The sequence below is a fragment of the Nannobrachium achirus genome (assembly GCF_963921795.1).
Source record: "Nannobrachium achirus genome assembly, chromosome: 23".
In the NCBI taxonomy this organism is placed as follows: Eukaryota; Metazoa; Chordata; class Actinopteri; order Myctophiformes; family Myctophidae; genus Nannobrachium; species Nannobrachium achirus.
Genome location: NC_137830.1, coordinates 26,753,290 through 26,825,378, shown reverse-complemented (window position 1 = coordinate 26,825,378; position 72,089 = coordinate 26,753,290). Strand labels below are relative to the sequence as shown.

Below are 72,089 nucleotides of genomic sequence, written 5' to 3'. Positions count from 1 at the left end.
TTTGGCAGTCATGCCGTCAACAGCCAGCCAGCGTCCATGAACAATCATGTTACATGACACCAAACTCCTGTCTACTGTATGTATGTCATTCTGATCAACAGGTTCGGCCTTACAGTAGGGGTTGTCATACTCTTTTATACCAGGACCCTGTTTTTGGGGGAACATTTGTTGGTGACACCACTCTTGATTTAAGTTGAAATGAAGCATACAGTATTTAAAAAATAAAATAATAATAATAATCACACCTAGTGTGAAGTGAGCGGTGCTATCTACGAGTTATTTTCATCAAGCGTCCCGCTAGCCAATCACAGCGTGTCCTGCGAACTTGGCCAATGGGACCCTGGGTGTACAACAAACTTTGAGCCGTTTGTGTCAAGATGTAGGCATAGCTCCTTCCAAGACACCGCTCCAAAAAAGAATGGACACATTGGTAGCTGTCGTGGAATTCTGGATCACTCAGTTATCAATGAGGCAATAGGAGTTGAGACAATATTCTAGGTGGTGATGGTTATGCTTCATGTACAGTAGTACTACATGATAACCTGGGGAGAAGTACAATATCACTCATTTCAGTGGTACGGTAGTTCTGCCAGGGGCACAGGGCAGAGACCATAGTTATGCTGTAGCTGCTTCAAGGACAAACTGAAGATGTAACACAAACAATAGCTATCAGGCCTCTAGGCTCTTAAAGCTACCAATATCATTATTTATTGTAGAAGTATTATAAGTGATGGTAAAATATAAAGCAGCCATGTCATTTCTTTCTCATAGGCTATACTATAGCGTATAGGGATATATTTATTTATCAATATTAGTTTAAAAGCTAGAGAAAAGTGTTTGTAAATGGAAGCGCATGCAGTATAGCTTAAAGGAGTAGTTCACCCCCAAAAAACAAAAATATATAATTTAACTCAAGTCTCCATGGTGGAAGAGAATCATACACAGGCTTCTCAAAAACAAATAAAACAGACTTAATGGGAAGGATGCCTTTTTCTTTTTCAAACAGCCATTTCTATGGAACACCACATGTTCACCTCCAAAATGACTTTTTTTCCTATTGATTACTCATGCAATAGAGACTTGAGTTCAATAATCTTTTTTGTATTTGTCGCATTCCTAAGACAAAAATCCAACAAATATTATTGAACTCAAGTCTCCATGGTGTGAGTAACCAATAGGAAAAAAAGTCATTTTGGGGGTGAACTACTCCTTTAAGCCTGAAGCAGTTGTACGTTGAAAGTAGCAGGTCTCGAGCTAACAACGTATTGCAATGCGCCACATTTTCCAAACAATTACTCTTAGAGATGTAACAGATCATGTAACACAAGCTGGTCTTTGTCCAGTGACTATAGCAGTATAGTATACTATTATGCTTAAATACCAACAGACATAGGCGACTCTAGCCTCTTCCAGCAAGGGGTGCACGACCTCTATTACCTCATGCACGCGCGACGTTCGCGCGCTGCGCGAAAAAAATTGCGGATATTAGCGGTTTTGTAATGTTGTTTTAGCGGATTTCTGCAGTTAATTTTGTACCCAAATGTAAAAATAAGTTACTTGCGGTTATCGGTTTCAAGTTAAAATCGGTTCGGTTCTACACGGCGGCAGAACCATTTTGGGCTTAATATAATAGGGTTTATAAAAGCATGATCTGACTGTCTTAGTCTTACCTTGGGCTGGTCAGGAGGAAATGGTTCAGTCACGCACAGTGAGACAAGAGTCCTGGCTGATAGAGCCTGAGGTCTGTGTTTTGTAGAGGAAAGTCAGGTACAAAATGATCCTCTCCATGTGATGTTTCAGGGCAAGCAGCTATATTATAATATCTACCGGTAGTCACGTCCATAGTAGTGAAGAGCTCGAACTCCATGCTTTATCTTTAACAGATGTTGTTTTCAATTTCAATACTGGCGCGTGGATATGACATCACATCAGGAGGGGAGGGGGGGGCTGCCTGGAGCTGCCAGCCTCTATCACTACCACTAGGGGGTGTTGTTGTATTCGGTCTGAGTGGATGTAAAGTTACATTACAAAAAAATAAAATAAATCAAAATGGCCGCCTGGCGGCCAGGGGTTGCACGTGCACCCTAGGACACCCCTTAAAATCGCCTATGCCAACAGATATAGTGAATGCAGTGTAAGACTGTGTCGGCTGACCTGAGCCAGATTGTGAACATGCCACTTTGCCATGGTGATAAACTAGGCTGTTATGTTGCATGGCTTCATCATGACACAGCCACACTTCATCAATTTCACTAGGATGAGCTTGACAGCGTAATTAACCACTTCTCTGCAAATAAACAACCATTATTCATGTATACATACATATCTCTATGTACACATTGTGTTCTTGGGCAAAACAACTACAGTATACAACACACACACATGCACACACGCGACTTGAAAGTGTCTCTCTAACGTCAAATAAACATACATACATCTTGGACCCCTATACTGTAGGCTCCATTTTCGTAACTCATCACATGTTCCGGCATAACCGAATCACTTCTGAGAAGCCTTTGTAGTTCCCCTATCCCCTTTTCCAATGATCTTCACAGTACATAGGCTACTGCAGTGAGTGCAGTACATCTGTTTGCTTTCAGCTACCACAAATTCCTGTAAACCTTAATTCTTTTGGTTTGAGCACAGAGGGGGGGGGGGTGTTTTATCATATGCCAATGGCGCACGCACGCACGCGCGCGCACGCACACACACACACACACACACACACACACACACACACACACACACACACACACACACACACACACACACACACACACACACACACACACACACACACACACACACACACACACACACACACACACACACACACACGCGCACAAAAGAAACCTCATTAAAACCAAGATAAAATGGGACAAATTAGAGAGCAATGTTTTGTGTACAGAAGCTCAAGCATCATATATTGTATGCTATCTCACATTGCAACAAAATGAATGGAATTAGCCTACATGTAAACAACTCTCCCATGTAAACTACACCAGTGTTTCTCAAATTATGTTACAATGGAGCTAATAGAATGCAATTACAAAAATGAAATAAAGCATAATTTGAAAATAGAGCTACCAATACATTGGTAGCCTAAAACATGCATATTTATTAGACATTCATTTTATGATTCCTTTTGATTTTACAGTATATAAAAGCTACAGAGAAGGGTTTTTAAATAATGCATTAAAGGAGAATTCCGGCCTAGAAGGTTTTCTTACCTTTTGATGGTGGTGTTCTCTCCCCAAAAGAGTAGTCAAATTATTATTATTTATATATTTTTTATTTATATTTCATAACCGACCCGACCACAGCTCCAGACCGGAGCGCTTGGTTACAATGCGAATCCGCTTATTTCTCTGGCTCAAGTAGTAGTCCCTCTACAGTGTCATATTCATCACAGGGCGCTGCCATTATCGTTTAAAAACGCAGATCTTTAAACTTGCATTTGAAATCAGCACCAACACCAAATCTAAACAACAACAATCTAACATATAATTTTCGGAATGTCTGAGTGAGTGTCTGTCTGTCTGAGTGTCTGTCTGTCACAGCGTTTCTCCTCAATGGCTGGAGCAATTGATCTGAAATCGCATCACCATAAGCATATGAACACACCTGACATAACTGTGAAGCCCGTTTGTCACTTTCACAAATCATATGCTGTATATTAGCATTTTTATGGTGTATCTATATCTATTCTGCATCTAGCTTGAGGCGTTTCTCCTCAGTGGCTGGAGCAATTGATCTGAAATCGCATCACCATTAGCATATGAACACACCTAACATAACTGTGAAGCCCGTTTGTCACTTTCACAAATCATATGCTGTATATTAGCATTTTTATGGTGTATCTATATCTATTCTGCATCTAGGTTGAGGCATATCTATTCTGCATCTAGCATGAGGCAACATGTTTAACCTGTGTGTGTGTGTGTGTGTGTGTGTGTGTGTGTGTGTGTGTGTGTGTGTGTGTGTGTGGGGGGGGGGGGGGGGGGGGGGTTGTCTGGCCCTGTTACAGATTTTGTCCAAAATCATGCAGATCGGTACACAGTATCTCTGTAGCCATTAAACGAAACGGGTATTTCTTACATTGATGCTCCTACATATTATCATGCAAGCACCAGTTAAAGTTACTTTCCATCCCTCATATACTGTGTGCACAGTGCACATCCCATAACCCACACACTGCACATCATTTCAGAGCTCATATCTTTGAACGGGTAAGGACTAGTAATAATAATTCTAACAATAATTTACACAGTGTAGCGACAAGTGGCATTATGACAGACATTTACAGAACAATTGTGAGTGATAGAAATAAGCAGATTATCACTGTAATCAACCGTTCCTTTCTGGAGCTGTGGACTGGTCGGGTCAGGCGAATGGACGAGATTGAGTGTTATGGGAAAAAACAAACAAACACCTGGACCACTTTTTAAGGAGAGAACAACACAGGTATCAGGGTCTGGAATTCTCCTTTAACACAATATGCTTTTAAAAATCCAATAAAACAGACTTAAAGGACAACTTTGTTGTTTGTTTACGAATCTCCAGTCAGCACTCCACTCCTATGGGTGTCGCTAGCGGCAACCAAGAATAACAGAATCACTCACATAAACTCCCGTAGGACAATTCCCATTGGCCGAAGGGTATGTCCGTCAAATGACGTACCCGCCTGGAGGCGGACCCCTATAAATTCCTCATCCGCCGGATGTTCCCCCTCTTTTTCGCTTCTGCTTCAACTGGATTGCTTGTTCACTCACTCGCTCCAACGAAGTCTTCAGCATTAAGAAATTTTACCTTCAAGTTTCAACTTTTCCCACTAACTACACTCAGGAGTTCGTTTCGTCTGCACCGATTTGGCGAGTAAGGTCGAGCCTACCGGTTTCGAGACTTTTTCTCCTGCCTTCTTCGAGTTTCTCCGCTAGCTAACCTTAGCCAGTTAGCTTGAGCTTCGCGCTAGCCTCAGCCCTCGCTTGTTAGCCTAGCTGCGCTAGCCTACTAGCTATCCACGGCTCCTCTACCTCGTGGTTAGCTTAGCCTCCGGCCTGCTTTTTGCAGCCTAACAATGGCCTCGGACGTCCCCTCGCCCTCGGCCTTTCGCTCCTGCTCCGTGGACGGATGTCCTTCCCTCATGGACCCGGGAGCTCCACAACGGAGGTGCACCAGCTGCAGGGAACAGGGCCTCTCCTCCGCCCCAGGTTCCCCAGAGGGCCGTTTCTCCCCGACCTCCGTGAGGCGGAGGCACGCCGCTGTAGCGGCTAGCCTCATCGACCTGATCGCCGACTTCCGCTCCTCTTCAGAGAGCCAGGTGCCCCAGGCCTTCCCTCCAGACCCATGGGAGGTCCCCACCGTTTCCCAAGAGGTCTCCAGCGGGGACATCGAGGTCTCCTTCGTGGCCGCGCAGCTCCGAGTCAGACGCTGGCCAGAGGAGGAGGACGATACCGACGAGGAGGGCATCTCTCTGCCAGGTCCGGTGGTTCCGGCCGCCTCGGGTTCTTCTTCCCAGGCCCCGACCGACCTGCTGCCTGCCCCCCCCGTCTCCACGGTGACGCAGGCCCCTTCCCCCCCTCCACAAGTGGCGGGACCCCGGCCTGAGGTGTTCGTCTTCACCGCACAGGCTCCCTCCCGGGCTCCCCGAGGCCCCGCTCTCGCCGCTGAGGGGACCCCCCACCGGCCTAACCCCCATCCAGCGACGATGACGGCCTGGTCCGTGCTGGAGAGGGCAAACCACACACTGGGCCTCCCAGTGGCTATGGGAGAACACGGGATGACTATGCTCCCCCAACTGCCGGGACTGCAAGAAGCCTTGCACGATACCTGGGAACAGCACTGGGATCCGACCAAACTCGACTTCCCCACCGAGTTCGTGGGGGGACCGGAGTTAGGCATCCCCACCTGCCCTAAAGTCAGTGCTCCTACCGCCAGCGCCCTCCAGGACAGGTTCTTCGAACTGAACCCGTGGGCACCCAAGAGTCCTTTCTCCTTGGGACAGACCCCGAAGCTGGAGGACAGGCGGGACTCTTCCGCGTCCAAAGGAGCCAGGGACGCCTACAGAGCCATGGGTCATTCGGTCAGAGACCTTAACGCAGTTGGCCTCCTCACGGACTATGCAAAGACCCAACTCAGCCAGGTGACGGACCTCCTCCACAGCGAGGACGCCACCGAGCTGGCTACCACCCTAGAGCACCTCTCTACGGTTAACCTCCATGCTGTAGCCTGGGCCGGCCGCGCCATGGACTTCATACAGCAAAGGGAGGCGCGCAGCTGGATCGCTCCGCTCTCCAACGACAGGCCTTTCGAAGGGAGAGAGGAGCTTCTCCAGCTCCCCAGCTCTCCCAGAAATATCCTGGAGGGCGCACTACCGATCCTGTTAAGACAGTCCGCGGCACGCCGAGAGGACGCAGGTTGGGAAGAGCCTCTCCCCCGGCTCCCACTTCCCCCCCGTCCCTCCGGAGACTCCCTCAGATCCTCAGACCAACGTACCAGGTCGGGCCGGCGTCTCCCTACTCAGGAACCCCCAGCCCGCAGGCCCAGAGAGGACCGCGAGCAACCCCTGTAGGGCGCTTGGAACAGACTTTTGGGGACCCCAGGCCTTAGTTTTCTTCAGAACTGGCTTCTCTGTGGCTTTTTCCCTTGTTTTCCCTCGGACAGGGAATCCGGAGTCTGTTTTGCTGTTATTGTTTTATTCAAAACGTGCATCCCCTCCTCTGCCTTCATTGTCATAATGCCTTATTGTTTTACTCAAAACGTGCATTCCCTCTGACATAATGCTATGTTGTTTTATTCAAAACGGGCATTCCCTCCTCTGCTTACTTTGACGTAAAAATGTTTTGTATTCACAAAGGTTTTACTGGTCAAGTAAATTGGTCTGTCCTCCACTTTCTGTGTGTTTCTTCCTAGTACACCACCTAATGGACACAAGTTGTGTCGAGTGTTTTGCCTCTTCAGGCTGTCTCTCACTTTCTCACAGCCTTCTTTCCTCTGTTCTTCAGTGTGTAGAGATTTCGCCTATTCAGGCTTATGTTCTCTCAATTCCCCTTAGCAGTTCTTTCAGTCACCGCTAGAGACCAACCTCCAGCTAAAGGTAATCTGAAGTCTCCGCTTTCCTTGTTGCTCTCCTCCTTCTAAAGGTTTCCATGAGCCCCCTCGGGACTTTTTAGACCTTATGAGCTAAGAGTAAAACCTGTACGCCTCCACGGGGTTTTTTGGAGTCGTTTGCTGTAGGTTAGAGTGGACTTTTGCCCGCACAGGCCTTGTTTAGTCCTTCTCTCCTTGTCTTCCGCTCCTGGCCACGAGGTTCGGTTCCAGCCCTCTTCAGACGTGCTCGGTTCCTTCCTCGAGTCGTCCCCTTCGGGCGGTCTCTCGGCCACGGGCGCGCTCCTTTTTCTCCTCGGCTCCGCCGGCCTTCCGGGGCGCACTCGGTTCCCTCCCCGGCTCCGCGGGGACCCGAGGTGCGCTCGGTTCTCCTCCAGGCTCGGCCCTCCCCTTCTCAGCCACGTGACCGGCCCTCCTCAGGTGCGTTCGGTCCGTCGCTCGAGCCGTCCCGCGAGGACGGTCTCTGGTTTTTAGGTACGCTCGTTTCCCTCTCCGGCTCCGCCGGTTCCCGAGGTACGTTCGGTGTTTCCCCCGGCTCCGCGGGGACCCGACACGAGCTCCTTCTCCACATGACCCCGCTGCTTCTGGGTTACGTTTGCTTCCTCCCCCGGCTCCGCTGGAGTCAGAGGAACGCTCGCTTCTCCCCTCGGCTCTGCCGAGGGGAACGTCACGTGCCCGTCCAACGTCATCACGTCAAGACGGGCGGACATTGTAAGCCCCCTCTTGGGGCGCTTGTTTTAAGGCACCTGGCCTCCCTCGAGAGCGGTGCCGATCAAGTCTCTTCGCTCTTCTTCCCTGACAGCCCTTCTCTTGATTTTTGGTGCATTCCCAACCGGGATCTCTCGCACCGTATCTAGGGGGTTTCAGGCCGTCTACCGGCTTACCCCTCTGTCCTTCAAGAGTTCTCTTCGTCAGGGAGACAGGCTGCATACAGCCGCCTGTTACTCAGGGCGCGTGGAGTTTTTTCCTTCGTAACGAGACTCCTTCCTGTCCCTCGTTCCCTACTTTAGGTAGTCCCTACTGTGTCTCTCCTAACACAGCCTTCTCCCGGACAGAGTACTCAGTCCGTTTCGAGAGGGCCTTACGCCTCAGGGGTTTTTCTTAACCCTAGCCCTGCACAGGGTACAACCGGGACGTCTCCACGGGAGACCGCTCTAAGGTGGTTGTTTTCCCTTCGGATCCCGCCCACCGAGGGTCGCGCTCTGGTGCAGGTTTCTCACTAGACCTTGGAGGTCTTGCTACCCTGGCAGCAAGCCGACCTCCGGTCGGCTGGAGCCAGGATGGGAGAGGTTTTTCACCGTAGGGTGATCACCTCGGACCAGCCTTCAGGCTGGGGCGCGACTCTGGAAGAGCGCGGTAAGGGGCCCTCAGGGCCCGGGGGTGCGAGTCCACCTTATCACCTACTCAGAGCTGATGACGGTGTTGCTGGCCCTTCGTCGCTTCGATCCCCTGATCCTGGGTGGGCACGTCCTCATCAGGACGGTCAACACCACGACTTGGTGTTTTGTCAACAAACAGGGGGGGCTGTAGTACCGAGAGCTAGACAGGTTAGCTCGGGCCACGACTGTGGTACCTAAGTTGACTACAGTCGATCAGGGCCTCTCTTGTTCCGGGCCTCCTGTTCAGCGGGGCAGTTCTGCTGTCCAGGGATAACCACGTTACGAGATCTGGTCCCCTCGCCCCTCGGTGGCGGAGGAGATCTGGATCGGGTCCTTGACCACCAGGTGGCAGACTTGTTCGCGTCGTCAGAGAACGGTCAGTGTTCTCTGGACCTTGGTCCGAGGGGGACTTCCCCACTGGACCTAGACGCTCTGTCTCGCAGCTGGCCGCAGGGCCTTCGGTCTGCGGTTCCACCGCTAGAGCTGTCTCGTCCGACCCGCGTTAGGGTCAGAAGTTACTCCCCAGAGTTGCTCTGGGTGGCGCCGAATCAGGGGACTGGGAGTTCCCTGATAGCGACCTTGGCGCCTACCTCTACTCGGGGATAGGGCGAGCTAGGCGTACCAGGAGTTTTTTCTCCCGGACCCCCAGCGCCTAGACCGGTGGGTCTGGCACATGTAAGGGAGTGGCGGAGGGCCGCCGCCCTGGCCTCTGCGGTCTTAGATAAGATGCAGAGGGCCGGGGCCCCTGGTACTCTAGAAGTGTACACGGGGGCTTAGGAGGCTTTCGCCTCTTGATACAGGTTGAACCGCCCTTCGGTGGTTCTGGCCCGGGCGTCCTTCTGGACTTTTGGACTTTCTTCTGTCTGGTATAGTCCAGAAACTGGCGGCCCCTACTATTAGGGGCTATGTGGCTACCTCGAGGGTTGTCACCTTGGTTTGGAGGGTTCTTATCCTTCTAAGAACCTTTGGTTGCCTCAGTTTTGGCTGGGATCAAACGAGGCGCTGCTGCGGCTAGACCGTTGGTTCCCTCTTGGGTTCTAGAGGTGATCCTAAGGGGTCCGAGTCAGGCTCCTTTGAGCCTTTTGGGAGACTTTCTCCTTGGAGCCCTTTCCTAAGTCGGCTCTTTTCCTGGTTCTGTCTACAGCCAAGAGGGTCAGTGACCTTCATGCTCTCTCTGTAGCTGGGGGCTGTAGGAGGTTTTCTGGATTTGACCGCAAGGTTTTTCTCTAACCTTTCCTCATGTTCTTACTCAAGAACGGGAGGATTCAGGAAGTTCCGGTGGAACTTCTGACCTTTCTCCCTCCTCCTTTCGCTTCGGAGGAGGATAGGAGGTTGAACTGTCTTTGCCCGGTTAGGGCACTGAGAGTTTACTGTGAGAGGACTGAAGGCCGCAGGCGGTCTGGTAGTCTGGTTGTCTCACATGGTAAGTCCACTGGCAGGACGGAGATCGCGGAGTCGTCTCTGTCTGGGTGGATTGTGGAAGCCATTGTTTTGGCTCATGACAGTGCGAAGGAGGATAGGCCCTTCGGCCTGTAAGCCCTTTCGACTAGGGGAGTTTCCTCTTTTTGGGGTCTCGCTAAAGGGGACTTCCTTTCAAGAGGTGTGTATGGCGGCTAGCTGGAAGTCGCTTTCCACTTTTGCGGCTTATTTTCACCTGGACTGAGCGCCTCCTTCTTTGGCGCATTCCGTTCTTGAGGTGGCCGCTTCCTCCCCTTCCCTATGAGGTGAGACTCTTAGTAGGGTTCTCCCTCAGGTTGTTTTTGTAAGTGTCTTTACACTTTTCTTCCTCCACACAGACCAGAGGGTAGTGGTCGTGGTGGAGGGGGGCCCTTTTCCTGGGTCAACCCTTCGGTTGTAACTTGGGGCAGACTAGGTTTGAGGTGGGTTCCGGTGGGCCTAGTCTGTAAGGGTTCCTTAATTCCTTTTGGTCGTTTCCGCTTCCGGGAGTTTATGTTTCCCATAGGAGTGGAGTGCTGACTGGAGATTCGTAAACAAACACAAGTGTTTCGTATGAAACACCTGTTTGTTAAGAATCGGAAGGAAGCACTCCACTCCGGTGAGACCCTGTTCGTGAGTTTGCGCAGAGCTCTCTCAAAGAGGGGGAACATCCGGCGGATGAGGAATTTATAGGGGTCCGCCTCCAGGCGGGTACGTCATTTGACGGACATACCCTTCGGCCAATGGGAATTGTCCTACGGGAGTTTATGTGAGTGATTCTGTTATTCTTGGTTGCCGCTAGCGACACCCATAGGAGTGGAGTGCTTCCTTCCGATTCTTAACAAACAGGTGTTTCATACGAAACACTTGTGTTTTACAACAAGGGTTCATATTTTAGATTGTAATAAGAAAAAAGAAAAGGTGAGTGTTAAAATATTTTCATTTACTTCGTTCTATTGTTTCAGCAGTGGTGTAAAGTAACTAAGTAAGTACTGTACTTAAGTACAGTTTTAAGGTATTTGTACTTTACTTGAGTGTTTCCAAATTTCAATACTTTTACTTCTACGGCACTACATCTGTGATACAAATGTTGTACTTTTACATTTATTTGAAAACTATAGTTACTAGTACTCACCCGGAGGGCACCACCAAGCCACGCCCTGGAAACCCCTCCGTCAAACACCAAGTGCCTCGATAGGAGCTTTCTCCACTCTGCTATTACAACATGGAACAGCCTGCCCCCTGCTGTTGTTGGAGACATTACACCAAGCAGTATTCATGCCTTTAAGAAGAGGCTGAACAGACACCTCCTCAATATGTGACTGTAATCCCATAAAGCTCAAGGACATTTAATCACCAAACAATCAGTTTATATACCCCTGACTGAGTAGCTGCAGATCAATGATAGGTTCTTTGAATGTCTTTTTCATAAAGCCTGTATCTGCATAAGCTTAAAAAAAAAAAAAAAAAAAAAAAAGTTACTTTCCTGATATAAATTATAATATGTTAAAATATACATAAACCACTTTAGCCCTATTTTATACCTTGGCTATTGGAAAATAGCTGATCTACAAGCTCACAAAGTGTCGTTGTGAGCTTGTAGATCTGCTATTCAAACATTTTGTACTTTTACTTTTAGTATTTAACTACATTTTGACGCCAATACCTTTGTACTTTTACTCAAGTAAATTTTGAATTCTGGACTTCTACTTGTAACAGAGTAATTCTACAATGCAGTATTGATGCTTTTACTTAAAGCTCCGCTGACACGCCCCGAAATTATCATGATATTATACAGTAGGTCACGTGGTCTATCTGAAAACACCATAACTCTATGGTAAACACTCGGAATCAACATTTCCCATCGCCCGCAGCGCAGCCCCCTCCACTCTCTAATGCGGCCGGGCCGGGGAGCTCATTGAATCCGTAGGAGGAGACACGGCTGGGGACTCGGAGGAGAAGAGACAGACAGATTAGTTTCAGAACCGCTGTTAAAAGTGGTTCTCCTCGGTCAGAAACAGCCTGTCTTTGCTCTCCCCGTTTTCTGTGTGTGTGTGTGTGTGTGTGTGTGTGTGTGTGTGTGTGTGTGTGTGTGTGTGTGTGTGTGTGTGTGTGTGTGTGTGTGTGTGTGTGTGTGTGGCGGGCGGGCGGGCGGGCGGGCGGGCGGGCGGGCGGGCTGTGCGAAGCGACTCCGTGTCCGAGTGAGCGGAGTAAAAGCATATTCACATGAACAATGGAGAAGTAACAACCAGCTTTGGGTGGAAATATAATTTTTATATGCACAGATTTATATACCAGTAAGACTCCCTAATCGGGAGATAAGCGACCGTAGGTGGCTTATCTCCACAAATAGGGCAAAAATGTGTTTTTCCAAAATCTTCCTGATCCATGTTGATGACATGAGTGTAGACATGCTGTGTAGTGATATTCGTGATTTTAGGGCAAAAACTGTAGGAGCAATGTCCAAAAATGTGTTTTAAAAATCGGCCTGAAGGTGGCGCTAGAATAGGGCCATGTGAGAAATGAGGGGTGGGGTCTCCGCGTTGCCTTGGCGGACGAATAGGTACCGGCCCCGGCTCTCCCGGACGCTCCTAGCCCGAGTTACGGCATTTTATGTGCGCTGCAGTGGCAGGGGGTCCTCCACTGGGGGCGCCACCACTTTTGCATCCGTTCTGGAGCACCAGGAGTCGGTGGTCCCCGGGAATTCCCCGTGAGCAGCCCCGTTGGGGTGGTCATTTGGTCATTTTTGCACATTTGGTCATTTTTTACATCTGGGGGTCCCCCAGGGACCTGGGGTCCCTGGGGCTCCGGGGGTCCTTGGAGGTTGTAGTTTGGCAGGCAAGGAGTGTGTGTGTAAAATCTGGCATGGATCGGGTCAACGGGTGCGGAGATATAAGCAGGGAAAAAGTGTGACGTGTGACGTGTGAGCACATTTGGTCATTTTTTACATCTGGGGGTCCCCCAGGGACCTGGGGGTCCCTGGGGCTCCGGGGGTCCTTGGAGGTTGTAGTTTGGCAGTCAAGGAGTGTGTGTGCCAAATTTGGCATGGATGGGGGCAACGGTTGTGGAGATATGAGCAGGGCAAAAGTGTGACGGACTGACTGACCCACAGACAGGCGGTGGAGGTTTTGGTAGTAAATGCGACCTGACGGTCGCAATAAATTTGTGTCTTTAGCTTTAGCTTTAGTGCTAGCCCAGTAGCCCTATGGGAGCAGAAAAGTTGCTTTCTGAGGGCTGCGAGAGCAGCCCTGGGGGCGATGGGAAGAGAATGTACATTGTACAAACATACAGTAAGTAACAGTCAATTAATTAATTTGATTGGCTTATCGCGCATTCCCACAATGACATCAAAAAAATATAAACTTGTTTTTTAAGATGATTTCTAAAGGTGACAGTACCCCTTTAGGTGACATAGCCCCTTTAACAACTTGGGTGCCAAACTCGTTCAGTAACGAGTTAAGGCCACTAGGGGTCACCCTGCCAAAAGGAGTTGTCTCGTTCCTGAATGAGACAACAAGGGGTTAACTGGTACAGCTCTACGTGCAGCTGCCTGCCCTCTGAATGACCCTTGTCCATACGTCACCCCGTAGCTCAGAGAGAGAGAGAGAAAATGGCACGAGCTGGTTGCATTGATTTCCATTCTAGGCTCAAACATAAAAAGGGCTTTATCTATGAATGAGTTGAAAAGAACGCCAGGGAAGCAGAGATCTGATTGTTTTCACGGCGACACTTTACCGCGATGGTCGGCCGCGGTTTGGATTTTAGTTTAGAGCGTTTGTAAACAAATGGATTTTCTTCCTCAATCGTCAGTGGACACCCACGTGCACACGCACAAAGCTTCCGAGGCTCTTCAAAATAAAGCGTGAATGAACGGCGACAGCAGCAACAGCTAGAAATGTTATAAACCTTAGCATCCCATGTGTTAAGTAGAAAATGTGAGTACTTTTTCCACCTCTGCGTTTCAGTGGGTGGGGGCATGCGTGCAAGTGGCTAAATGTCTTATTAGACACAATAAGCCAGCGATTTCTTTATTACTATTTACAGTAACACTACTAGCCCCCATAAGTCACATCTGCCCATTAAAATTGCAGTGCATCTTGGGAATGGGCTTATTGTGTCTAAAAAGACCACTTGTACACATGCCCCCAGCCACTGAAATCAAAATAATTAAAATGTCTAAAATGATAGACAGGAGTAAGTGAAAACATTTTAACACTTATCTTTTATTTTCCTTAATCTATATGAACCCTTGTTAAAAAAAAAAGTTGTCCTTTAAATGGGAAAGGCCAATATATATAAAACAATTGTTATCATCCAAATCTACAGTTAAAAGTTCATGCAGAAGAGCAGAGGTCAGTGTAGAGGTCATACTCTTGATAGGTCAGATAGTTCTTCACAGTGGGCGGGAAGGGAACACTCGCCATGGCGTCGGGGTTGTTCAGCGTTTGGGGGGACATGTGACCTCGGATAACCAATCGGCACAGGTGCTGCAGCGATCGGGGTTGTTCTGGAATCACAGTTCAGGTTTATGGGCTGCAACAGTTAATCAAACAAATCTATATAATTGATTATCGATTGTTATCAAATAATTGATTAGTAATCGATAAGTATTTTGGGCATACAAAAATAAAATAAAGAATACCGTAGTCCATCTACAACCTTGTAGATCTGCTATTTTCGAATGACAGATAAATTAGGCTAGAAGGTGGAATTAAAAAAAGGTTTGGTGATAGTACATGCTCTGAATTGTTAAGGAAGCTTAATTGGTTGTTTTGTCTGTCCATCAGAGTTGCACCTGCTCCTAATGAATTTTTCTTTCTTTTCGGATATCCTTTGCAGTCGGGTAGTCTTTTGTCAACAATTTAAAAACATTATTATGCATCGCCGCCCATCCCCATGGTGACATAACTCGGACAACGCTGAGTCGGCTCATGCAACCTTTGCAACGCTCGATACAGCGAACAGATTTGTTCACTACCGCTCGCTCGACGGTTTCTCACGTGGATCAAGGTCGCCTGAGATGGCGTGCCTCCGTCATCATCACTGAAAACAAGCACTTCTTTCCCTTGCATCTCCTACGGATACAATAATAGCCTGCTGTACACCTGTTTTCTTTAATTAAGAAGAGTATGGGGGAAACTATCAATAGTGCCATAAATTATAAATATTGATAGTACTGTAGTTATGTGAGGGGGATGTGTTCTTACCCAGTATGTCTCGTATATCAGCCCACTCTGGTTTGTTCTCAAGCAGGCGCTGGAGTTCTGGACACAGCCGTACCTGCCCCACATAGTCCAACAGTATCCTCAGCAACCTGCCTACCATGTCAGCCATCGACTTCACTGACACAAAGTCACAGAACTGCACGCACGCACGCACGCACGCACGCACGCACGCACGCACGCACGCACGCACGCACGCACGCACGCACGCACGCACACACACACACACACACACACACACACACACACACACACACACACACACACACACACACACACACAGAATACATGACCTGGTTCTCAAACTTTTTAATTTCAAGGACTCCCATAACTGAAAGTATGCACTCTCAGAGTTACAGACCTGTAAGGGTCCTCACTCTGTAATACACTGTAAGTAGTTGACTGTGGTCGGCTCTGCAACTTGTGAGCTTGTAGATCTGCTATTTTCAACAAACATTACCCCCTGGAATATGGATGCTATGGTTCAAGTGGCTAGGGTTCAATGTTGCCATAATATTATATTAGAATTGGGAACCAGGAGATAGGCTCCTGCCCCTATATGGGGGCAGGAGATAAGTCTTACTTATACAGTATATGTCGACTCATTGATGTATGGATTGACTGATTGGATCTACATACAGTGATGGTGTCAGGCTCACTGTAGATCTGGAAGGCCTGGTATGATCTGGTAGATCTGGCATGACACTCCACCCACTCAGGGTCTGTTTCCTCACTGTCACCATGGCAACACTGGAAACACCTGTCACAAGAGTGTGGAGTACGGGTCACCGGTCATTATATGAAAGTGTGTGACTTTCACCCAGTGGTCAGTGGTCACACATTGAACATACACTGCGTCCACATTAGCAGCGACAAAGCGACAGGTTACAAGTCATTGTCATTGGACGCTGGCGACAGGAAGATGCAAAGTGGCGCTTATTTATTAATGTATTTCTCAGCACTCCAATTTGGTTAATTTTGTACACTCAGACTTAAATTGACTGTGTAGATATTATAAACTTCTGAGAGTTTTATCCGTGGTTCAACGGTTTGACCTGACACAAAGGTCGAACCTGACATCACTGATGTCAGGGGAACCAAATCCCTTTTATGCCCATATATGGAAATCCCTGTGGTGCCAGGGGAACCAGATCCCTTTGATGCCCATATATGGAGATCCCTGATGTCATCAATATTAAGCCCATATCTGTGAATATCTATGGGTACCAGGGGTCTCCATATATGGGTAACTGGTACGATATACATCACTGGACAGAGGACCAAGACATGGTGCGACCTCACCTTTTAGGGCTTACTGGTAGGTAGTTTAATGAGGGATGCAGTATGGTGGTAGGTAGGTAGTTATGGCCTTTGGTATAAGATTTTCACTTTCTAGGATAACTATATTTACTATATACTCTTTAAAAGGTTGATACAACACATCATCCCACCGTCACAATTGGGTATATGCACAGGTGTTACCGATGATACTAATGAAGGCTCTGTTCCATTCTGCTCAAAGTCAACAGAGTCATGGTGCTGCTATTGTGCATGTTGGCTCACTGGAAACACTCTGCTACACCGGTGGGTCTCAAAAGCCAGTTTTCCATACCAGTTTTTAGCCCAACACTACACGACACCGCACGACACCGCACCGCACCGCACCGCACCGCACCGCATTTTATACGTAGGTTTTCCACTACAGTACCCCCCCCCCCCCTCTCCTCCCCTCCGACCCTCCGCTCCCGAAAGAAATCGACGCCCCTTTCAACATACGGATAGGATCTTTCTCTGTAAACACAACGGAGAAGCTAACTTGCGCTAATTATGTTTAGAGATGTGGTGGACAATGTTTTAGATGCCACACACTCACACAGTTCTTCATCGAGTCTTTACAACTATAGCGACGACTAACGTTGGGGTGAACATAGTCAAATAATAACTTTATTGGCCAAACTACACAAAGAAGTATGCTAGAATGTAGAGGCTAGTTGCGCTAGCATGATGCTAGCACAGCACAGCTACAGTACATGTACTGTAGATTATTTTCCCCATTCAACACATGCAGTTACAAATACAAACAGGAGACATCTCACTGAGAAGATCCATACCAGTAAGACTCCCTAATCGGGAGATAAGCGACCGGTCGCTTATCTCCACAAATATCACAACCTCCACCTCTCACGTCATACGGGTAGCCATAGTTACACCTGGAATGTTGAATCTCCATATATGGAGATAACCTACGCATCACACAAAGTCTGACCTCACCAGCCCATACTTGGGCATGGACGACTTATATCTCCATATACGGAGATGGCCATATATGGAGATACGATGACATCACAGAGTCCACAGCTGATGATGTGGCGTGATGTCATACAATACACAAACAAGCCCTATAAAGGGGCAATTCTCACCAGGGAAGAGAGCATTGCCTGGAATGTTGAATCTCCATATATGGAGATAACCTACGCATCACACAAAGTCTGACCTCACCAGCCCATACTTGGGCATGGACGACTTATATCTCCATATACGGAGATGGCCATATATGGAGATACGATGACATCACAGAGTCCACAGCTGATGATGTGGCGTGATGTCATACAATAAACAAACAAGCCCTATATACTGATGCGATACGATGACATCACAGAGTCCACAGCTGATGATGTGGCGTGATGTCATACAATAAACAAACAAGCCCTATATACTGATGCGGAGATATGAGCAGGGCAAAGGTGTGACGTGTGACGTGTGACCGACCGACCGACCGACCGACGGACGGCCGGTGGAGGTTTTCATAGTAAACTGCTCCCTGACGGTCGCAACCAGTAAGACTCCCTAATCGGGAGATAAGCGACCGTTGGTCGCTTATCTCCTGTCACACTGCTGACATCAGTATGACATCACACCGTACACAAATGACCCTTATATAAGACCGGCATTATCTACCGACAGATTAGTAACAAGATGTCAAAATCATTGAAGGTTTACCCTACTAACCAACTGTTTACCATAGCAACCATGTTTTTTACCTTAGCAACCAACTGTTTACCCTAGCAACCAACTTTTTACCACAGCAACCATGTTTTTTTTACCCTAGCAACCAACTGTTTACCCTAGCAACCAATTGTTTACCATAGCAAGCATGTTTTCTTACCCTAGCAACCAACTGTTTACCCTAGCAACCAACTGTTTACCATAGCAACCATGTTTTTTACAGGGCCTGGGATTGATGACATCAGAAATCTCCATATATGGGCATGAAAGGGATTTTGTTTCTGGAAATATGTCTGTGGGGTGCCACATTTGGAATAAAACACTTACATCACACATCTGGATATCCATACAGCCCATCTAGTTTGCCTGTGTCCATTTATGCCCATATATCTGATGACATTGGGACAATGATCTCCATATATGGGCATAAAACTTATGTTAATTAGTAAAGCCTGGGGATCTCCATATATGGGCATGAGGGGTACCCTAAAAGGGCATCATCTGGGAATAGCAAATATAGTTATCCTAGAAAGTGAAAATCTTACATCAAAGGCCATAACTACCTACCTACCACCATACTGCATTCCTCATTAAACTACCTACCAGTAAGATGCCTAAGGGAGAAAAGCAAAGGGGGAGGTTGCACCATTTCTTGGTCTTCTGGCCAGTGATGTATATCGGACCATTTAACCATATATGGAGACATCTGGTACCCAAAGATATTCACAGATATGGGCTTAATATTGATGACATAAGGGATCTCCATATATGGGCGTAAAAGGGATTTGGTTCCCCTGGCATCACAGGGATCTCTATATATGGGCATAAAATGGATTTGGTTACCCTGGCAACACGGGGATCTCCATATCTCCATATATGGGCATAAAAGGGATTTGGTTCCCCTGGCATCACAGGGATCTCCATATATGGGCATAAAAGGGATTTGGTTCCCCTGAATGGAGATAACCTACGCATCACACAAAGTCTGACCTCACCAGCCCATACTTGGGCATGGACGACTTATATCTCCATATACGGAGATGGCCATATATGGAGATACGATGACATCACAGAGTCCACAGCTGATGATGTGGCGTGATGTCATACAATAAACAAACAAGCCCTATATACTGATGCGATACGATGACATCACTGAGTCCACAGCTGATGATGTGGCGTGATGTCATACAATAAACAAACAAGCCCTATATACTGATGCGGAGATATGAGCAGGGCAAAGGTGTGACGTGTGACGTGTGACCGACCGACCGACCGACCGACGGACGGACGGACGGCCGGTGGAGGTTTTCATAGTAAACTGCTCCCTGACGGTCGCAATAAAGATCTGATATAAAATAACGGATGGCCGACGCATTGGCCGTTGTTTATTCCGACTCCCGACGATAGATGTATGTCCGCTGTTTGTGTTGGTTATGTTCTTGGTGCTTCGTGGAATCTCAACTGCAGGACTGGGGTAGAAAGCCTGGTGGGCGAGGTTAGGGCTGGGGAACACAATTCTGCCTATAATCGACCTCTTTATAAACGGATATAGCCTATAAAACAAACAGGCATTGCTTTTATATTTGATTTGCAGCCGTGACTGCAAACTCAAATCTGTCTCAAGTTGTTATGAAGACACACAGCTCAGCCAGTGAGCCAGATTCTCCGACCAATCAGTATCAGCAGCGCATATATGTCACTTTTAAGGCACCACTTCGCCTAGTCTGGACCCACTCTTGAGTGGAGCCGTTTTGGTACCCCGTTAAGTACCACTTTCACACCACTCTACCCAGTTCCTTGTAGTGGAAAACCTGACACAAGTGGGCGGTGTGGTGTGGTGTGGTGTGGTGTGGTGTGGAGTGGTGTGGAGTTAGGCCTGTGGAAAACCGGCTAAAGTGTCCTTGAGTGGGTTCCAACTGTCCCCAATCCCCATACAGGTGTGTAACTCTAAGAGTGTACAAATGGAAGCAAATGGACCTGCAAGGGTCCATTAGATTCCATTTGTTGATTCCATTTGTACAGTGGGGGTCCTCGAAATTAAAGAATCACGGTACAATAAATCAAACAGAGCCTTAATTAGTATCATCGGTAACACCTGTGAAGGAAGTCGAAAGACACCCGGAAGTAGAACAAAATGGCGTATATATGCATATACCCTATTGTGACCATTTGAAATAATCAATCATATATATTTTTTTGAAATTTTCATGAAAAAGTAGGTGAAAACGTGTGTTTTATGACTAGCCTACTATTTGGATATTTTTATGTCTGGAAAAAATTGGGGATTAAACCGGTTAAAGAATAAGAGTCATTTCAGTAGTATTTAATAATGTGAGTTCCATATAATATACATGACTTTTACATCTTAACAAGTAATATCAGTGAAGTATATGTAATTTTGATAGTATAGGTATATATAAATGTAGTACAGGTATATATAAATGATTTCAAAAGCATGTATATACCCTATAATCTCACTATAATCTAATCTCACATTACGCATACAAGAAATCTCAGTAGCATACACGCCCCTTCTCTGCTATAATAAACAACGGTGTCAAGTTAATTTCATACCTTTATGAATTATGGTTGTAAAAGTAATTTTGACTTGGTATAAAAATACAGGTTATAAATTAACAGCCCAAGGAGCAGAACAGTGAGCAGATCATTGTATTTCCGCTATAATATGCTTAAAATGCATCTATGTTTCTTAATCCAGTCAACCAAGGTGTTTGTATTCAGCAGACCACACTGAGAGGATAGCGTAGCCAAAGGGCTCACCACAGGGGATAGGCCAGCTCAGTACTCAGATTACAATCTTGAAAGGACAGAGAAGTGAAGTCATAACCTATTGGTCAACAAAGGGACATGGTAGATAGGGTAAGCAGGCAAGACTTGGGGAACCAGCTTGACCACCACAGGGGGTCAAGCTCAGGAGAGGTGGAGCTAAGCACCACAGACTTGTGCGTGAGGAGAGGAACCAAGCAGAGCCGACCTCATTACGAGGTCCGTAAGAAAGAACTGAGAGATGAATCCTGGATTTGGGTACCGTTTTAATACCTTTAATGTGTTGAGGAAGTTTTAGTGTTAGTTGATGTAATATGACCTGATCTCAGTTGAGACCTCATTGAGTGTTGGTACCGCGTAACTGGACAAGTAATCCTTATTTGTTGATAAACTAAGATTTGAGTGAATGCCTAGAGTGATTGTAATTGTTTTCCGTAATACAATAAATCAAAAAAGACATACTTTCGTATAAACTTATCCAGGGTCATCCTGCCTTTTCAATGGGCGAAATCAATGCACACAAAGTGCGTTGGTCTTATACTTTAACCTGTTTAAACATCTTTACGGTGTTTTTTCAACTTTATTTGCTTCAGCTTCAAATTTTTGGACAGCCTTGGCTAGACCACTTCATGACATGAGTAATGTAAAAGCTTGGCCAAGACAAAATTCTCTGTTTTATTCTGTGATCAAAAACGTCAGTAGATTATTAGAGTAGCAAAGCTGACTCTCCGTTGTAATTGAAGATACTGCACATCTGTAAACCCTTATCCAGGCAGCAATGGTTGGCTTCAGATCAATGAGTAATGGGAACACGGCTAGCTTCAGATAAACAGTGGGAGCTAGCTGGCTGGCTAATATTGCTAACAGTTGTCAAAGGCATTTATCAAAACAGTCAAAACATGATTTAAAAAAAAAAAGTCAATTATATTAATAAATACGACCAAAACTGCAAAATTGAAGCAAATAAAGTTTAAAAAGCACTGTTAAAGATGTTTAAACGGGTCAGAGGACTCAGGACTGTTGTTTATCAGAGAAGGGGACAGGGCACTGGAAAACCCGGAAGTGGAACCCACCACAGGGTGACGCAAGGGTCACCTTGAAACCACTTCTTACTTTTACATTTTTATCCCACGATTTTGTAACCCATTTTTCACCCAATGCATGAGGAGTCCAAGTCGCTTCTTTTCAACTGACAGGGGGAGTTTCCCCGGTTGGACATAGCATGTGGAAGGAACAGGTTATTCCAATCAGTTCCGGCTGGCCAGGGGGAGGCAGTATAGAGACCAGGATTACTGCATGTTTTTTGTGAGGGTACCTACCCTAGGAGACATGGGGAGAACATGCAAACTCCACACAGAAAGGCCCCTTTGCCAACCCCACCCCACTTCTGTATGCTACTGAGATTTCTTGTATGCGTACGGTACTAGTGAAATTATATATGCATGCCATTGAAATCATTTATATATCAAAATTACTTAGAGGGTGGCCATTCGTCCGGTTTTCAGATGGACAGTCCGGTTTTTGACCCTGTTGTCCTTCGCCCGGCGCAACCTCTGGCTGGACACCTAATTGTCCGGCTTTAAGAGAATGATTAGGCTACACTGCGGCAGCTGTGGCTGCAGTGCATGTGTTATTACATTTACATATCTCGGCAAATCTCCAGTTTCATTGCTATAGAATAACAGCTTTGTCGCGTGCGACATGCGTGCATTTCCCACACTTGTTTATTGTGTGCCTGTCGGATGAAACCAACGGCAAGCAGGGTACTGTAGTTGTAACGCAGATGAACTGCAGCAGATTTGCTGCTTGTTGTTATTGGCTACTTGGCACAGCCTACATCTGCAGCTCAGATGTAAACATTGGATTGTACACAAGCTTTTGACTAACTAAAATTCATATTTATGATATGAAACCATGCTCCTGTAACTTAAACAATTAGTCTGGTAGGAAGGTAGGCCTCCCGCGCACCCGAGAGATATATTTTTCTAACCTACCTTTTTAGAATCCTTAAGGTGTCTAGTTAATGAATTTTGATGTTCCCAGATCCAATTATTGTCCCATATATGTTTTGTTTAACCATTATGTTATGTCCGTCCTGGATTTTTGGCTGTGAAAACGAATAACTTTAAATCAACATAGCTCCTGAACCATACATCCGACAGAAACCATTCACCCCATTTTATGTTCGTCTTTGCAAGATGAATTGATTGATATGAAGATTTGCCATGGTTCCATCATGTTTAGTGCATTAAAACCCAAATAAACACAAAACAAGTTAAACTCCTCCCCCATGCACCCTATTGATATATTTTTTTCTAACATTTGCATTTTTACAATCTTCAAGATGAGTAGTAAACAAATGTTGATGTTCCCCACTTGAAATATTGACACATGTATGTTTATTCTGGCATAGTGTTTGCTATAGTGAATTTTTGCAAATGCAAAAAAGAGAATGTAAAATCTACATAAGGTCTTAACTATACATTATTCTGAGACAAATGTCCAATTTGTCTGTTTCATTTTGGCATGAGGCATTAAGGGAGATGGCTAGTGACATAATATGTACATTTATGGATCATCAATACTCAAATAAATGCTAAAATGCAGACAATTCAATAGGCGGATTTACATAAGGTCTTAACTTAACATTTTTTCTGAGACAAATGTCCAATTTGTCTGTTTCATTTTTGCATGAGGCATTGAGGGAGATGGCTAGTGATGGATCATCAATACTCAAACTAAAATGCAGACAATTCAATAGGCGGAATTGAGCCAGAGGACATAGGTATTTTCTTTCTTCAAATTGTTAATATGAATGCTTTAGGTGCTTGATACACACATCCCATCCTCAATTCAAAATAGTGCCAGGTTTTAATTTTGCCTACAGTCTTGGATATCTGCAAACAATATCAAATATACGTGACATCTTAATTAAATGATATGCATACGTGGCGGTGAGAGACGCAGCCCCAGCCTTGAAGCCTCAAAGGTCTAGTATCTCCCATGTTCCATAGAGATATCCCTTTGGAGCGATGGTTAAGATATTGGACTTTCACGTGGAAAGCCTGGGTTCGAAGCCCGGGTGGGGAGGTCCGATTCACCTCCGTTACATTGGTGCCGTGACCCGGATCGGGCTTCCCCATAGGAGGAGGTCTAAAGGGGGGTGAGTGTGACGGAGAGAGTCGCAGCCCCAGCCTTGAATCCTCAAAAGTCTAGTATCTCCCTTGTTACATAGGGATATCCCTTTGGAGCGATGGTTAAGATATTGGACTTCGTGTGGGAGGCCCAGGTTCGAACCCAGGGTGGGGAGGTCCGATTCACCTCTGTTACACATAGACAAATTACCCTATCTTGTTTTTAATACCATTTCATACCAAGATTTGATTCTAGACAACCTCATGTTTCCAATGGAACCAACCTTGTCATGCAGGTAAATGCCTAATGATTCAAAGAGACAACATTTTGGTAAGGGATAAACGGCCATCACCAATTTCCAAATGGACAATCGAGCTTTCACCTCGATTTATGTGAACGGAAATGTGTGAAAGCCTTCCCTGCACTGACATGCCAAATTTAGGACAATCCCATGCAGTGTTGGGTAAGAACCATGCCGTTTTTTAATCCAGTAAAATATGTAAAAATGTACATCTGTTTTAGACCACATACATTAACTACTGTAGTGTCTTTATAGGGGCAGCATAGCTGAATAGTTGGGGAGCCCGCCTGGGGAACCAGAGCCCCGGGTTGTCCCAGGGTTCGATTCCAGGCAAGGGTAGCAATGTCAATGCGTGTGGAGGAAAATATGTATGTATGTATCTATCTATCTATATAGACCACTGCACTGCATCTCACCTCAACACAATTAAAAGCACATTTCTAAAGCACATTTAACATGACCAGGTCACCCAAAGTGCTGTACAATTAAAAACAATAATAGAAAAGACATAACAATGCAATATCATAGCGGCATAGAATATCAAAATAAACAAAAGCAAAAACATTAGCATCAGTAAAGGAAGATCATGGACTGCCAGTCTCAGCTAAAGATCAGGCAGGTCTTTAACATATACCCTGCCATTTAACAATACCTTCGTACTCCCATATGCCCCTGTCTCCATAGACTTCCATGTAATTCATAGTGCACGGATCATGCACACCCATGCCTAGATAATGCACCACATGTGTCCATATTGCTCACAGCTTTCAAACAAAAAAATCCGAATGGAAATCCGTTCAGGCATTCATGAGTTAGCAGCCATTGTTTTCCTAAAATGTAAACAAAGATGGCTGCCATGTTTGGGAGAAATGCAACAATGCGCAAACACAGCAGCAAGATTTGTGAACTGTTGTGACAAAAGAAGGCTAGAAACACAACCACCCTAAGGACTACAAACCATGGATTGACATCTAGACCTACTGCACATACAGTATGAAACAGAGCTGATACCTTTAAATGCATTTTGAGGAAAAAAAATGCTGCTATTTGTACCATGTATATAAAATGTCACAATGCGACATAGCTCTGTTTACTCAATGCTGTACCCCCTCCAACTGTATATATGTTCCCCATTTTCAACTGTTTTTTATTGTATTTGTGATACTTGCTTTGGCAATGTAAACGTATGTTTTCTCATGCCAATAAAGCTCCTTTGAATGGAATTGAATTGAATTGTTTGAAAGATGGGGTTGCTATGGGGGTTAAACATGCAATTTCGCGATTGCTATCATGCCTACTACGTTTTTTGGGGTAAAAATCCCCATAAATGTACATATCATGTCACTAGCCATCTCCCTCAATGCCTCATGCCAAAATGAAACAGACCACTTGGACATTTGTCTCAGAAAAATGTATAGTTAAGACCTTATGTAAATCCGCCTATTGAATTGTCTGCATTTTAGCATTTATTTGAGTATTGATGATCCATAAATGTACATATTATGTCACTAGCCATCTCCCTTAATGCCTCATGCCAAAATGAAACAGACAAATTGGACATTTGTCTCAGAATAATGTATAGTTAAGACCTTGTGCCATCTCCCTTAATGCCTCATGCCAAAATGAAACAGACAAATTGGACATTTGTCTCAGAATAATGTATAGTTAAGACCTTGTGTAGATTTTACATTCTCTTTTTTGCATTTGCAAAGATTCACTATAGCAAACACTATGCCAGAATAAACATACATGTGTCAATATTTCAAGTGGGGAACATCAACATTTGTTTACTACACATCTTGAAGATTGTAAAAATGCAAATGTTAGAAAAAATATATCAATATGGTGCATGGGGGAGGAGTTGTTGTGATCCAGTTTAGCGAATTCTAACTTTGTTTGTGTTTATTTGGGTTTTAATGCACTAAACATGATGGAACCATGGCAAATCTTCATATCAATCAATTCATCTTGCAAAGACGAACATAAAATGGGGTGAATGGTTTCTGTCGGATGTATGGTTCAGGAGCTATGTTGATTTAAAGTTATTCGTTTTCACAGCCAAAAATCCAGGACAGACACAACATATGGTTAAAAAAACATATATGGGACAATAATTGGATCTGGGAACATCAAAATTCATTAACTAGACACCTTAAGGATTCTAAAAAGTTAGAAAAATATATCTCTCGGGTGCGCGGGAGGCCTACCTTCTTACCACCCTTTGAAAGTTTGTTAAACTACTTTTTGAAACTCTGCAGCAGATTAGGTAAAAAGCTGGTTAATTACCTTCTGCTGGTTATAGGCTAGTTGTGCTGCGGTGAGCCATAGATTGTAGAAAATAGGTTGAGATTGAGAAGCATCAGCATAGATAGAGCTGTTGCTTCGGTCTCTCTTTCTCTTTATAGTTTTTATTTTGTCTTGCGCCAGCAGGCTACTGGATCCTCAACATCCCTCTGTGATACAGTTGTGCTCCGTGTGTATAGACCTATACAGGAGTGTTGTCAATTAAAATAAGCATGTCGTCATGATTCATGCCGTAATGTACCGTAGTTAACGGTTCATTGCTTTTAAATGTTCGATTGATATTTGATATGGCTCTGTTGCACTGCACTGTTATGTGCTCTAAATCAGTGCTGAAAGAATGATTGCATTCTGTTTTTTGCACAGTTGAATTGGCTGCCTTAAAAATCCACATTCAACGTATTTGACGTGTATTTAATGACGGCGGGCTGGGCTGTGATTATTGATGTGGTGGTGCCGGGCAGGCTGGGCTGGGTCAGAAAATTAAAATGTGCATAAAAAACCCTGACCCGCGCATCACTAGCGTGCACGCGCATTGACGTGCATGCATGTGCGTGCGTGGGGCATCCCCCCACTTCCAAATTTAGCACTACATCACTGGAGTAGCCTATGTATAACGTTTCATATATAAGGTGCATAGATTTACAAAGTACTGTATGAATGTATGTATGTGAGAGTGTTTCGGTGGTGAGTGTGAGAGTGTTTAGATATTGGTTGTGTAGGTGTTATAAACAAACTTGTGAGCGTGGTATCCATGGTTGAGCAGCAGTCTCAGCATGACAGGGTCTCTGAGGCAGTACTGCAGGGCCGTGGGGAACGTGGTGTTATGGACCACACTGAAATACTGGTTCACATCCGCTCCGTACGACAGCAAGAGACGCACCAAATCATACCTGAAGAGAGAAAGACAGACACACACACACACACACACACACACACACACACACACACACACACACACACACACACACACACACAGAGTGACTGCGAGTTTGTAGATCAGCTATTTTGGGTTTACGACAGCATCGCGCAAATCAAGGGGGACACACAACCGTTGCGGACGGCGCACGTCAAAACAGCCGCCACCCATTTTTTCCAATGAACATACCCACACCGGCGGCGGCAGACACTCGCAGGTGCACGTTCGTGCCTCGCCCGCCGCTCTGATACGCCACTGTTCTATTTTCCAAGCGGTGCCGCGCGGTGAGAAATGTGCGCAGCCCTTTGTGTTCCCCTTAAAGGGATATTCCACTTTCAACAGGGAGCAGTGGAAGGGCCTCTCTCCACATACACACCCATTGTAACTTCAAACTCCATTTTAACCATGATAGATTAATTAAAAACACCCATTATTTTTTCTGGTGACTCATACTACCCTCCTAATACGTGAGCAGGCCGTGTTTTTTCCATAACTTTTTTCATTTATTTTTTATAATTATTTGGGAAAATGGAAAAAAATAAATACAAAAAAATAATTATTAAAAATAAATGAAAAAAGTTATCGAAAAAACACGGTCTGCTCACATATTAGGAGGGTAGTATGAGTCACCAGAAAAGATAAAGGGTGATTTTAATGAATCTATCATGGTTAAAATGAAGTTTGAAGTTACAATGGGTGTGTGTGGGGAGAGGCCCTGGTAACATTTACATCAAATATCTAAATATTCAATCAAGCTAATTAAAAACTGTTCAGGGTATTCATTAAAGCCTGATTAGATGATAAAATTACCAAAAGTTATTTTGAAAGTGAAATATCCCTTTAAGTGTAAGTAAGCCTTGCCGAGCTAGGAGGCCCATGGCAGGAGCCTATCGTATCTACCGTTTCTGTAGCGTGAGGCAGCTTGATATCCAGACACCCCCTGGACATGACGCCAGTATGTTGCTGGGACTACCCCGGTGTAACTCACGCCTAAATCTAACATTTCTATAACCTTAAATCAACCATTTCCCAGGGCTGCAATTTGTCTCCCATGCTCTTTGCTGCGGCGGCGGAAACGCTATCTATGGAACTTAAAGTTATACCATGTAACTTTTTTTATAAAACAAATCTTAAAATGGTCCTAACTGTTAAATCGCTAAAATTTTAGAACCCCCACTCCGTTATTTTCAGCTTCAAAAGCCTTCTCTTTATATGTTTTCTATGAGCCGTGAGGGGAGGAGAATTTCGCGGCAAAATGACGTCATCATACTACCGGCCAATCACAGCGAGGGTTATACACTGCAGGCCAATCACAGCGCATCTTGGAGTGAGGTCGCTAGGGCGGCCATATTTGTAGTCTCCCGTGTGTCTGTATACTCGGTTGCACAGGGAGGCATGGGTGAAGGAGTGTATCTCCGGAATGGCTGAACGCACAGGAACCAGGGACCCCTCAAAAGATAGATCTCGGCGAGGTGGAGGCAGACGCGGGGGTGTGAGAACCGAAAAACGAGCTACTGACCACAAGTTGAGCAACTTACACAGTATAGCTTTAAATCTGCCAGTTTCACTCAAGAGATCCATAGATGTTGGGATTTATAGCAGAAAATATCTCTACAATAGAGCTGGCTCAGAGTCAGAACACATTCTTTCTTTATGCAGATGATATTATTCATACCTGATCCGTTAACCATTATACCCCAGACAGTTGAACTGCTGCACAGATTTGGCTCTTTTTCTGGCTATAAATTGAACCTCTCAAAGAGTGCTTTCCGATAAACAATTTCGCTCTCCAAATTCCAGTAACGTATCGTCCCTTTAAAATGTCTAAAAAGTATTTTAAATATTTAGGTGTGAATATCTGTATCTGAATCTGTATATTCTCAGCTAATCCAATTGTTGTCTCTACTTTAAGAATTTGGTCTCAATTCAGAGTTGCCCTCGGACTGGAATGTCTAACCACAGCCCTATTCAGAACAACCACCTTTTCTCCCCTCCCTATAATGATGCAGCCTTTTCTTTGTGGCAGAGAGCAGGCCTTGTCTGAAGTTAAGGGATCTTTATTTATATAGATAACATCTTTTGTAGTTTCAGCAAACTGTGTGAAAAGTTTAATCAAACTGTGTTAAAAGTTTAATCTTCCAAGATCTCATCTATTCCGATATTTCCAGGTTCGAAATGTTATAAAAATTAATAATACTTCCTTCCCAAATGCTATTCCTAATTCACTAATTGACACAATTTTGGACATATCCATGATTGGGAAAGGTTTAATATCAAAGAGTTATACTTATTTACAAAATATACAGCAATATATTTGGACAAAATAAAAAAGGATTGAGAACACGAACTGGGTAAGGTTAAAGATGATGTACCGGTAGTCTGGGAGGATGCTCTAATGAGAGTGAATGACAGTGCAAGGCTAAACTTGTGCAAGTTGTGGATCGTATTTATTACACTAACTTCAAACTTTCCAAAATATACCCCACAGATGTCACAGATTCCTGCAATAGATGTCAATGGTCTCCAGTTTTGGTCATGTACTCGCTTACAAGGCTACTGGACAACACCTTGCTAAGGCTTGGAACATAGAGCTTTCACTGTGTGCAGAGATGGTGTTGTTTGGAGTTTCATTAGCTCATCAACCTATTGGGAGGGTTTATAAAGCAGAGTTTTGCTTTTGCATCCCTTCTTGCAAGAAGGATATTACTAGAGTGGAAATCAACGTTGGCCCCTAAAGCAAAGAACCTCATGATGTATCTAAACTTGGAGAAAATAAAATTCAATCTGAGGGGATGCAGGGAAATTTGATCAGTTGTCGGGCCCTAAGATTGAACATAAATAAATAACTACGACTGCCACCACCAACAACACGGTGAACACACTCATGTCAAAAGTTAGAACGTAATGTTGTTGCTTTTGTTTTTTGATCATTTTGTTTGGCATAAATAATGAATTTATTTTATTTAAGTGTCATGCCACCTCATGGCCCATCCCTACTGGCATATACACCATAATGTACCATGAGGGAGTGCCATGAGGGATATAACGACACACACACACACACACGCACGCACGCACACCTCTCTGCATGTATGGCCACCAGTATGCATGGTAGAGGATCCAGGTCTGTCCGGCTGCCAGCTGCCAGTAGCATCTCAGTACAGGTCACATCTCCGTTCGATACAGCAAAGGACAGAGCACTCCTCCTCAGGTCTGCATAGTTTGCTGATAAAACAGTCAGAGTGTCAGTGTCAGAGTGTGTGTGTGTGTGTGTGTGTGTGTGTGTGTGTGTGTGTGTGTGTGTGTGTGTGTGTGTGTGTGTGTGTGTGTGTGTGTGTGTGTGTGTGTGTGTGTGTGTGTGCGTGCGTGTGTGTGTGTGTGTGTGTGTGTGTGTGTCTACTGTTCAGGATGGCAGTAGCTCAGGAGGTAGAGCTTGAGAAACGGAAGGTTCCCAGTTTAAAGCAAGTCACTGAACCCCTAATCCAGTCATTTTAGGCCAAAATTAGGCTAAACCTAAAACAAATTGCAATAGTAGCAAACTCAACTGATTCTGTATCCTCATTATGTCCTTAGTGAGGAAAAAAAAGTCCCAAGGAATCCCACCGGGGCAAAGTTTTGAAAACGACCTACCTACCTTCACTTACTATACACTACACTGTAACGGAAAAATGACTCCCAAAAAAATCTGCTTTAAGTGGGATGTGAGGGGTCAAACTAGGGTTTTTTAATTATTCTGAATCCATTGCAAGCATTTGTTTTGCATGAAAAACATTCCTTGGGCAAGAAATGGCCCCTCAAAATGATGGTTTAGTGATGAATCATCAATTTTCACAGTCTTTTGGGGTCCGTTTTTAGCCCAAGGAATGTTTTTCATGCAAAACAAATGCTTGCAATGGATTCAGAATAATTAAAAACCCCTAGTTTGACCCCTCACATCCCACTTAAAGCAGATTTTTTTGGGAGTCATTTTTCCGTTACAGTGTAGTGTATAGTAAGTGAAGGTACTAGGTAGGTCGTTTTCAAAACTTTGCCCCGGTGGGATTCCTTAGGACTTTTTTCCCCTCACTAAGGACATAATGAGGATACAGAATCAGTTGAGTTTGCTACTATTGCAATTTGTTTTAGGTTTTTTCATATAATGACTGGACTATAATTGCTCCTGATGAGCAGGTTGGTGGTGCCTTGCATGGTTTCCTCCGCCGTCGGTGTGTGTGTGTGTGTGTGAGAGAGAGAGAGAGAGAGAGAGAGAGAGAGAGAGAGAGAGAGAGAGAGAGAGAGAGAGAGAGAGAGAGAGAGAGAGAGAGAGAATGTAAAGCGCCTTTGGAAAAAGGCTTTACTGGACCAATGATGACATAAACATTGAAACAATGGGAATAATCCCACAGCTCCTTGATCAGCTCCTTGCTCATAGTGATCTCACAATGGACCCACTATTTCCTTTTTCTTTTTGTGTTCAACAGGTGTCAGAAGGGTACCAGCAAGAGTGAGAGGCAGTAAAGACTGTTTTCTCGACCGCTCCCCTGTAGAGAGCGCCGCCGCCATTTCTGCTGTGTAAACCGCAGCCAGTGGTGGAGTAGAAGTAAAATTATAAAAAATGGGTAATACTCAAGTAAAGTACAAATACTCCAAATTGTACTTAAGTACAGTACTCAAGTAAAGGCTACACTTTACTTTACACTACTGTTTACACCGCAGAAATGGCAGGCGGCAACCCTCTACAGGGTGTCGCTCAGGAAATCAGTCTATAGGATGGTAGTGAGACCAGCCATGCTGTATGGCTTGGAAGTGGTGGTAAATACAGGAGGCAGAGCTGGAGGTGGCAGAATTAACTATGCTACGATTATTACTCATTAGGCAAGGAAGTACAACATGACAAGGAAGGAGAACATGATCAGAAATGACTATTAGAGGGTCAGCTCAGGTTAGAAGGTTTGGGGATAAAGCAGAGAGGCAAGGTTGAGATGGTTTAGGCATGTGAAAAGGAGTGATGAGAGGTACATTGGGAGAAGGATGCTGAAGATGGAACTGCCAGGTAAGAGTAGGGCCAAAGAGGATGTTTGTGGATGTGGTGTGCGACTACATGCAGGTGGCAGGAGTCGCTGAGGAAGACGTGGAAAACATTATTCGCTGTGGCGACCCCGATGGGAATTAGCCAAAAGAAGAAGTGTGAGAGGACCATTGTGCCCACACAATCATCCTCATCCTTTAACATCAGGTTCAGATGACAGATCTTTTTTTTAAGCTTATGAAAATACTAACTTCAGTGAGCCAGTTCCTTCAAATTATTAAAAACTAAACTAAATCGAAGATAATCGACAAAGTAAACTAAACTAGCAAATCCACAAACTAATTAAAACTCCCCTCAAGTTGAAGTCAAAATCAAAAATAACAAACTAACGAAAAATTCTGTATGTGTGCGTATGTGTACCAGAGGAGTGATCGTCTAGCAAGGTGTTCACATCGAATCCATTCTCTATGAGCAGCTGCAGACACATGGCATGTCCTCCGTCTGCCGCAGAGTGGACCGGACTCTGTCCTGACTCCCGGATGGCTCTCTTGGAGGTCAGAGGAATCAGTGTCCTCAGAGCTCTGTGGGGGACGAACAGACACGTGAGAACGGACGGACAGATGGGCGGTGGGACACAGAGAGGGAGACGAGCAGAGGACACTAAAGTCCCGGCTACGCCACAGTGTGGTGACATCTGTTTGCATGCAGGGAGGATCACACTCCTCCCTGACAGTGAAAAATAGAGGAGTCAGGGCTCTCTGTGTGTGTGTGAGAGAGAGAGGGAGAGAGGAGGAGATGAAAGAGGGAAGTTGTGAAGAGGGAATCTTATCTCTGTTTCTGCTACAGAGGGAAAGACTTCACACACAGTGGGGAATTTTCCCTTTCCTTGGAGGATTGTGCACTAGGCCTCTTTCTTTCTTTCTTTCTTTCTTTCTTTCTTTCCTCTCTCTCTCTCTCTCTCTGTTGTTCATTCTAACCTAGCAGCATGCAGTGGTGGAAAAAGTACTCACATTCTGTACTTAAGTAAAAGTATCAATACTGCATTGTAGATGTACTCTGTTACAAGTAAAAGTCAGGAATTCAAAATGTACTTGAATAAAAGTATGAAAGTATTGCATCAAAACGTACTTAAAATACCAAAAGTAAAAGTACAAAATGTTTGAAAATAGCAGATCTACAAGCTATGTGAGCTTGTAGATCGGCTATCTTCAAATAGCCAAGGTATAAAATAGGGCTAAAGTGGTTAATGTATGTTTTAAAATATCATCATTTATATCTGAAAAGTACGTTTTCAAATAAGTGTAGTGGATTAAAAGTACAATATTTGGATCCGAGATGTAGTGGAGTAGAAGTAAAAGTATTGGGTATTGGAAATACTTAAGTAAAGTACAAATATCTCAAAATTGTAAAATAAAAGTACTTGGTTACTTTACACCACTGGCAGCAAGTGATGGTAGTAGCAGATAGTGACTCACATATAGTAGCCCTCGTATGCAGCTCTGTGTATGGGCAGCCGGATGCCGCTGCTGGCCACGTTGGGGTCGGCTCCATGGCTGAGCAGCAGCTCTATGCAGTCAGGGTGTCCTGTCCCGGCCGCGTCGTATAGAACCGTGTCTCCATTTTTAGCCCTGGCATTCACATTACCCCCTAGTGGCGGACATGGGCAGAGGCGTAATTTCAGAAGAAATAACAGGGTGGCAAAAATATGTCATAGGCATAGCCTACCACTTATTAACCCCATTTACAAAATAGCGTATCTACAAGCTCACAATGTGTTGTGAGCTCGTAGATCTGCTATTTTAACCTTTTTTTTCATCCTTTTGAACATTTCAGATAATTCTTTGAATTTGGGAAAGGTTTAAAGGGGAGAACCACCCATTTTTAGTATTGAACTATGTCATTAATATAGACGTACCTTTGAGTTCTTATGTGGAAATAAGAAAAAAGTCCCCCCCCCCCCCCCCCCCCCGCACAACGCAAGGTGTTGTGAGCTCGTAGATCGGCTTTTTTTCCCCACATTTTCTGCCTCTAATATTTGACAATTTGGCCAAGTTTAATTTGTCATTTTAGAGGTATTAAAAAGCCCTTAAATTGTCATTTTAGAAATGTGTAGAGACTGTAGACACCCTCTATGCACTTAAACTTTATGTTGGTTTGTTTACTGTGGAGTGAGAAAACAATGTTGCACATTAAGTTAATCATCTGGGGACCCCCCAAAATAATTTGGGGACCTGTCCTACTGACCGTGCTTAATGAGCACGTCCATGGTGTCTGGGTGTCCATGCTCTGCGGCGACGGGCAGGGGAGTCACTCCATGGCTGGCTGCACACGTCACCGTCCCTCCATGTCTCAACAGCAGGTCCATGATGGATGGACTGCCCACCTGCAGAACACAGGACAGGACAGGACAGGACAGGACAGGACAGGAATGCAGCAAAGCCAGGATTGAATTATGATAGGAACCAGCAAGACTCCCTAATTGGGAGATAAGCGACCGTCAGGTCGCATACACAAACTTTAGAAGGCAATCGTAGCCAATCAGGAGGGAATGTGGGAAATGGGACAGATCATGTTGATGACATGATTTTAGAGATACTGGGTACTGCTTTGCGTAATTTTAGGCCAAAATCTGTAGGAGTGTAGGAGTGTCCAAAAATGTGTTTAGCAAGAATCGTCCTCATGGTGGCGCTAGAAGAGGGCCATGTGAGAAATGAGGGCTGGAGGTTGTGGTTTGCCAGCCAAGGAGTGTGTGCAAAGTTTGACATGGATAGGGGCAGAGATATGAGTATAGGGGCAAAAGTGTGGTGTGACGCAACGTGACGGACAGACTGACAGACAGACACACACACGCACAGCCGGTGGAGGTTTTGATAGTATAGTGAAACAGTGGTGGAAAAAGTTCTCAAATGCTTTACCTAAGTAAAAAGTATCAATAGTGCAATGTAGGCTATTTGTACTTAATACTTATCCAATTTCCTATAGTTTTACTTGTACTACATCTCGGATCCAAATGTTGTACTTTTACTCCACTACATTTATCTGAAAACTTTAGTTACTAGTCACTTTGTAGATTTGGATTATGTTATCACAAAACATATAACTACTTCAGCCCATTATACATTTTGACCAATTGAAAATATCAGATCTACAAGCTCACAATGCGTTGCACTATATGTAATACATTTAAAAACTTGAAATGAGACATTCTGCATGATGAGTATTTTTACTTTTGGTACTTTTACTTTTGTACTTTTACTCAAGTAAATTTAGAATTGCATTGCTTTTAGTTGTTACTTGTACTTGAGTATTTCAACTACAAGAACAGTACTTAAATGTTTAACTGTGGATTTTAGTGTGTAGAATCTAGTAGGATTGCATCACACACTGACACCTACACACTGGTCACGTGATTCCAATCACCTTAGCAGCCTCGTGGATGGCCGTCCATTTGACCGTTCTGATCACACACACCTGCTCCACGATGGCCCCGCCCAAGATGAGGCTTTCAACCATCTCATAGAACTTCTGTCTCACCGCTAGACAGACAGGCAGACAGACAGTCACAGATGCAGAGAGACCACCAAATTGCACCATGGTTATAGTCCATGGGACATACGAGATGTTACTCTCCGAAAGGTTACTATGCATTTTTGAAAAGCTCTATACCGGTATCTGTAGATTATATTTTGGTATGATAACCCTTTTTGAGACACAGCTAAATTGATGTTATCAGCCGCTTTTCGTGCAAAACAAATGCTTGCAATAGATTCACAATCATGAGAAACCCTTAGTTTGACCCCTCATATGCTACTTAAAGCAGATTTTCTTTTTTGCTTTTTCCCCCCCTGTATTCACCATATAGAGCATCGCAGCGGAAGTGGATTCCTGGGGTCACTTAATATTCCCCATTCATTTTCGCCATAGTCTTTTACAAAAATATTTATAACAATTATGTTAAGCCTCGAACCAAGCCATCCAGGATGGAGGTGAATCATGACCATATAACCTTTTTTTCTATGAAAAGAACATTTTGAAAATCACTAAACAAAGGGTAGTTATTAAATGTAGTAGATCAAAGGTTATATGATCATGATTCACCTCCATCCTGGATGGCTTGGTTCGAGGCTTAACATAATTGTTATAAATATTTTTGTAAAAGTCTATGGTGAAAATGAATGGGGAATATTAAGTGACCCCAGGAATCCACTTCCGCTGCGACGCTCTATTCCTGGCCCTCTCTATGGAGGCTGCCATTTTCTTTTACAGAGGGCGCTAGAGAGTTTTTCTCTGTGCTGCTTCAAAAAACATCTTTTCACTTCCTCCCACATAAGGAAGTGACACGGAATTGTCTGATGCCAGATTTTGCCAAAGAAATAAGCCCAACAGAAGCAACTAGGCTATACTAGTTTACATTTACAATTGAAAATAGCAGATCAGCAAGCTCATGTGTCACATTGCGACACATTGTGAGCTTGTATATTTGCTATTTAAAAAATATTGAGGAAAAAAAAGAAATTTGAATATTTTTGAAACATTTTAACAACATAAATCTGTGTGAAGGTCCCTGGCACCACGTATTTTCAGATGGGGTCTGCGACTGTGGACAAATATGTTAATCTGGGGTCCTTGATATGAAAAGATTTGGGAACCACTGGTTTAAAAAATATTAGAAAGTAAGCCCAATAAGCAACTAGGCCTATACTGTTTTTTTAGAGACACAAATTGCTTATTATAAGCAGACATGGCAACCCAGGTACATTCAGAGCCCAGAGCCTAGAACGCCGTCGCCAACTACTGACACTTTAATGCAAGGACAACAGGAAACCAAATGATGTTTTTCACACAGATATAAAAAGCTAGATGCCTCCTTCGGCGAGGGGGCGTATGCATTTAGCAACTAAGGGAATCTTCATCACTTCCGTCTTCATTGCTTCCGCGTGCGTCACACATAGGGAAGTTCACAGGCCAATCAGAGGCAGGTGGGGGCGTGTCTTTACGCACGCAGCCTGTGAGAACTGCTGAGCCGCTCAACATCGGAACTGGCTCTGTTGAAATGAATTGTGGTCCTTGGATAAGTCCCAAGAGTGTCCTGGAAAAGTCGCGCTGTGATTGGCCAGTAGTCACTTTGACTGACAGCGTTCCCTTAGTTTTTTCAGGAAGTCCGGACAAGAACTTTTGCACATCGCTCCAATTAACTGCAGAGGCGAACGAGGCATCTAGCTTTTTATATCTGTGGTTTTTCAGGCCAGCTTTTTCAGCCTCCGCCTCTTTCAGGATATGAACAGGAAGCCGGGGGCGGGGCCAGGAATAACGTGAATAGTAAAGTTAATGGGACACCAACTCTAGCGGCTGATAACACCAATTTAGCTGTGTCTCAGAAAGGGTTATCGTACCAAAATGTAATCTACAGATATAGAGCTTCTCAAAAATGCATAGTAACCTTTGCCACCTTTCGGAGAGCGACATCTCGTATGGCCCATGGACTAATTATCATTTTGGAAAAAGTAAAAAATATTAATGAGCAAAATATCAATACCGCAATGAAGAAATGTACAGTATATAATGTAGAAATAGTCTGTTACATACAGAGTACAGTAAAAGTACAAGGGTAAAATGTACAGAATCCTCTTAACAGCTGGCAACCATACTTTGGTGTGACCGTACCCTACAGTAAGTACACAAAGTAGAAAGTTACTGGTGTTACATTACACCATTGATGAGTATATGGATCCTATCAGAGAAGGTGTGTCTTCAGTCTCCACACATTAACACTCTTTTCTATATAGTCAGGTGATATTAATAAAATCTGGGAATAAATTATTTACCAAGAAATGTCTTCACCAATGTGTTTGTAAAGGTATAGTAACACATCTAACAAAGTTCCCAGCAAACTGGGAAGATACAGCTGCCGACAGGGAAAGGTGGAGGCACCAGGTTACCCAAGGCATCGACATCTTCGAACAGGCAAGAGTGGAAACCATCCAAGACAACAGAGACCACCAGAAACGAGGACCTCTCACCTCAACACAGGACACAATTCCATGCAGCATCTGTGGGAGACTGTGTGTCCCAGGGATAGGGCTACGCTCCCACATGTGGAGCCACGCTAAGAGGAAATGACTGCCTGTCTAACACATCCGTCGGATCGACGGGAGATTCCACCACCACAGTGAAGACATTTCTTCACAAGCGTAATTTGTATAGGGTTGATGGGTTTGATAAACCCAAGGGCCCCCCTACTGGTGACAGTATTATAAATTCATAGGCTATTATATCGTCGTTGTCGGGTGAAAACCTTGTATGTCCAAAACCGTTAGTTTTGCATTTTTCATTTTAAAAATGATTTAAACTAGTGAAAACAGCTGATCTACAAGCACACAACGCCTCGCGGTGCGAGGCGTTGTGTGCTTGTAGATCGGCTGTTTTCACTATTTTTGTGCGACAGCCTTGTGTGATGAAGCAGGACTTTGCTTGGCGAAAGAACATACAAATTTGAAACTTGGAGATACGAGGTTTACACCCGACAACGACGATATGTATTTTGCCATTTCCAATATATCAGGGGTCTCTAATCTCCTAATCTATGGCCCCCCCTTACGGCAGTACAGGGCCCTTTTGATCTGAAAACCCATGCAGAATAAGATCTAATTTCGCCCCTGCATTTCTTGGTAAGGAATTAATTCCCAGATTTGACATTATTCTGATAATATTCCCCGACTATCATGCTGGCAAGCAGCACCTGCCCTGTGGTGCCAGAGTGTTTACCTAACAGCAGTTGAGTTTCATCGCTGCCGTTGGGGCTGTGGGGTGAGGCTCCTACCTAACAGCAGTGGAGTTTCATCGCTGCCGTTGGGGCTGTGGGGTGAGGCTCCGCGCTGCAGCAGCAGGCTGACGTTCTCCTGCAGGCCAGCGGACACGGCCAGCGTCAGCGCGGTCTCTCCATCACAGGTCAGCTCCTCCAGGGTCAGGTCATTAGAGATCCACACTGACATGCACGTGCACACGCACGCACGCACGCGCGCACACACACACACACACACACACACACACGGGTCAGTGACGTGACGCCCCAAAAAACATGTTTTTTAAAAAACTTTAAATAGCAGGCATAAAAATTATTTACTTTTGTTCTACTCACTCTCAACTTTATGGAAACACATTTTGTTTTTAGATATTTTATTGGAATCAGACTTTATTGAGCAGTTTGTTGTACTTGTGCCTAAAACCGTCATCTGGTGTGACATGACAATAATTGTTCATAAAATGAAAATGGAGTACACCTTTCTTAAGTTACTCACTTTATCAAAGTCCTTTATCATAACTAACCTGTGATCCACTATAGTTTTGTGAAAATTAATTGAATCTGTATATTTTTTTCATAATCAACACTCTGTGTGAGGCCCATGTTGTCGATCTTTCAACATATTTTAATTTTATTCTGACAAAAACTTTCTTTAAAATTACACAAATATTTGTGACTCTTCCTGATACTATTTTCTATGTAAACCATACACATTTTTTCGGTTTCATCATTAATAAAGGTATGATTTCTCACTATTTGGAATGTCACACCAGATGACTTAGTGTCACACCAGATGACCATATCTTCATGTGTCAAAGCAAACTGTGTTTTAACCTACCTATTAGTGAGTACTGAACTTTACTGATTGATTAAACAATTACCCAGGAAAAACAGCAACAGTAAAATTGCTTTAACATTAAATAACATGGCCTTAATATTTCTGAACAGGATAGTATTGTTGGGCCTTAACATAGGATAACAAAGAATTGTAGTAGTAGATGGATGATGAGGATGTGCACAGGAATGCTACGCACACCTAAGTCTTCTGCCGGCCCACGGCAGAAGGATCTTAAAGAGACAATAAGGTGCATAGCCACACTGGGAGCCAAGGCAACATTTTATTAACACCAATTATTGGAAACAACTCAGCATTCAGGTGTATTACTTTTTTCCGAAGTCTCCTGAACTTGAACACAGCATTTTGAGTTGAACAAATTTATTTACGAATCATGTCGTTACACCACATCTCCACTAGCTAAAGAGTGCTGGGTTGTGCAACTCCGAAAATAGCTGATCTACAAGCTCTCGCAGCACAATGCGTTGAGAGCTTGTAGATCAGCTATTTTCGCTATGTTTGTCTCGGGTCCTACCTTACCTCATTGTCCAGTCCAGTGAGTGAAAGTACAAAAGTATTAGATTAGATTAGAATAGACATTTAGACTGCATTGTACATCAGCCAGTCACATTTGGTGAGGGTATAGACATTTAGACTGTATTGTACATCAGCCAGTCACATTTGGTGAGGGTAGCAAACCGTTTGCCCTGTTGCGGTTCTGCTATGCCACAGACAACTTCCTGCTCTTTGTAGAAAATGCAGTCTCGCCCCTTTGGCCAGACAAAACCATTTTTCATTTTTCCAAGTTGATTCATGCAGTTTATCTCTAGCCCCTCCTTATTAATGGTAACAATCTGCCCCACATATGGCTTTCCCTCATATTTGATTATGACAAACTGTCCTTGTGTGTATTCATCTGAGGAGGTGTCTGAATCCTCAGCTTGGGCCTCTCCAATAGATGCACTTGTGTCCAGCACCTGAGTAGAAGACCTTCAGGAGGAGACATTTAAATGTAATTTATTTGTCAGGTAGATTGTTTTTAGTAGTAAAATGTAATTACTAGCGAGTCCTCAAGTTTGCCAAGTATGTTATACTCACTGAGCTCCGGAAGCTGTTTTGGGCCTGCAGCTGACCTGGGAAGGGGGCAGTTCCGCAGATGGGCCACCACTTAGTTAAGGAAGAAAAGGAATGAATGGATGACATAAGTTACTTTATTGTCATTAAACAGGTACAATTACAGGTATCATAAAATTGGCAAAGAGAATGATTTAGTTATACTTACTCATCACTTGTCTTGTCACCTGGCACCTCAGCCCTGGAGACTTGGTCGAACTGTAATTTCCGTGGGTTGTGACAGGTGCAGATCTGAGGAAACTGGCAGAAACAACTCAGGTCTCTGTAAACTATCTTTCCCGGGAAGATAGAAAGAACCTGGTGCGTAGTGCTGATGCCAGTCACTGGACGCACTGATGGAGGGACCATTTCATCCATGTTGGATATCTTCTCTTCTTCGATCCACATGACAGTGACTTTTTCAGAGGACTTCTGTAAATACTCACACAGATCCCTCGGTGTTTGTAGGTCACTGCCTCCGAGGACATACATGTCTGCCTTACGCTTCAGCACCCCTCCCACACCATCAGGTGCGCCCTTTCCATGGGAACGCTCTGAAAAGTTCCAGGTGACCCTCTTGAATCCCCATGTATAAGGAATGCTGCTCATGAGGAAGCAGTTTGTGCGATTCCGGTTACCACCCATTTTCTGTTGTCAAGTGTCTTATATTAACTGCTTATAACGGATAGTTATTATAAAGTGTTACCACAATATAAGGTTTAGGTTTCTGTGAAGGGGTTTCTGCTCTGTCTGATGAATTTGCTGTATCACCGAATGAAGCTAAATTAAATTATGTAAAAATGTTTAAAACGTTGTTTTAAACATGTTAAAATGTTTTAAATGGACAAAAGAAACATGGGACTTGTTATTTATTGTTATGTCTGTAGGAAAATACAGTATATATCATCTGGTGTGACAATCAAGTCATCTGGCGTGACAAGCAGATATGTCACACCAGATGACGAAGTGTCACACCAGATGACGTTTTCTGCATTTAGGACTACCTTGAGGCTACCAGGTACACATTAGCATGCTAACAACATGCTAGCTATAACAAAACAACCTAGATTTACATGTAATTATGACCAAAGTTTCAAATAACTTTTGCTTTATTAATGAAAAAGGTGTCACACCAGATGACATCCAGAAGTGCCACACTTGTCAAAGTTTCAACAAGATGGCATTTCATGAAAATGTTAAAATCATAACTCACCTCAGACACCTGTCTTGCAGTTGTGCTGGGAGTGCTGAATAGCCTTACAGAAGAAGGACCTCTCTAGCCCAGTAGGTGTCCAAATTATTGCCTGTTTAATTTTTCCAAACTAGTGTCACACCAGATGATTTTGGTTTGGGGGACAAAATCTTTTTGATCAGAAATGACTGAAAACATTATGCTTGGACTTTGAAAAGATATAGGCTCACAAATAGACATTTTTTTTGCCTAAATTCATTTTTAAATGAATTTTAGCAATTCTTTTTCTTAGTTTTATTCAAGTTCCCACTTTGAGAAACAAGGTCGGGACAGTCACACCAGATGACATTTACCATGTTTGGTTGAAGATTCTGAAGAAATGAGGAATGAAATGTTTTAATCTTGAGTAAGTTCACATAAAGCTTAATGTCCTGCACAATATTCAGAAGGTTTTTGACAAATATATTTTTTATTTATACATGTTTGACACCGAGGACAGCGAAAACGCTACGTCACGTCACCCACCCATACACACACACACACACACACACACACACACACACACACACACACACACATAGATAATTGTTTACTTGGTGTCCTATACCTATGTACAGATTCTTATTTTCATAGTGTATTGCTTTTAAACTGATGCTAGGTTCTTGGTTACCTGTGATGCTATAGTTTACTGAGGCATGCACTCTCTGCGTTCTACAGTATGTTTACTTTGCTTATTGTCCCTCTGAATAAGAGCATTTGCTATATGCCTATAAATTGTACACTCACATGCATGCATGCAGACAGCCAGCCAGCCAGCCAGCCAGCCAGCCAGCCAGCCAGCAAGCAAAGGTCACTTTAGGTCGGTAGCAGGGCCGTGCTTAGGGCCGAGGAGGCCCCAGGCAAACCCCAGTTTGAGGCCCATGTGTGGGTCGCTAACCAATTTCTAGGGCTCGCAAGTAAATGCTTGTTTACATTTGGTTTCCTACATTTTTATTTTTAATTATTTGAACATAATAATTAAGAAATAATTAAGAAATGAGAAAAGAAATCATGAGTTTAATGCAAACTAGCTTTTTTTTCAAAATAATTCCATATAAACAAAATAAGGAAAAATACTATAACAATATTGATTGATTGATTGAAGACTGTATTTGTCAGAAACGTAAACAGAACAAGGCACAGTCAGACTTTTTTTTTAAAGAATGACATAAAATAATAACTAAAAATAAAATACTGTTATATACAGGCTTGTTCAGGCATTTAAGCTGTTAAGGCAGCCTGTTAATTATATTTCAATTCATAGCTACTTTATTGCCAGTAAAACAAACTATACATGCCATCTTTAAGAAGCCACAGTAAACCTGTTGAAAGTATTAAGTTAAACATAACATTTTATTTAAGGCCTTTTTACAGTTCATTATGTTGATCTCATCATGGGCCCACTTCAAACTGTCAGGGGGCCCCCAAATGAAATTGAATATATACAGTATATATCAATATGTACATATTATCTAAATTTGATAACCATCAAAATTGCATATATATTTTAAGTAGGGTGACCATATTTTCAGCCACTCAAACCGGGACGCAAAACACTGTTGCCTAAAACTGGGACCCTAAAAGCAATGCGCACGTTACCGCGCACACGCGTGCCCATTCTCTAACGTTCGTGCACGCGCAGACACGCACCGCAGGGTTGCAAACAGGCAGTGAGTGATTGACAAACAGCCTCAGCGTTGAATTCAGACACGCAATGAATTTGTTCCTTTTTTCTGATTGGTTAGGTGAGCATGTTTTCATGAAAAGAACATGATAAATGTCTATGCAACGGTTGCAACCACTGAAAACAGCTACTATTATTTTAATTCTGGTGAAAACCGGGACTATTTTGCAGTGAATGTTGAAAACCGGGACATATTAGTGTTTTAGAGATATTTGTCGGGACACCAGGACACGCAGCTTGAAAACGGGACTGTCCCGGGTAAAACGGGACGTCTGGTCACCCTAATTTTAAGTCCATACATGGCTACATTAATCATTGCCAGTAAAACAAACAATGTGTGCCATCTTTAAGAAGCCCCAGTAAACCCAGTGGGCCCCAAAAACTAAAGGGAATTGATATACACATATATGTATATATCAAAACGTTTTAAATATAAATATTTACACACACTTTAGAAGTAATGTATCCATTCCCTGCATCCTTTAAATTAATGTACGTGACATCACAGAACATTCATGAAGGAACTGCTTGGGTAATCAGGGCCATTGTTATCTGGTCTCACCTTTGCGAGCCAAGCTCTTTTTAAATTCTAATGAGCTATTATATCCAAAGCAATTGTGCTTCACTCTCACATGATTTTTTATAGCTACAAGATGACATAATTGGAATATCAGAGATATTACCTACAAATAACTAACTACCTTGATGATAATAAGAACAAGAATAACTTTTAAGTGCATGTTTTGCAGTGGTTCTCAACCTCAAGCTACTTCAATTATTGCCAGTAAAACAAACTATACATGCCATCTTTAAGAAGCCCCAGTAAACTTGTTGAAAGTATTAAGTTAAACATAACATTTCATGTTAAGTCATGTTAAGTCCCTTTTACCGTTCATTATGTTGATATCATCATGGGCCCACTTCAAACTGTCAGGGGCCCCCAAATGAAATTGAATATATTCATACAGTATATATCAATATATTTACATATCTCAATTTGGTAACCCTCATATATATTTTAAGTCCATAGCTACTTTAATCATTGGCAGTAAAACAATAAGTACCATCTTTAAGAAGCCCCAGTAAACCGTGCAAAATGTATCTCATCCTGGGGGGCCCCCATTCCCTGCATCCGGAATGGATACATTTCTTATAAAGTCTGTGTAAATACTTACAGGGGCCCCAAATTGATATATACATATGTGTATCAACTCCCTTTCATTTTGGGGTCCTGGACAGTTTGAGGTGGCCCCCCCAGGATGAGATCAATTTTTCACAGGGTTTACTGTGGCTTCTTCTTAAAGATGTACGTGACATCACAGAACAGACATGAAGGAACTGCTTGGGTAATCAGGGCCATTGTTCTCTGGTCTGCACCTTTGAGAGCCAAGCTCTTTTCAGATTCTAATGAGCTAATATGTCCAAAGCAATTGTGTTTCATTTTAACCCTCACTTCAACCGTGCTCTTTTCAACAGCTCAACTGGGGCCCATGCCCATGTTGGTTAAAAAAAAATAATAATAATAATAATCTCATGAGGCCCACAGGCTCGGTAGTTACTGGTTTTGGGCCTGGCCTTTGTTTTAGACTTTTTCTTTTTAAGACAAAGAGCGGGAAAAATAAATCCTTCCAAACATCTTTGCTGGTAAAAGAACCCACTGCAATTTATTCTTTCTCTCTCTCTCTCTCTCTCTCTCTCTCTCTCTCTCTCTCTCTCTCCCTCTCTCTCTCTGTCTCTCTCTCCCTCTCTCTCTCTGTCTCTCTCTTCCTCACACGCACACATCACAGACACTTTTGCACAAGAGGGCAATACACAGCGAGATGGAGAAATTGATTTGTATGAGTAGTTCCCTGTGGAAAAAAGGAAAATCATGTCAAATGCACAAATGCAACATCAAGTTGTTCTACGACTCATATCAACAAGCACATGCATTTGAAGATAATGCATTGCATAGAGTGCAACACTTCACAACAGCTAGGCAAGGCACGGCAAGTTCATTTATATCACACATTTCAACAGCAATTTAAGGCATTTCAACATGCTTTTTCTCTACGTTTTCCTCAGACAAGCCCTCCGTCGGCGTCTCCAGTCATTTCGGTTCTGGCCAGCTCCTTCGTGCTTTCTGCACCAGCATCTTTCTTTAGTAGTACGTCCACGTATAGGTAGGTGTGGGACGTCCTCTTGATCGATGCCTATGTGTGTTGGTTTCCACAGTACAAGCTTTTTGGGCCGGGAGTTCTCGGTGTTGGTGTTTTTTCCTGACTTTAAGGTTCTTTTCTGTGGAGCCCTCTGTTGTCAGGGGCGGATGTTCTTCAACACCATTCCTCTATACGTAGATAGAGTCGAAGGCCTTCCTGAAGTTTAAGAAGCATAGCACTGCAGCTTGTTTGTTCCTCTTTACCTCTTCAATGATCCTCCGTAACGCAAGGATCTGAGCTAAGGTGGTTTTCCCCTCTCTGTATTCGTTTTGCGATGAGGTGGGGGTTGATAGACTCCGTCTCCTGTTCATTATCATGCGGTTGAACATTTTTGCAATTATACAGATCAGGCTGATACTACGGTAATTGTGAGGTTTTGAGAGATCATCAGATTTTGGTACCGGGATGATGTGAGAGAGAGAGAGATCATATTTCTGGCATGATGTTTTCCATCAAGATTGCAGTTCTTGATTACCTCTGGGGGAATGCTGGCAAGTCCAGCACTTTTCCCTCGCCACAGGGAGGCTTTGACGTGTCAAAGTCCCATGTCGTGAAAGGCCTGTGTGCCAAGGAGTTTTACATAAAAAGTCGTGAAAGGGCTGTGTGCCAAGGAGTTTTACATAAAAAGTTTTTACATAAAAAGAGATCATATTTCTGGCATGATGTTTTCCATCAAGATTGCAGTTCTTGATTACCTCTGGGGGAATGCCGGCAAGTCCAGCACTTTTCCCTCGCCACAGGGAGGCTTTGACCGTGTCAAACTCCCATGTCGTGAAAGGGCTGTGTGCCAAGGAGTTTTACATAAAACATGCATGTGCATGTTTTATGTAGAGCTCCAAACCTCCCAAAACAAACTAATTCGGCTACTTCTCTACCTGGGTAACAGCCGCTCACTCATGTCGTCCTCGTCTCGGACGACAAAGCAGACGAGGACGGAGTGCTGTGTGAGTGGCGGGAGCTGGCGAGTGAGCGGGAGGTGGTGAGTGAGCGGGAGCTGGGGAGTGAGGACGGGGAGCTAGCGATTGAGGAAAGCTTTGAGGAAGACGAGCGGACAGGAAGACGGACGGGAAGACATTCTCACCCCCACTGCGTCTCACGCAGTTACTGAGGTTAAAGGAGTAGTTCACCCCCAAAATGACTTTTTTTCTATCAGGCCATGGAGAGTAGAGTTCAATAATATTTTTTGGTTTTTGTCACATTCCTAAGACAAAAATGTGATAACAGTAAATTTACCCCCATTGATTCCGGATGGTGACCCGTTTCGAAACGGGTCACCATCCGGAATCAATGGGGTAAATTTACTCGAATCAAAATTTTGTCTTAGGAATGTGACAAAAACCAAAAAATATTATTGAACTCTACTCTCCATGGCCTGAGTAATCAATAGAAAAAAAAGTCATTTTGGGGGTGAACTACTCCTTTAAGGTTAGGGTTTGGGTTAGGCATAGTTTTACTGAGGTTAAGGTTAGGGTTTGGGTTAGGGTTAGGCATAGTTTTACTGAGGTTAAGGTTAGGGTTTGGGTAGGGTCAGGTGGTCATTAGAATCCACGTTGTCAAAGAAAAAAGCACAAACAAGTGGGCTTCCACATTGTCAAAGATAAAAGCACAAAAAAAGTAGGCTTCGTTAGCCAGGTTTCGCTAGCTCAGTCCTTTAGGGCAGCATGGCTAGATCACTACGGCCGGGTTTCGCTTCCCATCCAAGGAGCTGAATATTCGAGTCAGCATGTGTCGGCGCATGCGCACAACACGCGTCCGTCGTCCGTAAAGCCGTCCGGACAAGGACGAGGAGAAAGAGCGGCTCCCTCTCGCCTATGACCCATGTTTCTCACCACACATTTTGCTAGTTTAAGTTGGCTCAGCGTTGAAGACAGGGTTAAACAACTAAAAATGGATTGACTTTCAAAATAGTAAACACAAATCTGCCCTCCATCCCCTCAGTACCCGCATATCTGACCAAACATCTCCAAAAAGTTAGCGACACCCACATCCACAACACCAGAGGGAGCGCACACAATGATCTGATAACACCCATACAAATATGGCTAAATTCTCATACAACACTGCCACCCAGGTGTGGAATTCCTTGACTACCTCCCTTAAAACATGTAGCTCGCTGGCATCCTTAAAAACTGCCCTAAAAACTCACCTTTCAGGAGGCCAGAGAACGAGGTAGTTATCACTTCTCCCATAGACAGGTGAGAAGTGAGCACCCCCCCCCCCCTTACCTTAGCCCCACCACCTTGTTTCCCCTATCCTGTACATAGTGTTTTTATAACTGCAATATTATTGAATGTTTTCTTTGCTTGCTATTTATTATGTCCATGAATTAAATACAGAGGGCTTCCAACGTAAAAAAAGCCGTAAAAGGTCTTATTTGGGATGTTCCTTTTAGGCAGGGTGTTTAACTGTACTTCTTGTACTACATTTAAATTGTATTGACTATACTTGTACTGTTCTCCATTTTTGTCTAATAAAATAATCAATCAATCAATCAATCAATCAATCAATCAATCAATCAATCATGCATGTCTGTGTCAGCCTATGGTCATAACCAGGCTTTTCTCTTCGCAGATGAGTAAGCCTGGCTACGCAAGTCTATCCCTGATGGCGAAAAGGTTGAGAACCACTGCTGTACTGTAGATATAAGTCCCATCCATAAAATGTTACCACTAAATGTACAAAATCTCCACAAAGCTTAATCAACTGTCCCAAAGCTGTCTCTAAAAGACACATGAGATGGCACTCACCACTGAATATGTCACCATGACCTGTGAGTAGCATATCATTTGATTCATTGCAGCCAGCCGAGGCATTCTGTGTTATGATTGTTCTCAAGTGCCGATTTTATTGTGCAAGCAGTACTCTTTCATGGCTTGTTATTCTGAAGAACATCTGTTCTAATGAACTTAGTTTGTTGAGAAATCCTAACACACACAGCCATGCACACGGTATAGTTAAAGTTATATTCAAATCGTTTTCAATACAAAATAGGATACAACTATGTTGTCCGGCCACGTGTATGCACCTGCTTGTCGCTCATGCATTAAAATGGATATGGCTGTTATTTTTACAGGATCAGGTCAACTGTAATCATTCCAGACATTGTTGCCAGCATTTAACATTCTAGCGTGACTAGATCGCACGGATTGCTTCATAGACTTGTTTAGCAGCATTATGCCTCATTCACACTACAGATATATAGTTGAACGTTTTGCTTGGTAATTCAATGTAATCTCAATGGAAACCAGCTTTAAAGATGCAAGGGATCCTGAGAACAAAGCTTTGAAAGCTTTAAAGCTGGTTTCCATTGAGATTACATTGAATTACCAAGCTAAACGTTCAACTATATATCTGTAGTGTGAATGAGGCAGCATTAGACATCTGTTTTGTAACATTTCGTTAATCTTTTCTTTTGTTTGTTTGTTTTTACACAATTATATTTTCTATGAATATGTTGGATTCATATTCATGCGTATTTTCCAGTCATTTAACCACTTAAACCATCAATACCAGTAGCACGGTCAATTTCGACCTTCGGCTGTGTACTTGGTCTGCTCTTTTTTCCCCTCTACACCAAATCTTGTGCGTTGTGAGCTTGTAGGCTACTGTAGTTATCGTCTATTCTCCACGAATGTTCCAATCTCGGAATATGTTCAACTGGTTAATAAAAACGAATAAATAAATAAATAAAAGCCCTGTCACACAAAGTTTTGGCGGCCCCACTGTGGTATCTCTGAGGACTTCCTAGGGGTCCCAGACCCCCTGTTGTTGAAGACCCATGCGCTATATAAATGCAGTCCATCTACCCAGTGGTGTAAAGTAACTAAGTACATTTACTTAAGTGATGTACTTAAGAACAATTTTGAGGTATTTGCACTTTACTTGAGTGTTTCCAATGTCCAATACTTTTACTTCTACTCCACTACATCTCAGATCTAAATATTGTACTTTTACTCCATTATATTTATTTGAAAACGTATTTACTTTGCAGATATAAATTAGTATATTATAACATAAACCATTTTAGCCCTATTTTATACCTTGGCTATTTGAAAATAGCAGCTCTACAAGCTCACAACGCGTCACATCGCAACACGAGCTCGTAGATCTGCTATTTTCAAACATGTTGTGCTTTTAATTTTGGTACCCTTTCATATTTTTACTCAAGTACATTTTGAATTCCGGACTTGTGCTTGTAACTCGAGTATTTCTACATCGCGGTATTGATACTTTTACCTACAGTAAGTAAAATGTAGTGAGTACTTTTTACACCACTGCATCTACCAGGGACGTGCTGGGCCCCTGATTCAGCCCGGGAAAAAAGAGTTGTAGAGGCCCTCATTGCACGCTATAGAGAGAGAGATCTCTCTCTATAGCACTGCTGCTGCTACTCAAAGATTTGCCATTTCAGATCATGACAACAAGCCAGTGGGCCAATTACTGTACATGATTTATATTTCTTCGTTGTCGGGTGAAAACCTTGTATGTCCAAAACCGTTTGTTTTGTATTTATCATTTTAAAAATGATTTCAACTAGTGAAAACAGCAGATCTACTTGTAGAAAAAATGTATACATTTGAAACTTGGAGATACAAGGTTTCTGCCCGACAGTGACGATTTACTTTGTTGGCCGCCCAGCTCCCAAAATGGAACGAAGGCCAACATTTTATTTTGCATTTTTTATTCCTAATGGCCGGCCTGGACCGGCCGGGAATGAACCGGCCGTTCGGGAGTTGTCCCGCTTTTCCCAATGGCCAGCACGTCCCTGGCATCTACCATTACCTTGTACTACTGTGTCCAGGATGTCCAGACTCCTCTGAACAGCAGCTGTGTGCAGTGGGAGCCAACCCTTGCTGTCTGCCTCTCTGAAGGCAGCCACGCTGCCTGATAGCTTCAGGAGGCTGTCCACATCATCTGGGAACACACACACGCACACACACACCCCATGCAACACGTGCCCGCACAGGGGGGAGCCATAACAGCACACACACACAAACATAACGTCACTGTCAGGCAGAAATCTTGTACATGTATCTCCAAGTTTCAAATTTCTCCTTTTTTCTTTTTTTTTTGTAAATTAAAGCCCTACATTATACAAAAGTGTCGCACAAAAGTATTGAAAATAGCAGATCTAGAAGCACACACCGCCCTGTGTTTATTGGCAAAGAGATTTGGTAGTGAGTAAAAAAAAAAAAAAGACTATCAAGTATGTTATTTACAGGTCCGTTTTACCAATTATAGAGGGATAAATGGTACCGGATATGCAGCTCCTCAAATAAAAGGTGAATTGATCCCAGTAAATGACGGAGGACGATTTCACGATGAATTAAATCTCCACGATACGATTATCGCGAGGGTATTTCATCACGATAATAGCGATTATCGTCCCGTCCCTATAATAGTAAGAACTTTATTTGTAGCACCTTTCTTTCTAGACAAAGTCACAAATTGCTGTACGGCAAATCTACATACTAAAAGCAAGGGAAGCAAAACACAATTTAAAATGGATGCAACATGGAAAAACAAATACTAGGGTGAAACAAGCACAAATAAAATTATGCAACACAAAAACAACAACGATTCTAAAAGACAAAATTACTACAAAGTTCAACAGATAGCATGATGTAGAAAAATAAATCAATGGGACAGGAGGGGGAAAGCTTTTCTGAACGGATATGTTCAGAAAAACTGCTCGAGCGATACGTCAAGCTGTAGAGGAAGAAGAGAGAACCAAACTGTGCCAGTGGGAGCAGTAGTTCTTATTTTGTAGCTTTAAAGCAGCAGTTCCAGTGGCTCAAGGTCAGACAGCGACCCTGATTGAAGGAGCATATTGGCATAGGTCGCGGGAAGTAATTTAAAGCAGGAGGGGCTGTCGCACGTGCATGCGACTCGCACGCCCGAGAATTATCGGTTTTATGCGGTTTTGTTCGTGTTTTATTCAGGTTTCCGCAGTTTATTTTTTAGCTAAATGGAACACAATCGGGAACTGCACACTATACTTTCCCTTTTCCTCTCCACACACTCATGTGGACAGTGTGGAGACAAATAAAAAAAGGCGCACACATTGGCCATGCCACTGATCTGATGGCAGACGGCAGGATATTATTGTATATATACTGTAAAGGGATTTCTTGGTACCAACACTTAGTTCCCCCTCCCTGGGGGAGGGGGGCGGCCGCCCACCCAGCAGCCCTACTTCCTGCGGTAATGCATGTTGGTGTGTACTATAGGCCTACCTATTTTTGTGGATTTCTTAAAAACACACACACACACACACACACACACACACACACACACACACACACACACACACACACACACACACACCCACGCGCACGCAGCAAAAAGGCCAGACACAAATCATTGTTTATACCAATGGCAAGCATGTGGTCATGTTTCATTTAATTTCAAAACGCTTTATTTACTCTGGAAAAGGCAGCTTGAGGTTTCTTTAATTTCCGAAGTTGTCGAGATCACAGGCCTTACAGGAAGACGCATGAATCACAGGACCATAAAATTTAAATAAAACAAACTTGACAAATTATGAAACAAAACAAAATGTCAACGGACGGGACAGAACAATACAACTCAATTAAAACAGTTCAGCTTGAGACATTGTGGCTAGAAATCAATCTCTGCCAGAGAGGGAAAGTGTGTTGGAAGCCATTCCAAGAGCTAGGGGCATCATAGGAGAATGTGTTTTTATAGCATTTTGAGCCTTTGAGCCTTTATTGACAATAATTATAATGTGGAGAGACAGGAAAACCCGAGAGAGAGAGAGCAGGGGAGTGACATGCAGCAAATGGGTTGGGCGGCCGGGAATCGAAATGGGGATTCCATGGGGTATATGGCCTAAATTTCATAATTTATTTTGGGCTCTTGAGAACAGTATGAATAATTTTACAAGCATTAAGTACCAAGATTAATTAAAGCTTCTTAAAGAGCATTACAAGCAAGACGCAGAGTCTGCAGTACAGTTCACAATAGTTTCATTTGCATTTAGGTGGGCATAACCATACAAGTTGGAAAAAATGGCATGGATATAGATGGAGAACAGGGCCCCAGAATTCAACCTCACGACACACTTTTGGTTACTGATAGAAATTCTCATAGGCCATGACTTGACTCATAGGCCATGACACACTGATGCAGCTCAAACAAGTATAGTGAAACCAAGAACATGGTGCTAGTATCCAGTCCAATACTAGAGAAGCGTTTTGCCCTAGTACCTCAGTAACTTATTTTACTATTGAAAAATAGCAGATGTACAAGCTCACAGCAAACTTGTAGATCTGCTATTTTTTTAAAGTCGTGAAAATGTGTGCAAATCTTTCAATATATGTATTTTTTAAGCGAACATTCGTAACTGAAACTTTTCTTCTGGGGTGTCCTTGGAACTAACTATTTGGAGATGGGGGTCCGTGGCCAAATACATATCATTTTGGGGGTCCTTCAAATGAAAATGTTGTGCACAACTTGCACAATTTTTCCACAATTCTTCAGCAGATCTACAAGCTTGCAGCGCTGCACTCGGTGCCGCGCTGTAAGCTTGTAGATCTGCTATTTTTCAATGGTTAAAGCACAAAATAACGCGTAATAATGCGTCCCCAGTCTAAATGGGTTAAATCTCCTAGGTGGCTCGGTATCGACATTTTGTTATCGTGGTTACCGTCTTCCCATTTACCGCAGGTATTGCGGTAATTACCGCACCCCCGTATAATTAAGGTTCGGCGATAAGCCAAAATATTGCAATCGTCTTCCCAAAAGTCGCCTCTCCACAGCCTGACTGCCCGAGTTATACTTCCCCGTACAGCACAGCGGGTCTGGCTTTGAAAGGAGCAGATCTACAAGCTCACAACACGTCGCATCCGCGACGCGTTGACGCGGGTAGTCAGATTGTGTACAGTGATTAACTCACGTCTGAAATCGCAGCGATTGAGTGCTGATATATACAGGTTTTAGTGACAAGACTTGACAGAAAAGGTTATAAAATCGGCGATGGGGCACAACGGGCGAGTCGGCGCGACGCGGTGGGAAAAGTAAAAGATAGTTTCATTTTCGGTTTTAGTCCATGCGGTCTGCGCTCCGCCTGTAATCCGTATGAATAAAAAAGAAAATGCCTCAAGGTACTACTGCCACAACACAAGGTATGTATTAACATACTTGTGTTGTGTGGATTACAGTCAGAGAAAGTTTACGCTTCTCCGTGCTCCCTATTACGAGGCTGCTGCTGTGTGTAGACTGTGAGTGACGTATGTGGCTTCCAAACCTGTGGTACGCGGCCCAGAGCAGAGCGGCATGGAGCGCATGCGGTCCTCGCTTCTCCCCCGTTTTAAAACCTGCTTGTTTTCAATAAAAAATAGACTATTTCTTTTCTTTTTTGACCGCGGTAAGGACCCTGACACCGCGGTAGGCCTCGGTATACCGCGGTACGGCGGTACGGCGGTTACCGTCCCCAACCCTATGGGCCCGTAGTGAATCCTTGTACCCAGGGCCCAGAATTTGGTGCCCCTGTTGTTTCCTCCACCATCTTATGTGTGTGTGAGTGAATGCAATGCCCCGTACGAAGAGAGAAGGGAAGGGAAGGAGAGACCTTTGTTAGTCCCGTGGGGTCTGTTTCAGCTTCACCGAGCTGATGGCTGCTCACAGTGCTCAGATGGTCACAGTGCTCAGACCACTTGAAGCTGCAATAAATTGAGTAGAGTTGGCTCTGTACTTGGTCTCTACTGTACGTCAAATTTATTTGGCAGGAATAGGCGATCTACAAGCTTTGTAGATCGGCTATATCAAGGGTCTTCAACAGGGGGTCCGGGACCCCTAGGGGCTCCTCAGAGTTACTACAGGGGGGCCGCCAAATCTTTGTGTGAAAGGATAATTCTTTTAGATTAACAACTTGAACCCTTGCATTCCCTATTCTGAGGAGAACTTTGGCTGAAAATAGCAGATCTACAAGCTCTCAATGCCTCGCAGGCAAATAGGGGTGGTGTGGAGGTAAAAAAAAGAGCAGACCAAGTACCGAGTGATAGGTCAAATTTACAAAGTATCAACAATTTAAGTGATTAAACGTCTGAAAAAACACATTAACACGAATCCAACATCGACTGATGACAGTGCTGTCAAACAAGTCTATGCATCTACCTATGAAATCGATGAAAATCTGCAACACAGTTTTATGCAACATGTAGAGGGGGTCCCTGCTTCATCTGTCTCTCAGTTAAGGGGTCCTTGGCCTGAAAACGTTGAAGACCCCAGGGCTATATCTTGCTAATGTTCCCCCCAAAAAATAGGAGATGCTGGAATCTAGCATCAGGGGACTCTTTGACAAAGTAGACCAGTGTTTCCCAAACACTGGATCGGGACCCATCTGTGGGCCACGGACACATTTTTATGGGTCCCTTAATTTTTGGTGTCCTACATTTTGTTTTTAATTATTATTATTTCAAAACATTCCCCAAAAGCTTTTTGATGAAGCGACGCGTTGTGAGCGCAGATCTGCTATTTTCACTAGCTTGGGTCCCGGGCAAACATCTAATTTCTCTTTTGGGTCTCGAGCTAAAAAGTTTGGGAACCACTGCTCGCTGTAGGCATGCCGGTAGGTGAACCGGTGACCTTCTGACTACCAGAGGGCCTCTCTCTGCCCACTAAGCTATGGCCACATCATTTACCAAATGCACCATCAAACATATAATTTTCGGAATGTCTGAGTGAGTGTCTGTCTGTCTGAGTGTCTGAGTGTCTGTTACATCGTTTCTCCTCAGTGGCTGGAGCAATTGATCTGAAATCGCATCACCATAAGCATATGAACACACCTGACATAACTGTGAAGCCCGTTTGTCACTTTCACAAATCATATGCTGTATATTAGCATTTTTTATGGTGTACCTATATCTATTCTGCATCTAGCTTGAGGCATATCTATTCTGCATCTAGCATGAGGCAACATGTTTAACCAGCTCTGTGTGTGTGTGTGTGTGTGTGTGTGTGTGTGTGTGTGTGTGTGTGTGTGTGTGTGTGTGTGTGCAGGCGGGCGGGGGGGGGTCGGTTGTCTGGCCCTGTTACAGATTTTGTCCAAAAATCATGCAGATCGGTACACAGTATCTCTGTAGCCATTAAACGAAACGGGTATTTCTTACATTGATGCTCCTACATATTATCATGCAAGCACCAGTTAAAGTTACTTTCCATCCCTCATATACTGTGTGCACAGTGCACATCCCATAACCCACCCACTGCACATCATTTCGGAGCTCATATCTTTGAACGGGTAAGAGCTAGTTTAATTTAACGAGGGCAATCTGGAGATGGGACAATAATTGTTTAGGTCTATGGTTTTTCCTGGTTCCAGGTGGTCCACAGCAAAACGAAAATAGCATATCTACAAGCTCACGACATAGGACGGTTATTTTCAAGACATTTAAAAAAAAAATCTTCTCTCATGTTTTTGTTTTTTTGTTTGTTTTTGTTTATAAGATTGGGATCCGGGGCTAAAATACCATATCAATTTGGGGGTCCTTGATGTGAAAAAAAAGTTTTAGAATCACTTGTTTAGAGCACGGTGGTGCAGTTGGTAGAGCTGTCGCCTCACAGCTAGAAGGTCCTAGGTTCGATACCCTTCAGGGACGCTGTGGGCGTTGGGGGCGTGTTCTCTCCTCTGCGTCATCAGCGTCCACACCCTAGGTGGGGTTGACGAAAGGGCAATTCTGTGTGGAGTTTGCATGTTCTCCATGTGTCTCCTAGGGTAGATACCCTCACAAAAACATGCAGTAATCCTGGTCTCTATTATGCCTCCCCCTGGCCAGTCGGGGCGCCTGATGGAGGGGAAAGGAACTGGTTGGAATAACATGTTCCTTCCACGCCCTACGTCCAACCGGGGAAGCTCCCCTCTGTCAGGTGATAAGAAGCTGCTTGCTTACTCCTCATGCACTGAAGGAAGCATGAGTTCAGTTCGGGGCCCTCCCCAGGTTGGCAGAGGGAGAGCTGAGCCCAGTATTACAGCTTAGGCAATTGGCACTGGGTGAAAAATGGGTTAAAAAAAAAATTATAAAGGGGAAAAAAAGAAAAATAACCACTTGTTTAGGTCATCTGTACTACCACCTTTACTCAAGGGAGCCACAGGCATGAGGAAATCTTTGCATTGAGAAGGAGTTGAGAGAGTCGAAAGATAAATGATGTTTTTAATAAAAAAAAAAATACATACAGTACATAACCATATGTAGGCTGCATAACCATAGGCTGCATATTATGTCAAAAGGATAGAACACAAAAAATCTCAAGAGCTTGTGGTCCTTTGAGTACAGACGAGTGTAAACTGAATGCTACAGCATGTGTTTGAAGGATTGGAACATGGGTTTATAACTGGATAAAGGTGCTTTGGATAAAGGCACTATGCATCATTTAACAAATGCACCATTTAAACAGGGTAATTGTTTCGACATAACTGGAGCATACTATAGCCAAAAAAAAAGACAAAAAAAGATTACGTTTCTAAAGGATACTCACCAGTAGAGCCCCTGGGATCTATGGAATATAATGTGTAAAATAATTGTGCAGACTAAAACTATGACGAAATATTGTCAATTTAGTCAACAAATACAAAATAGACTAAAATGTTTGGTAGGGACAGGTGGGGAAGAGAACCAAAATAACTAAAGGACAAGTTCTAATCTACAAGCTCGTAGATCTGCTATTTTCAGCATGCAAACCAAGTGTAAAGTCGACTAAAACTAGACAAAAAATGTTCAGGTGACTAAAATATGACTAAATCAAAATGGCATTTTATCCAAATCACTAAAACGAAATCAAAATGTGCTGTCAAAATTAACACCGGAGGATGGAAAGGTGGCCCACAGCACTCGCACATAGTCAACATCTGTATCAGTGTCATCATTAAACAACAAGTGGTTCTTAACCTTTTCTGGATCAGGGCCTAAAAACCTCTAAATTGTTCACGGCCCACCCATCTTGACCACTCAAGGGAACTAACATTTAGTATACTTTAATAGTACTGTATATTAACGTTATACTTTAAGTTCCCATTTATCGTTATCACAATGGGGGGGGGAAAAATACCATTATTTATTTTATTTTTACATTATTAATGTTGTATTCAAGTGATCATTTATCATATAAACGCCCAGCATCAGTGCTTGTTGAAGGAAAGGTAGATTTCAGTCTGATTAAAATAATCGCAAATTGTAATATTAATGAAATCACACTTCAATTGTAATATTAGTGAAATCACACTTCAATTGTAATATTAGTGAAATCACACTTCAATTGTAATATTAGAATCACATTTGAATTGTGATTATTCAAATTAGCTGTATGTATGTAGCCATAGACAAGATTTGTATTCAGGTTGAGTCTTACTTATTATGAAATACTAGGTTTAATCCTAACCCTACTCCTTTAGTTTCCTCTTTTACTCATTTATTTAGCAATTTAGCCTCTTACCTTGTTCAATGGCGGCAACTATTTTCCGATGGTCTTCACTGTTCTTTTCCTTCCTAACAGACATTGAAACTGGTTTTAATGTTGATTATTGTGCGGGGGATAGACAAGTTAAATTGTACAGTTCATTTAAAAGCAATTCTTTACATTCATTTGATAGCTAGTCTGGTAGGTAGGATTCACCTTGAAACATGGGCTGCATATTGTTGTAGTGTTTTTGTTTGTTTTCTATTCTGAATGTTTTGAAGGTTTGCACAGGGCTCTACTTCCTGTATTGTCCCAAGGTAAATAGAGAGACATCCACGACCCTTTCGCTATCTCGCAATTCCAACCGTCAGATTCGTCGCACCATGGGTGCCAAACTGCAGCCGGAAGTTCGGTGGAAGACTGTGGAGCAGCCTCCCAGCAGCTCATGAAGTTCATGAACAAACATTATTTATGAAAAAGTGAGACCTTTATAACATACTCAGCTCAGGAAAATAAAAGAACGCATGTCACACATTTTTTTGTGCTGTGTCGATTTTCGATATGTGCACTCGTCATTTTATAGCAGTATCTAAAGAGCAAAAAGTATGTTTCTAAACAAGCCAAGTATCGCGAGACTATCCACCGTTTCCTGTCTGGGAACCAAATCTCACGATACTTCGGAGACAGAAACGATTATTATTTACTGTTATTATTATTATTTCATTATCTACTGTGCACATCGAAAAGCAAGTGATTGTAAAAATACCTTTGATATGTCTTCTTTTATATTCCTGAACAGATTATATGACAACGGTCTCAGTAGTTCATAAATAGTTTTGGTTCCAGGTTTGTTCATGAGCTGATCAAGCCGGCTCCATTCACTGACGCGACCGCGGTTTTCCCAACGACCCTGAGCGCAACGGTGGGGGCGCGGGAGTGTGGGAAGCCTATTGCCCATCGGCCCCCACCGTTGCGCTCAGGGTCGTTGGGAAAACCGCGGTCGCTTCACTGACATGTATTTTATCGCACTTACGGCTGTGGGTTCTGGCACCCATGGTGAGCTTCATAGCCAGACATGGCACATGCCCGGTGGTCACGTGTTTCCATTCCTTCCTTAAATTCCTTGTATTGTCCCAGCCCAGATTCTGAGCCTGGGACAACTAAACTTCCTGGCCAGGAATATCATAGTTTTGGCCCAGAGGTTCTTCTCGCCCCCCTAGTGGCGAAAAAAAGAACCTCTGGGAACTCAGCTTGTTTGATAGCATGCTGTTTGGAAGGGAGACCTTTTTAGCCTTGCAGCTAGGGGCAAAGCAGTTTCAGCTTCACCCTGCTGGAGTGGGTATGAAAAGCTCCACCAGCTGTCTGTCACGTCACGTCACGTCACGTCACGTCACGTCACGTCACGTCACGTCACCTCACGTCACGTCACACGTTTGGCCCTACTCTTATCTCCGGCACCGTTGCCCCTATCCATGCCAAACCTTGCACATACACTCCTTGGCTGGCAAACCACGCCCTCCGCCCCTGATTTCTCACATGCCCCTCTTCTAGCACCACCATGAGGTTGCCGACCTGACGGTCACTTATCTCCCGATTAGGGAGTCTTACTGGTTATATCTTTTTAGATTGTATTGGGTTGGTGACATGAAATGGGGGAGAATGTTAATTGGAACTGTAATCTGATGCTCTCCATATCTGTACAATACCTGTTGGCTTCTCCTTGAGAGCACGGAGGCTCGTGGACGTCTTGAATGCTCTCCTGGATGGCAAAGTTAAATATCGCCTCATCAAGACCTTCCATCTCACCGTCACCCATATCGCTGTGGGGGAGACAAAATGTTGATCTTTAACTCTGCTTCTACAGTCTGCTGAACACAAGCAGCTTATTCTGTTAATAATACTCATAATAATTACAGTCCCCACTCCTTTGTGGTATACAGTATTTGTCACAGTAGGCCTACATTTGCACTTGAAATGTGACTTCTGCATTCAACCCAACATACCTATTAGGAGCAGTGGGCAGTTATTGCTGCCCATGTGGACCCTATAGCGTCCCTATTCTGGGCTTGTCGTAAAATGCGAAAGTTCGATGAACATAGCAGATCTAAGACGTGTTGTGAGCTTGTAGATTCGGTGTAGAAGGGGAGTTAAATGAAATCTAGTCAATGAAATATAAGGTTTAAAGTGGTTAAGCAGCATCATGCTAGTCAGGCTCATAAACTAGAAAGATGCAATTCTGGGGAATTGCAAGTGTGGTTAGTCACAAGGAATCCTCTCGGAAATGTAATCCCTCTTACCATTTGTCCCTTTCATGCCCATATACAGGGCCGTTTTTAGCTATAGGCGAGCTAGGCGGCCGCCTAGAGCGCCATCCTAGAGGGGGCACCGAGGGGGCGCCGAAATGGAGTGTACCCAAAGCAGCCCCAAACCGTCCCAAAACGACTAAATTCACGCCAAAACCAGCAAAAATCGCACGCGCGCTGCGCACACGAGTGGAGAGAGGCGCATTCAAGAGAGCTCTCATAGAGCGCTGATTAGACACACTACGGCCCTGCCCATATATGTCAATCCTTGTCCCTATTTGAGCGTTGCTACTGCTAACCATTCCGACCTTGTCCATTTTATGCCCATATATGGAGATAGATCCTTGATGTCATCAATATTCAGCTCATATCTTGGAATGCCCATATATGGACATACTGTGTCAGTCTCATGTCTATGACGTCAGACATCTATGATGTCAGTCATCTCCAAATTTGGGAAAAGTTATTTTTTTTTGCATTTTCCCATTCAAGTCAACGGAGAAAGTCCCCGTGACAGTCGTAAAACACAATGCAATATGCGGTACCCGAGCCATGAGGCCCAATAGGGCTGGAACTAGCAATAAAGCACACACATCCTCTCTCTAAAACCAGGTGCCAGGTCGAGGTCGAATGAATAAAGAAAGAAAGATAGGGTCGGCACATTGGGAAATGCTCCAAATGTTTTAAATATTTATTTAGGTTCCTTTAGTTTACACCATATTGAACATGACGTTTCGAGTCTCACGGCTCTTCATCAGACGCCCTTAGGGCAGGAGCCTATCCTGTTTCTGTAGCGTGAGGCGGCCCCTGGACATGAAGTATTATATCAAATCTAATTGCAAACGTTCAAAGAATTGGCTGCCTATAGGCCTAGACATAATACCATCCCCATGCTCTCTTGGAAAAGGATTATCCATATCCATTTATATCTTTACTGGACAATATAATCTAGTGACACTCAAGCCTCTGGACTCAGCTGTTTTCCCTTATTGTGCCTTGTGTGGCAAACAGTAACAGCCCTGTAGTTGCTGAACAAGCTATACAACATGTTCACCATATTCTTTATATTTCCTGAGCATGTCACTGTAAATGAGTCAGGGCTGGCCCAGTTGTGACTTCCAGATGCAGAGAAAACTAACAGACGAACCGGGGTCATCAATATGTCTGTAGACAGAAATATGTGTCTGTTTGGGTGCTTGGGCACCTGCCCTTTTGCCTCAAAAGTGCTATTTTGCAAAATAAAAGATATATAAAATAAAATCATGTCCTGCCCAATGAGCTGTTTTAGTTTCACCTGATGCAGAGATGTCAAGTGCCTTCCTACCTTGTTAACCTTGCAGCTGCAAACAACCTTATTTGAGACAGCCACTGTACTACATTTCTGGTGTGAAATGGCACGAAGGACCCCCACAAAAAGACCACCCCAAAAGTCTGCGTTCACGCTACGCATGCTCAGAAGTTCCCTTTTGTGCCCACTCAGTGTTCTCTGCACGGCCCTGCCTAGTATGGTCATTCAAGGCTAGCTCTTTATGTGTTTCTGGTAATATTATTGTCCGGTCACTTACAGTATGGCCATTGCAAAAATGAAAATTTTACAAAAATGTCCACCACAAGCCAGCATGGCGATGACCCCTGCAGTCGAACATTCCGTAATCTAAACCCGTCCAGAACTCTGTTCTTTGATTGTTATCGAATCCCGATCCAAACAACCTTGCGTGTCACTCCCCATCTCTCTCCCCAATTATTGCAGTCTACTGTCCTATCAATAAAGGCATAAAAGCCCAAAAACAAAAGGAACGGCACAGAGGACAAAGGCAGTTCATTGGAGATAGCTGACAATGGTTCAGGGGGAAGTCGGCGGGGACAGTCGACGAGAGCACAGGAAGACTGTCGGCGGGGACAGCCGATGAGGACAGTCGACTGGGACAGTAGACAAGGACACAAGGGGGCGAGGGCTCTGGTATATAGGTCATCAGCTGGCACAGCCACCGACGATGGTTCGGGGACTGCCCCATAGGTCGAACTCCCATTGGGTCGAATAGCGTCGGCAGGTTAGATAATCACCCGCGAGCGTCGGCAGGTTAGATAATCACCCGTGTCATGGTTACTGAGGTTAGGTTTAGGGTTAGGGTTAGGCTAGCCCTGAATACAGGACGGTCATATACATGACCGTTCTGGTGCCGCCTCAACCTGAGGAGCAGTGGGAAATCCGACCCTCAACGGTTTGAGCTAGGAACGTCAGATTTCAAAAATAAAGTGCTTACCCAAGCCAACTTTGACAACGATTTGACACCGGGCAACGTTCATTACACGCCGCTCCCGGATTGTTGAATAAAAAGCATTTTTATTCCCCCAAAGTGCGAAACTGCCCCATCTATCGGCTGTAACTGAATCTAAACACATTATCTTGTAGTGCACGCCCGGCCGAAACATCTTCACTTGTTGACTTGACTACTTGAGACACATGAGCGCAAACACCGGAGGAGAAGGGAAAAGATTCAAGAAGCTAAGAATTATAACAATCTACCTGTATTACAGCGAAATACACCTACCAAGCATGTGGGGCACTGTGGTGCAAGCGAGGCGCAGGTTAAATCATCATTTGGGGTAAGCGAGGAAATGAGCCGGAAATACAATGTTAAGCAAAATAATTTCGGATAAAAATGCTTTTTATTCAACAATCCGGGAGCGGCGTGTAATGAACGTTGCACGTAGACCACCCATTTTCAATATTTAACTATGTCATTAATATACCTTAGAGAGGAATTGTGTGGAAATAGAAAAAAAGTTCCCCCCTTCTGTGTTGCCTAGAACTGGAGGATTGATTTTGGGGTTTGTATTGTAAAGTACAACTTGATGACATCACACATTGTAATTTACCATACAAACCCCAAAATCAATCCTCCAGTTCTAGGCAACACAGAACGGGGGGAACTTTTTTTCTATTTCCACACAACTCCTCTAAGGTATATTAATGACATATTTCTCTCCACCTCCTTTTCGATATCCATCTTTCCAAAAGTACATATTTTGTTCATTGTAGTCTTCTATATCCCTTGTGAACTTATTTCGTTTGATCTCTTTCTCTTCTTCCTCCAGTTTCGTTTTATACTCCTGAAGTTCAAGTTTCACTTCTGCCAGTTTCTTCTTATCTGGTAGTGCCTTTGTTATTTCCTCATGTGCTTTATCTATTTCTTCTCTTGTACGTATGAGTTGCTCAGTTTCTTCTCGGATGCACAGTGCCATCAGGTCGAACGAGGCCTTGTTTAAGATCTCGCACCATTTCTGACAAAAGGCGTCATTATTTCGCCCAATTGCAGGCTCTTTTTGTATTCTAAGCCCCCCGTGGTATTCTCTGACATCTCAGATAGTCACTCAACGTAATTGTGTGGAGATATTGACCCACTTCTTGTTCGATTAAGTGTTTCATCTTCTTAATCTGGGTCTCAATATCTCCAGTATAGAGTTTCTCACCATCGGGATCCTTGTCTCATCATTATACAAGGATTATTTTGTCATGATTCTTTTTGTTACTTCGTAATCTTCCGTTGTAAACTGGAAGGTTGCCGCAAGGTCCGAGCTGACACCTTTCCCAATAATGATGACAGGCTAAATCCCTAAATCCCTAAATCCCTTATTATGTGGAAGTTCCTGATCTCCCACTGAGCATTTTGAGGTTTATTAGTTGCCTATTAGTGGTGTTTTTATCTTCTACACCTGCACGCGTTGAAAATCAGTGTTGTAAAGGTCTAGATTTGCAAATTGTTTAGTCGGCTATATTTAAACTAGACGACTATTAGACCGCTAAAAGTCGGTTATATTTAGCCGTTAACGTCCGTCGAAAGTAGTGAAAAGGAGGACATTGGTGGGGTTCGAACTGGTGAACTCTTGGTACAAGACGAGGACTTTACCCCTGAGCCACTAGGCTGCTTATTTGATCATAAATTTTGGTTTCTTTTTGTAAGATGACTTTATTTAATACATGGTCTAAAAACATAGTCGTTGAAATGCCTTAAATAAAACGACTACACCCAGAGGTATACCTTATAGTGACGAATGGCTATTAAAATCATTTTACACCAATATTTGGCTATCAGTTCTGCAACGTGCAGTTGTTTTTAAATATAATATATAATATTTATTAAAACAGGGATTAACTTCAATTGTCTAAATTCGGTGTAAATATAAACGTAGATACGCCGACTATAATTAGTCGGCTAAATCTCTGCTAGATCTAAACTATACTTAAAGGGATATTCCACTTTCAACAGAGAGCAGTGGTAGGGCCTCTCTCCACATACAAACCCATTGTAACTTCAAACTCCATTTTAACCATGACAGATTCATTAAAAACACCCATTATTTTTTCTGGTGACTCATACTACCCTCCTAATACGTGAGCAGGCCGTGTTTTTTCAATAACTTTTTAATAATTATTTGGGAAAATGGAAAAAATGAAATCAGGAAAAAATATTATTAAAATAAATGAAAAAAGTTATCGAAAAAACACGGCCTGCTCACATATTAGGAGGGTAGTATGAGTCACGAGAAAAAAATAATGGGTGTTTTTAATGAATCTATCATGGTTAAAATGAAGTTTGAAGTTACAATGGGTGTGTGTGGGGAGAGGCCCTGGGCCTGGAGGGCCTGGTAACATTTACATCAAATATCTAAATATTCAATCAAGCTAATTAAAAACTGTTCAGGGTATTCATAAAAGCCTGATTAGATGATAAAATTACCAAAAGTTTTTTTGAAAGTGAAATATCCCTTTAATAATGATCAACGGATATTATAATTATGTTAGTCCAATATTAGGAGATCAGTTAAGCACCTTACTGTTGTTTTTTTAATGAATAGTTTTATAATTATTATTATTATTTTTCGAATTATGGAATAAATTGCAAAGCATATTTTCGGTGTGAATATAACCGGAATCTACCTGGTTGAAATGACGGCTAAAAAATAACTAGTCGTGTAATATCCGACTATTGCTCAGTGGGCTCCTACTTCGCAGTAACTGACATTGTTGATAGTGTATGTGCTTATCCTGATTTATGGAACATCGTAAAGGTTAAAAAAAACAGTAGCCATTTGCAGGTCCAATCAGTAGACCTACAGTATCAGCATTTGACCTGTCTTGAGTAGCCTAAACTTCTGGAGGTAATTATGTCTAAGCAGATCCAGAAATATCTTGCAGAAAACATTAACACAGATCTACAGCATTCATACACAGCTACTCTACAAGCACTGCACTGACACTTGTCTTTCTACTGATGAGTGGTTGAAACAGATTGACATGAAGTCAGGTATTGGGGTGGTGCTGTTGGATTTCAGCACAGCCTCTGACATCATAGATTATGAGCTACTACTCATGAAACTATCGGTGTACAGATTCAAAGATTCTGCTATTGATTTATTGAAGGGCTATTTGGTGAATGTGTTATGTTCAATGGCTCCCTTTCAAATATTGAGACATTTCACTGTGGAATTCCTCAGGGAAGCTGGCTATAGTCTCTCTTCTCTACTATATTTTTGTAAAAATGATATGCTATATGCATTTAAAAAAATGAAGGTTTGATATGGTGCTTCAAATGGTGCTTCAAAAACAGTTAATGCTGGTTTCTGAATAGATCATGGAAAACAAGCTGAAGTTGAATGTCTAAAAATAAATGCATGGCAATAGGCTCTAAATATGCTCTGAGGACAGATCAGAAATGAAGCCTCTCTTTGCAGGCTGCTGCTATTGAGCAGGTTAAAGCAATTATGACATGCTGTATTGAAGCAGCTCCTGTCTTATACAGAGACTCAGACAGCTACTGAGGGGTTGAACCCATAGTTGGACCTGGCTGACACACTGCTGTTATGTTTGATCCAATACCAAACATTTTGCTTGTTGTAATGTTCAAATGATATGATGCAGGCCAGTGAGCCATGGCAGGTTTTTTTTCTCTGTGTGTTCTGTTGCATGATGATTTGCAAAGATAATATTCCTAGATTCCTGTAGGTGTTGTAGTTTAGAAACGTTCCTGTTAATCATCGCCTTTTTTGGAACGCACCAATCAAAGTGGTAAATGGTAAAAATGGTGCATTGCTACGATAAAAACACAGTGGATAGTAACAGGTAAAAGGTGAAAACAGTGGAAAGTAACATCAAAGGTGATACAACCACACCCTCCCCTGGACGATAATGCGTTCTTCCAGAGGCCAATGAACTCACTTTTCTGAGCCTACTTATAAAAAACAAAAAACAACTACAGATTACAGAAAAAAATCATTGAAATGAAAGGCAAGGCTTAGAGTTAATGAATTGCTTTTTGGGAGCTGGAAGAGACACTGGGAAGACCAAAAAAACAAATCTGGACACGCGCACACACACACACACACACACACACACACACACACACACACACACACACACACACACACACACACACACACACACACACACACACACACACACACACTCTTTAATTTCATGGAGTGAAGCTTGGCCAATGAGCCAAGTGTGGGACATACAGTACATACTACGGTATGTAAAACATACATACAGACAAAGCCAGATGTAAAAAAAAAAAAAAAAAAAAAAGTTGAGAACCACTGATCTTTTCCTTTTATCCAACTTTCCAAATAAACTCATGCTGATTTATTATAACTCATGTAAGTATGAGTGAGCTGACACCTTTCCCAATAATGATGACAGGCTAAATCCCTAAATCCCTAAATCCCTTATTATGTGGAAGATCCTGGAAGTTCCTGATCTCCCACTGAGCATTTTGAGGTTTATTAGTTGCCTATTAGTGGTGTTTTTATCTTCTACACCTGCACACGTTGAAAATCAGTGTTGTAAACAAACAAACATTTGTTTTGCAGGAAAAACATTCCTTGGGCTAAAAACGGACCGCATAAATCTATGGTTTAGTGATGAGTCATCACTTTTCAAAGTTTAGTGGCGGCCGTTTCTCGGAAAGGAATGTTTTTCGTGCAAAACAAATGCTTGCATTGGATTCAGAATCCCGAATAACACCTAGTTTGACCCCTCACATGCTACTTAAAGCATATTTATTTTTTGTATTTATTTGACTCTATAGTAAAGTCTATGAGAGCAACTTTGATTGTTTCCCAAGTTTCCCAAGACAAATCTGCGATGCCCCTATAGCCAAAAATGATCCATATGGCATGTTCTAACTGTGTGCCAAATTTCATGTTTCTTTCATAATGTGCACGATGTTTGCCTGAAACGCTCGGACTAATAGTGACGAATGGCTATTAAAATCATTTTACACCAATATTTGGCTATCAGTTCTGCAACGTGCAGTTGTTTTTTAAATAAATATTTATTAAAACGGGGATTAACTTCAATTGTCTAAATTCGGTGTAAATATAAACGTAGATACGCCGACTATAATTAGTCGGCTAAATCTCAGCTAGATCTAAACTATACTTAATAATGATCAACGGATACATTATAATTATATTAGTCCAATATTAGGAGATCAGTTAAGCACCTTACTGTTGTTTTTTTAATGAATAGTTATCGAATTATGGAATAAATTGCAAAGCATATTTTCGGTGTGAATATAACCGGAATCTAGCTGGTTGAAATGAAGGCTAAAAAATAACTAGTCGTGTAATATCCGACTATTGCTCAGTGGGCTCCTACTTCGCAGTAACTGACATTGTTGATAGTGTATGTGCTTATCCTGATTTATGGAACATCGTAAAGGTTAAAAAAACAGTAGCCATTTGCAGGTCCAATCAGTAGACCTACAGTATCAGCATTTGACCTGTCTTGAGTAGCCTAAACTTCTGGAGGTAATTATGTCTAAGCAGATCCAGAAATATCTTGCAGAAAACATTAACACAGATCTACAGCACTGCACTGACACTTGTCTTTCTACTGATGAGTGGTTGAAACAGATTGACATGAAGTCAGTTATTGGGGTGGTGCTGTTGGATTTCAGCACAGCCTCTGACATCATAGATTATGAGCTACTACTCATGAAACTATCGGTGTACAGATTCAAAGATTCTGCTATTGATTTATTGAAGGGCTATTTGGTGAATGTGTTATGTTCAATGGCTCCCTTTCAAATATTGAGACATTTCACTGTGGAATTCCTCAGGGAAGCTGGCTATAGGCTCTCTTCTCTACTATATTTTTGTAAAAATGATATGCTATATGCATTAAAAAAATGAAGGAATGGGGATTTGAACACGTTAACTCATACTGTGCCGGGCCACTTGGGGGCGCCAAAGTCTATTGAGTGGCCAGGGTCCACTCCATAGAGGAGCGTTGCAACAGACAGGGACTCACGTAGCAGTGACGTGCGTGGTCACGTTTGTGCATGTGATGAAAAAGACCCGGATGAAGATGGCTACAGGATTGCTATAGGCTAACACTCATTTAGAAGATCGATTTTCGGCGATTTAGCCAAAAATAAAACTTTCCCGCCACCATAAGAACACAGTTCAGAGAAAATGAGCTCCAAAGATGTGACTTTGTAATGGATTCGGCGGCGCGATGCGGCGACGTTACCCGATTACAGGCCGATGTAAACAGAATCGCGGCCCCGGGCTTGGATGGAAATTTAGACCGGGGCTTCGTTGAGGCCTCCGATTAATTAATTCATTTTATTAAAAAACCCGGACAAGATCGGGATCGGCACCCCGGAATACATCGCGCCGCCGACAGTATAGATTGAGTTTTTTTGGGGGGGCTCTAAACTTTATTCTAAACGATTTTCAATGGAATAAATCGTCGGAGCATCTAGACTCGGTCGTTGGGAAGCGTAGGACGAGCCAGGACCACCCACATCTCTACAAGCAGCTCAGGGTAAGTAAAATAGCATAAAAATATTGTATTGTATTGAAAAAAAGCCGGACTTGTTCGGGATAGGCACAAAAAGGGTTAATATGGTGCTTCAAAAACAGTTAATGCTGGTTTCTGAATAGATCATGGAAAACAAGCTGAAGTTGAATGTCTAAAAATAAATGCATGGCAATAGGCTCTAAATATGCTCTGAGGACAGATCAGAAATGAAGCCTCTCTTTGCAGGCTGCTGCTATTGAGCAGGTCAAAGCAATCATGACATGCTGTATTGAAGCAGCTCCTGTCTTATACAGAGACTCGGACAGCTACTGAGGGGTTGAACCCATAGTTGGACCTGGCTGACACACTGCTGTTATGTTTGATCCAATACCAAACATTTTGCTTGTTGTAATGTTCAAATGATATGATGCAGGCCAGTGAGCCATGGCAGGTTTTTTTTCTCTGTGTGTTCTGTTGCATGTTGATTTGCAAAGATAATATTCCTAGATTCCTGTAGGTGTCGTAGTTCAGAAACGTTCCTGTTAATCATCGCCTTTTTTGGAACGCACAAATCAAAGTGGTAAATGGTAAAAATGGTGCATTTCTACGATAAAAAACACAGTGGATAGTAACAGGTAAAAGGTGAAAACAGTGGAAAGTAACATCAAAGATGTGATACAACCACACCCTCCCCTGGACGATAATGCGTTCTTCCAGAGGCCAATGAACTCACTTTTCTGAGCCTACTTATTAAAAAAACAAAACAACTACAGATTACAGAAAAAAATCATTGAAATGAAAGGCAAGGCTTAGAGTTAATGAATTGCTTTTTTGGGAGCTGGAAGAGACACTGGGAAGACCAAAAAAACAAATCTGGACACGCGCACACACACACACACACACACACACACACACACACACACACACACACACACACACACACACACACACACACACACACACACACACACACACTCTTTAATTTCAAGGAGCGAAGCTTGGCCAATGAGCCAAGTGTGGGACATACAGTACATACTACGGTATGTAAAACATACATACAGACAAAGCCAGATGTAAAAAAAAAAAAGAAAAAAAGGTTGAGAACCACTGATCTTTTCCGTTTATCCAACTTTCCAAATAAACTCATGCTGATTTATTATAACTCATGTAAGTATGAGTGAGCTGACACCTTTCCCAATAATGATGACAGGCTAAATCCCTAAATCCCTAAATCCCTTATTATGTGGAAGATCCTGGAAGTTCCTGATCTCCCACTGAGCATTTTGAGGTTTATTAGTTGCCTATTAGTGGTGTTTTTATCTTCTACACCTGCACACGTTGAAAATCAGTGTTGTAAACAAACAAACATTTGTTTTGCAGGAAAAACATTCCTTGGGCTAAAAACGGACCGCATAAATCTATGGTTTAGTGATGAGTCATCACTTTTCAAAGTTTAGTGGCGGACGTTTCTCGGAAAGGAATGTTTTTCGTGCAAAACAAATGCTTGCATTGGATTCAGAATCCCGAATAACACCTAGTTTGACCCATCACATGCTACTTAAAGCATATTTATTTTTTGTATTTATTTGACTCTATAGTAAAGTCTATGAGAGCAACTTTGATTGGCTCCCACAAGTTTCCCAAGACAAATCTGCGATGCCCCTATAGCCAAAAATGTTCCATATGGCATGTTCTAACTGTGTGCCAAATGTCATGTTTCTTTCATAATGTGCACGATGTTTGCCTGAAACGCTCGGACTAATAGTGACGAATGGCTATTAAAATCATTTTACACCAATATTTGGCTATCAGTTCTGCAACGTGCAGTTGTTTTTTAAATAAATATTTATTAAAACGGGGATTAACTTCAATTGTCTAAATTCGGTGTAAATATAAACGTAGATACGCCGACTATAATTAGTCGGCTAAATCTCGGCTAGATCTAAACTATACTTAATAATGATCAACGGATACATTATAATTATATTAGTCCAATATTAGGAGATCAGTTAAGCACCTTACTGTTGTTTTTTTAATGAATAGTTTTATTATTATTATTTTTCGAATTATGGAATAAATTACAAAGCATATT

At 43.1% G+C, this 72,089-nt stretch overlaps 1 protein-coding gene across 1 annotated transcript; it reads right to left on the bottom strand.

Moving 5' to 3' along the window:
• Positions 1-14,257: 14,257 nt before the first annotated feature.
• On the bottom strand, positions 14,258-63,200 carry LOC308308449 (ankyrin repeat and SOCS box protein 15-like; the record flags this gene model as incomplete). Its single annotated transcript, XM_080753865.1, has 12 exons — positions 14,258-14,430; positions 15,131-15,241; positions 15,805-15,905; positions 27,413-27,568; positions 30,675-30,819; positions 33,023-33,183; positions 34,078-34,249; positions 34,847-34,985; positions 36,023-36,138; positions 39,423-39,587; positions 51,248-51,379; positions 63,023-63,200. The coding sequence occupies 12 exons, from the start codon at positions 63,198-63,200 to the stop codon at positions 14,258-14,260; spliced, it is 1,749 nt and encodes a 582-aa protein (XP_080609991.1).
• Positions 63,201-72,089: the final 8,889 nt, after the last annotated feature.